This window comes from Hordeum vulgare, chromosome 7H (assembly GCF_904849725.1).
Source record: "Hordeum vulgare subsp. vulgare chromosome 7H, MorexV3_pseudomolecules_assembly, whole genome shotgun sequence".
NCBI lineage: Eukaryota > Viridiplantae > Streptophyta > Magnoliopsida > Poales > Poaceae > Hordeum > Hordeum vulgare.
Window position 1 is genome coordinate 22,647,168 of NC_058524.1, and position 72,089 is coordinate 22,719,256.

Consider the following 72,089-nt stretch of genomic DNA (forward strand, 5'->3'; position numbering starts at 1 on the left):
CAACTTTCTCGCACATGCTATGTGGGTGAAATGATGATACCATGTCAACTTGGAACCTTTTAAGAGTTCATTTCAAATGCTTTTCAATTTCATGGTCTTATAGCTCAAAATAATCAATAAATGCATGAAAAATAACAAATGAAGTCAGAAAGGGTTGTAAATAGATGATGTGGCTTTGAATGGTGCATTTTGAACACAGAAAAACTATGGAGTTCAAATAAGTTCAAAAAATGAAATCCCTTTGTAACAGACGAGTTTCCGTATGAAACCCTCGTACTTCGAAAGAGATTGTCCGTTTTGTACACGAAGTGTGCATCCAGTTTTTGCCGTAACCCTCGCAACTTTCTCGCACATGCTATGTGGGTGAAATGATGATACCATGCCAACTTGGAACCTTTGCAGAGTTCATTTCAAATGCTTTTCAATTTCATGGTGTTATAGCTCAAAATAATTAGTAAATGCATGAAAAATAACAAATGAAGTCAGAAAGGGTTGTAAATTGATGATGTGGCTTTGAATGGTGCATTTTGAACACAGAAAAACTATGGAGTTCAAATAAGTTCAAAAAAATGAAATCCCTTTGTAACAGACGAGTTTCCGTATGAAACCCTGATACTTCGAAAGAGATTGTCCGTTTTGTACACGAAGTGCATCCAGTTACAAGTGCTTTTCAATTTCATGGTGTTATAGCTCAAAATAATTAGTAAATGCATGAAAAATAACAAATGAAGTCAGAAAGGGTTGTAAATTGATGATGTGGCTTTGAATGGTGCATTTTGAACACAGAAAAACTATGGAGTTCAAATAAGTTCAAAAAATTGAAATCCCTTTGTAACAGACGAGTTTCCGTATGAAACCCTCATACTTCGGAATAGATTGTCCGTTTTGTACACGAAGTGCATCCAGTTTTTGCCGTAACCCTCTCAACTTTCTCGCACATGCTATGTGGGTGAAATGATGATACCATGCCAACTTGGAACCTTTGCAGAGTTCATTTCAAATGCTTTTCAATTTCATGGTGTTATAGCTCAAACTAATTAGTAAATGCGTGAAAAATAACAAATGAAGTCATAAAGGGTTGTAAATTGATGATGTGGCTTTGAATGGTGCATTTTGAACACAGAAAAACTATGGAGTTCAAATAAGTTCAAAAAAATGAAATCCCTTTGTAACAGACGAGTTTCCGTATGAAACCGTGATACTTCGAAAGAGATTGTCCGTTTTGTACACGAAGTTCATCCAGTTTTTGCCGTCAGCCTCTCAACTTTCTCGCACATGCTATGTGGGTGAAATGATGATACCATGTCAACTTGGAACCTTTTAAGAGTTCATTTCAAATGCTTTTCAATTTCATGGTCTTATAGCTCAAAATAATCAATAAATGCATGAAAAATAACAAATGAAGTCAGAAAGGGTTGTAAATAGATGATGTGGCTTTGAATGGTGCATTTTGAACACAGAAAAACTATGGAGTTCAAATAAGTTCAAAAAATGAAATCCCTTTGTAACAAACGAGTTTCGGTATGAAACCCTGATACTTCGAAAGAGATTGTCCGTTTTGTACACGAAGTGTGCATCCAGTTTTTGCCGTAACCCTCGCAACTTTCTCGCACATGCTATGTGGGTGAAATGATGATACCATGCCAACTTGGAACCTTTGCAGAGTTCATTTCAAATGCTTTTCAATTTCATGGTGTTATAGCTCAAAATAATTAGTAAATGCATGAAAAATAACAAATGAAGTCAGAAAGGGTTGTAAATTGATGATGTGGCTTTGAATGGTGCATTTTGAACACAGAGAAACTATGGAGTTCAAATAAGTTCAAAAAAATGAAATCCCTTTGTAACAGACGAGTTTCCGAATGAAACCGTGATACTTCGAAAGAGATTGTCCGTTTTGTACACGAAGTGCATCTAGTTTTGGCCGTAAGCCTCTCAACTTTCTCGCACATGCTATGTGGGTGAAATGACGATACCATGTCAACTTTGAACCTTTTCAGAGTTCATTTCAAATGCTTTTCAATTTCATGGTCTTATAGCTCAAAATAATCAGTAAATGCATGAAAAATAACAAATGAAGTCAGAAAGGGTTGTAAATTGATGATGTGGCTTTGAATGGTGCATTTTGAACACAGAAAAACTATGGAGTTCAAACAAGTTCAAAAAAAATGAAATCCCTTTGTAATAGACGAGTTTCCGTATGAAACCGTGATACTTCGAAAGAGATTGTCCGTTTTGTACACGAAGTGCATCCAGTTTTTGTCGTAACCCTCTCAACTTTCTCGCACATGCTATGTGGGTGAAATGATGATACCATGCCAACTTGGAACCTTTTCACAGTTCATTTCAAATGCTTTTCAATTTCATGGTCTTATAGCTCAAAATAATCAGTAAATGCACGAAAAATAACAAATAAAGTCAGAAAGGGTTGTAAATTGACGATGTGGCTTTGAATGGTGCATTTTGAACACAGAAAAACTATGGAGTTCAAATAAGTTCAAAAAATGAAATCCCTTTGTAATAGACGAGTTTCCGTATGAAACCTTGATACTTCGAAAGAGATTGTCCGTTTTGTACACGAAGTGCATCCAGTTTTCGCCGTCAACCTCTCAACTTTCTCGCACATGCTATGTGGGTGAAATGATGATACCATGTCAACTTGGAACCTTTTAAGAGTTCATTTCAAATGCTTTTCAATTTCATGGTCTTATAGCTCAAAATAATCAATAAATGCATGAAAAATAACAAATGAAGTCAGAAAGGGTTGTAAATAGATGATGTGGCTTTGAGTGGTGCATTTTGAACACAGAAAAACTATGGAGTTCAAATAAGTTCAAAAAATGAAATCCCTTTGTAACAGACGAGTTTCCGTATGAAACCCTCATACTTCGAAAGAGATTGTCCATTTTGTACACGAAGTGTGCATCCAGTTTTTGCCGTAACCCTCGCAACTTTCTCGCACATGCTATGTGGGTGAAATGATGATACCATGTCAACTTGGAACCTTTGCAGAGTTCATTTCAAATGCTTTTCAATTTCATGGTGTTATAGCTCAAAATAATTAGTAAATGCATGAAAAATAACAAATGAAGTCGGAAAGGGTTGTAAATTGATGATGTGGCTTTGAATGGTGCATTTTGAACACAGAGAAACTATGGAGTTCAAATAAGTTCAAAAAAATGAAATCCCTTTGGAACAGACGAGTTTCCGTATGAAACCCTGATACTTCGAAAGAGATTGTCCGTTTTGTACACGAAGTGCATCTAGTTTTGGCCGTAAGCCTCTCAACTTTCTCGCACATGCTATGTGGGTGAAATGATGATACCATGTCAACTTGGAACCTTTTCAGAGTTCATTCAAATGCTTTTCAATTTCATGGTCTTATAGCTCAAAATAATCAGTAAATGCATGAAAAATAACAAATGAAGTCAGAAAGGGTCGTAAATTGATGATGTGGCTTTGAATGGTGCATTTTGAACACAGAAAAACTATGGAGTTCAAACAAGTTCAAAAAAAATGAAATCCCTTTGTAACAAACTAGTTTCCGTATGAAACCGTGATACTTCGAAAGAGATTGTCCGTTTTGTACACGAAGTGCATCCAGTTTTTGCCGTAACCCTCTCAACTTTCTCGCACATGCTATGTGGGTGAAATGATGATACCATGCCAACTTGGAACCTTTTCACAGTTCATTTCAAATGCTTTTCAATTTCATGGTCTTATAGCTCAAAATAATCAGTAAATGCATGAAAAATAACAAATAAAGTCAGAAAGGGTTGTAAATTGACGATGTGGCTTTGAATGGTGCATTTTGAACACAGAAAATCTATGGAGTTCAAATAAGTTCAAAAAATGAAATCCCTTTGTAACAGACGAGTTTCCGTATGAAACCCTGATACTTCGAAAGAGATTGTCCGTTTTGTACACGAAGTGCATCCAGTTTTTGCCGTCAGCCTCTCAACTTTCTCGCACATGCTATGTGGGTGAAATGATGATACCATGTCAACTTGGAACCTTTTAAGAGTTCATTTCAAATGCTTTTCAATTTCATGGTCTTATAGCTCAAAATAATCAATAAATGCATGAAAAATAACAAATGAAGTCAGAAAGGGTTGTAAATAGATGATGTGGCTTTGAATGGTGCATTTTGAACACAGAAAAACTATGGAGTTCAAATAAGTTCAAAAAATGAAATCCCTTTGTAACAGACGAGTTTCCTTATGAAACCCTCGTACTTCGAAAGAGATTGTCCGTTTTGTACACGAAGTGTGCATCCAGTTTTTGCCGTAACCCTCGCAACTTTCTCGCACATGCTATGTGGGTGAAATGATGATACCATGCCAACTTGGAACCTTTGCAGAGTTCATTTCAAATGCTTTTCAATTTCATGGTGTTATAGCTCAAAATAATTAGTAAATGCATGAAAAATAACAAATGAAGTCAGAAAGGGTTGTAAATTGATGATGTGGCTTTGAATGGTGCATTTTGAACACAGAAAAACTATGGAGTTCAAATAAGTTCAAAAAAATGAAATCCCTTTGTAACAGACGAGTTTCCGTATGAAACCCTGATACTTCGAAAGAGATTGTCCGTTTTGTACACGAAGTGCATCCAGTTACAAATGCTTTTCAATTTCATGGTGTTATAGCTCAAAATAATTAGTAAATGCATGAAAAATAACAAATGAAGTCAGAAAGGGTTGTAAATTGATGATGTGGCTTTGAATGGTGCATTTTGAACACAGAAAAACTATGGAGTTCAAATAAGTTCAAAAAATTGAAATCCCTTTGTAACAGACGAGTTTCCGTATGAAACACTCATACTTCGGAATAGATTGTCCGTTTTGTACACGAAGTGCATCCAGTTTTTGCCGTAACCCTCTCAACTTTCTCGCACATGCTATGTGGGTGAAATGATGATACCATGCCAACTTGGAACCTTTGCAGAGTTCATTTCAAATGCTTTTCAATTTCATGGTGTTATAGCTCAAACTAATTAGTAAATGCATGAAAAATAACAAATGAAGTCATAAAGGGTTGTAAATTGATGATGTGGCTTTGAATGGTGCATTTTGAACACAGAAAAACTATGGAGTTCAAATAAGTTCAAAAAAATGAAATCCCTTTGTAACAGACGAGTTTCCGTATGAAACCCTGATACTTCGAAAGAGATTGTCCGTTTTGTACACGAAGTGCATCCAGTTTTTGCCGTCAGCCTCTCAACTTTCTCGCACATGCTATGTGGGTGAAATGATGATACCATGTCAACTTGGAACCTTTTAAGAGTTCATTTCAAATGCTTTTCAATTTCATGGTCTTATAGCTCAAAATAATCAATAAATGCATGAAAAATAACAAATGAAGTCAGAAAGGGTTGTAAATAGATGATGTGGCTTTGAATGGTGCATTTTGAACACAGAAAAACTATGGAGTTCAAATAAGTTCAAAAAATGAAATCCCTTTGTAACAAACGAGCTTCCGTATGAAACCCTCATACTTCGAAAGAGATTGTCCGTTTTGTACACGAAGTGTGCATCCAGTTTTTGCCGTAACCCTCGCAACTTTCTCGCACATGCTATGTGGGTGAAATGATGATACCATGCCAACTTGGACCTTTGCAGAGTTCATTTCAAATGCTTTTCAATTTCATGGTGTTATAGCTCAAAATAATTAGTAAATGCATGAAAAATAACAAATGAAGTCAGAAAGGGTTGTAAATTGATGATGTGGCTTTGAATGGTGCATTTTGAACACAGAAAAACTATGGAGTTCAAATAAGTTCAAAAAAATGAAATCCCTTTGTAACAGACGAGTTTCCGTATGAAACCCTGATACTTCGAAAGAGATTGTCCGTTTTGTACACGAAGTGCATCCAGTTACAAATGCTTTTCAATTTCATGGTGTTATAGCTCAAAATAATTAGTAAATGCATGAAAAATAACAAATGAAGTCAGAAAGGGTTGTAAATTGATGATGTGGCTTTGAATCGTGTATTTTGAACACAGAAAAACTATGGAGTTCAAATAAGTTCAAAAAATTGAAATCACTTTGTAACAGACGAGTTTCCGTATGAAACCCTCATACTTCGGAATAGATTGTCCGTTTTGTACACGAAGTGCATCCAGTTTTTGCCGTAACCCTCTCAACTTTCTCGCACATGCTATGTGGGTGAAATGATGATACCATGCCAACTTGGAACCTTTGCAGAGTTCATTTCAAATGCTTTTCAATTTCATGGTGTTATAGCTCAAACTAATTAGTAAATGCGTGAAAAATAACAAATGAAGTCATATAGGGTTGTAAATTTCTGATGTGGCTTTGAATGGTGCATTTTGAACACAGAAAAAATATGGAGTTCAAATAACTTCAAAAAAATGAAATCCCTTTGTAACAGACGACTTTCCGTATGAAACCATGATACTTCGAAAGAGATTGTCCATTTTGTACACGAAGTGCATCCATTTTTTGCCGTAACCCTCTCAACTTTCTCGCACATGCTATGTGGGTGAAATGATGATACCATGCCAACTTGGAACCTTTTCAGAGTTCATTTCAAATGGTTTTCAATTTCATGGTCTTATAGCTCAAAATAATCAGTAAATGCGTGAAAAATAACAAATGAAGTCAGAAAGGGTTGTAAATTGATAATGTGGCTTTGAATGGTGCATTTTGAAGTCAGCAAAACTATGGAGTTCAAATAAGTTCAAAAAAATGAAATCCCATGAAGTGCATCCAGTTTTTTTCGTAACCCTCTCAACTTTCTCGCACATGCTATGTGGGTGAAATGATGATACCATTCCAACTTGAAACCTTTTCAGAGTTCATTTCAAATGCTTTTCAATTTCATGGTCTTATAGCTCAAAATAATTAGTAAATGCATGAAAAATAACAAATGAAGTCAGAAAGGATTGTAAATGGATGATGTGGCCTTGAATTGTGCAGTTTGAACACAGAAAAACTATGGAGTTCCAATAAGTTCAAAAAAATGAAATCCCTTTGTAAGAGACGAGTTTCCGTATGAAACCGTCATACTTCGAAAGAGATTGTCCGTTTTGTACACGAAGTGCATCCAGTTTTTGCCGTAACCCTCTCAACTTTCCCGCACATGCTATGTGGGTGAAATGATGATACCATGCCAACTTGGAACCTTTTCAGAGTTCATATCAAATGTTTTTCAATTTCATGGTCTTATAGCTCAAAATAATCACTAAATGCATGAAAAATAACAAATAAAGGCAGAAAGGGTTGTAAATAGATGATGTGGCTTTGAATGGTGCATTTTGAACACAGAAAAACTATCGAGTTCAAATAAGTTCAAAAAAATGAAATCCCTTTGTAACACACGAGTTTCCGTATGAACCCGTGATACTTCGAAACAGATTGTCCGTTTTGTACACGAAGTGCATCCAGTTTTTGCCGTAAGCCTCTCAACTTTCTCGCACATGCTATGTGGGTGAAATGATGATACCATGTCAACTTGGAACCTTTTCAGAGTTCATTTCAAATGCTTTTCAATTTCATGGTCTTATAGCTCAAAATAATCAGTAAATGCATGAAAAATAACAAATGAAGTCAGAAAGGGTTGTAAATTGATGATATGGCTTTGAATGGTGCATTTTGAACACAGAAAAACTATGGAGTTCAAATAAGTTCAAAAAAATGAAATCCCTCTGTAACTGACGAGTTTCCGTATGAAACCCTCATACTTCGAAAGAGATTGTCCGTTTTGTACACGAAGTGTGCATCCAGTTTTTGCCGTAACCCTCGCAACTTTCTCGCACATGCTATGTGGGTGAAATGATAATACCATGCCAACTTGGAACCTTTGCAGAGTCCATTTCAAATGCTTTTCAATTTCATGGTCTTATAGCTCAAAATAATCAGTAAATGCATGAAAAATAACAAATAAAGTCAGAAAGGGTTGTAAATTGATGATGTGGCTTTGAATGGTGCATTTTGAACACAGAAAAACTATGGAGTTCAAATAAGTTCAAAAAAATGAAATCCCTTTGTAACAGACGAGTTTCCGTATGAAACTCTGATACTTCGAAAGAGATTAACCGTTTTGTACACGAAGTGCATCCAGTTTTTGCCGTAACCCTCTCAACTTTCTCGCACATGCTATGTGGGTGAAATGATGATACCATGCCAAGTTGGAACCTTTTCAGAGTTCATTTCAAATGGTTTTCAATTTCATGGTCTTATAGCTCAAAATAATCAGTAAATGCATGAAAAATAACAAATGAAGTCAGAAAGGGTTGTAAATTGATGATGTGGCTTTGAATGGTGCATTTTAAACTCAGAAAAACTATGGAGTTCAAATAAGTTCAAAAAAATGAAATCCCATGAAGTGCATCCAGTTTTTGCCGTAACCCTCTCAACTTTATCGCACATGCTATGTGGGTGAAATGATGATACCATTCCAACTTGGAACCTTTTCATAGTTCATTTCAAATGCTTTTCAATTACATGGTCTTATAGCTCAAAATAATTAGTAAATGCATGAAAAATAACAAATGAAGTCAGAAAGGGTTGTAAATGGATGATGTGGCTTTGAATGGTGCATTTTAAACACAGAAAAACTATGGAGTTCCAATAAGTTCAAAAAAATGAAATCCCTTTGTAACAGACGAGTTTCCGTATGAAACCATGATACTTCGAAAGAGATTGTCCATTTTGTACACGAAGTGCATCCAGTTTTTGCCGTAACCCTCTCAACTTTCTCGCACATGCTATGTGGGTGAAATGATGATACCATGCCAACTTGGAACCTTTTAAGAGTTCATTTCAAATGCTTTTCAATTTCATGGTCTTATAGCTCAAAATAATCAGTAAATGCATGAAAAATAAAAATGAAGTCAGAAAGGGTTGTAAATTGATGATGTGGCTTTGAATGGTGCATTTTGAACACAGAAAAACTATGGAGTTCAAATAAGTTCAAAAAATTGAAATCCCTTTGTAACAGACGAGTTTCCGTATGAAACCTTGATACTTCGAAAGAGATTGTCCGTTTTGTACACGAAGTGTGCATCCAGTTTTTGCCGTAGCCCTCTCAACTTTCTCACACATGCTATGTGGGTGAAATGATGATACCATGCCAACTTGGAACCTTTGCAGAGTTCATTTCAAATGCTTTTCAATTTCATGGTGTTATAGCTCAAAATAATTAGTAAATGCATGAAAAATAACAAATGAAGTCAGAAAGGGTTGTAAATTGATGATGTGGCTTTGAATGGTGCATTTTGAACACAGAAAAACTATGGAGTTCAAATAAGTTCAAAAAATTGAAATCCCTTTGTAACAGACGAGTTTCCGTATGAAACACTCATACTTCGGAATAGATTGTCCGTTTTGTACACGAAGTGCATCCAGTTTTTGCCGTAACCCTCTCAACTTTCTCGCACATGCTATGTGGGTGAAATGATGATACCATGCCAACTTGGAACCTTTGCAGAGTTCATTTCAAATGCTTTTCAATTTCATGGTGTTATAGCTCAAACTAATTAGTAAATGCATGAAAAATAACAAATGAAGTCATAAAGGGTTGTAAATTGATGATGTGGCTTTGAATGGTGCATTTTGAACACAGAAAAACTATGGAGTTCAAATAAGTTCAAAAAAATGAAATCCCTTTGTAACAGACGAGTTTCCGTATGAAACCCTGATACTTCGAAAGAGATTGTCCGTTTTGTACACGAAGTGCATCCAGTTTTTGCCGTCAGCCTGTCAACTTTCTCGCACATGCTATGTGGGTGAAATGATGATACCATGTCAACTTGGAACCTTTTAAGAGTTCATTTCAAATGCTTTTCAATTTCATGGTCTTATAGCTCAAAATAATCAATAAATGCATGAAAAATAACAAATGAAGTCAGAAAGGGTTGTAAATAGATGATGTGGCTTTGAATGGTGCATTTTGAACACAGAAAAACTATGGAGTTCAAATAAGTTCAAAAAATGAAATCCCTTTGTAACAAACGAGCTTCCGTATGAAACCCTCATACTTCGAAAGAGATTGTCCGTTTTGTACACGAAGTGTGCATCCAGTTTTTGCCGTAACCCTCGCAACTTTCTCGCACATGCTATGTGGGTGAAATGATGATACCATGCCAACTTGGACCTTTGCAGAGTTCATTTCAAATGCTTTTCAATTTCATGGTGTTATAGCTCAAAATAATTAGTAAATGCATGAAAAATAACAAATGAAGTCAGAAAGGGTTGTAAATTGATGATGTGGCTTTGAATGGTGCATTTTGAACACAGAAAAACTATGGAGTTCAAATAAGTTCAAAAAAATGAAATCCCTTTGTAACAGACGAGTTTCCGTATGAAACCCTGATACTTCGAAAGAGATTGTCCGTTTTGTACACGAAGTGCATCCAGTTACAAATGCTTTTCAATTTCATGGTGTTATAGCTCAAAATAATTAGTAAATGCATGAAAAATAACAAATGAAGTCAGAAAGGGTTGTAAATTGATGATGTGGCTTTGAATCGTGTATTTTGAACACAGAAAAACTATGGAGTTCAAATAAGTTCAAAAAATTGAAATCACTTTGTAACAGACGAGTTTCCGTATGAAACCCTCATACTTCGGAATAGATTGTCCGTTTTGTACACGAAGTGCATCCAGTTTTTGCCGTAACCCTCTCAACTTTCTCGCACATGCTATGTGGGTGAAATGATGATACCATGCCAACTTGGAACCTTTGCAGAGTTCATTTCAAATGCTTTTCAATTTCATGGTGTTATAGCTCAAACTAATTAGTAAATGCGTGAAAAATAACAAATGAAGTCATATAGGGTTGTAAATTTCTGATGTGGCTTTGAATGGTGCATTTTGAACACAGAAAAAATATGGAGTTCAAATAACTTCAAAAAAATGAAATCCCTTTGTAACAGACGACTTTCCGTATGAAACCATGATACTTCGAAAGAGATTGTCCATTTTGTACACGAAGTGCATCCATTTTTTGCCGTAACCCTCTCAACTTTCTCGCACATGCTATGTGGGTGAAATGATGATACCATGCCAACTTGGAACCTTTTCAGAGTTCATTTCAAATGGTTTTCAATTTCATGGTCTTATAGCTCAAAATAATCAGTAAATGCGTGAAAAATAACAAATGAAGTCAGAAAGGGTTGTAAATTGATAATGTGGCTTTGAATGGTGCATTTTGAAGTCAGCAAAACTATGGAGTTCAAATAAGTTCAAAAAAATGAAATCCCATGAAGTGCATCCAGTTTTTTTCGTAACCCTCTCAACTTTCTCGCACATGCTATGTGGGTGAAATGATGATACCATTCCAACTTGAAACCTTTTCAGAGTTCATTTCAAATGCTTTTCAATTTCATGGTCTTATAGCTCAAAATAATTAGTAAATGCATGAAAAATAACAAATGAAGTCAGAAAGGATTGTAAATGGATGATGTGGCCTTGAATTGTGCAGTTTGAACACAGAAAAACTATGGAGTTCCAATAAGTTCAAAAAAATGAAATCCCTTTGTAAGAGACGAGTTTCCGTATGAAACCGTCATACTTCGAAAGAGATTGTCCGTTTTGTACACGAAGTGCATCCAGTTTTTGCCGTAACCCTCTCAACTTTCCCGCACATGCTATGTGGGTGAAATGATGATACCATGCCAACTTGGAACCTTTTCAGAGTTCATATCAAATGTTTTTCAATTTCATGGTCTTATAGCTCAAAATAATCACTAAATGCATGAAAAATAACAAATAAAGGCAGAAAGGGTTGTAAATAGATGATGTGGCTTTGAATGGTGCATTTTGAACACAGAAAAACTATCGAGTTCAAATAAGTTCAAAAAAATGAAATCCCTTTGTAACACACGAGTTTCCGTATGAACCCGTGATACTTCGAAACAGATTGTCCGTTTTGTACACGAAGTGCATCCAGTTTTTGCCGTAAGCCTCTCAACTTTCTCGCACATGCTATGTGGGTGAAATGATGATACCATGTCAACTTGGAACCTTTTCAGAGTTCATTTCAAATGCTTTTCAATTTCATGGTCTTATAGCTCAAAATAATCAGTAAATGCATGAAAAATAACAAATGAAGTCAGAAAGGGTTGTAAATTGATGATATGGCTTTGAATGGTGCATTTTGAACACAGAAAAACTATGGAGTTCAAATAAGTTCAAAAAAATGAAATCCCTCTGTAACTGACGAGTTTCCGTATGAAACCCTCATACTTCGAAAGAGATTGTCCGTTTTGTACACGAAGTGTGCATCCAGTTTTTGCCGTAACCCTCGCAACTTTCTCGCACATGCTATGTGGGTGAAATGATAATACCATGCCAACTTGGAACCTTTGCAGAGTCCATTTCAAATGCTTTTCAATTTCATGGTCTTATAGCTCAAAATAATCAGTAAATGCATGAAAAATAACAAATAAAGTCAGAAAGGGTTGTAAATTGATGATGTGGCTTTGAATGGTGCATTTTGAACACAGAAAAACTATGGAGTTCAAATAAGTTCAAAAAAATGAAATCCCTTTGTAACAGACGAGTTTCCGTATGAAACTCTGATACTTCGAAAGAGATTAACCGTTTTGTACACGAAGTGCATCCAGTTTTTGCCGTAACCCTCTCAACTTTCTCGCACATGCTATGTGGGTGAAATGATGATACCATGCCAAGTTGGAACCTTTTCAGAGTTCATTTCAAATGGTTTTCAATTTCATGGTCTTATAGCTCAAAATAATCAGTAAATGCATGAAAAATAACAAATGAAGTCAGAAAGGGTTGTAAATTGATGATGTGGCTTTGAATGGTGCATTTTAAACTCAGAAAAACTATGGAGTTCAAATAAGTTCAAAAAAATGAAATCCCATGAAGTGCATCCAGTTTTTGCCGTAACCCTCTCAACTTTATCGCACATGCTATGTGGGTGAAATGATGATACCATTCCAACTTGGAACCTTTTCATAGTTCATTTCAAATGCTTTTCAATTACATGGTCTTATAGCTCAAAATAATTAGTAAATGCATGAAAAATAACAAATGAAGTCAGAAAGGGTTGTAAATGGATGATGTGGCTTTGAATGGTGCATTTTAAACACAGAAAAACTATGGAGTTCCAATAAGTTCAAAAAAATGAAATCCCTTTGTAACAGACGAGTTTCCGTATGAAACCATGATACTTCGAAAGAGATTGTCCATTTTGTACACGAAGTGCATCCAGTTTTTGCCGTAACCCTCTCAACTTTCTCGCACATGCTATGTGGGTGAAATGATGATACCATGCCAACTTGGAACCTTTTAAGAGTTCATTTCAAATGCTTTTCAATTTCATGGTCTTATAGCTCAAAATAATCAGTAAATGCATGAAAAATAAAAATGAAGTCAGAAAGGGTTGTAAATTGATGATGTGGCTTTGAATGGTGCATTTTGAACACAGAAAAACTATGGAGTTCAAATAAGTTCAAAAAATTGAAATCCCTTTGTAACAGACGAGTTTCCGTATGAAACCTTGATACTTCGAAAGAGATTGTCCGTTTTGTACACGAAGTGTGCATCCAGTTTTTGCCGTAGCCCTCTCAACTTTCTCACACATGCTATGTGGGTGAAATGATGATACCATGCCAACTTGGAACCTTTGCAGAGTTCATTTCAAATGCTTTTCAATTTCATGGTGTTATAGCTCAAAATAATTAGTAAATGCATGAAAAATAACAAATGAAGTCGGAAAGGGTTGTAAATTGATGATGTGGCTTTGAATGGTGCATTTTGAACACAGAAAAACTATGGAGTTCAAATAAGTTCAAAAAAATGAAATCCCTTTGTAACAAACGAGTTTCCGAATGAAACCCTGATACTTCGAAAGAGATTGTCCGTTTTGTACACGAAGTGCATCTAGTTTTGGCCGTAAGCCTCTCAACTTTCTCGCACATGCTATGTGGGTGAAATGACGATACCATGTCAACTTGGAACCTTTTCAGAGTTCATTTCAAATGCTTTTCAATTTCATGGTCTTATAGCTCAAAATAATCAGTAAATGCATGAAAAATAACAAATGAAGTCAGAAAGGGTTGTAAATTGATGATGTGGCTTTGAATGGTGCATTTTGAACACAGAAAAACTATGGAGTTCAAACAAGTTCAAAAAAAATGAAATCCCTTTGTAATAGACGAGTTTCCGTATGAAACCGTGATACTTCGAAAGAGATTGTCCGTTTTGTACACGAAGTGCATCCAGTTTTTGCCGTAACCCTCTCAACTTTCTCGCACATGCTATGTGGGTGAAATGATGATACCATGCCAACTTGGAACCTTTTCACAGTTCATTTCAAATGCTTTTCAATTTCATGGTCTTATAGCTCAAAATAATCAGTAAATGCATGAAAAATAACAAATAAAGTCAGAAAGGGTTGTAAATTGACGATGTGGCTTTGAATGGTGCATTTTGAACACAGAAAAACTATGGAGTTCAAATAAGTTCAAAAAATGAAATCCCTTTGTAACAGACGAGTTTCCGTATGAAACCCTGATACTTCGAAAGAGATTGTCCGTTTTGTACACGAAGTGCATCCAGTTTTTGCCGTCAACCTCTCAACTTTCTCGCACATGCTATGTGGGTGAAATGATGATACCATGTCAACTTGGAACCTTTTAAGAGTTCATTTCAAATGCTTTTCAATTTCATGGTCTTATAGCTCAAAATAATCAATAAATGCATGAAAAATAACAAATGAAGTCAGAAAGGGTTGTAAATAGATGATGTGGCTTTGAATGGTGCATTTTGAACACAGAAAAACTATGGAGTTCAAATAAGTTCAAAAAATGAAATCCCTTTGTAACAGACGAGTTTCCGTATGAAACCCTCATACTTCGAAAGAGATTGTCCATTTTGTACACGAAGTGTGCATCCAGTTTTTGCCGTAACCCTCGCAACTTTCTCGCACATGCTATGTGGGTGAAATGATGATACCATGCCAACTTGGAACCTTTGCAGAGTTCATTTCAAATGCTTTTCAATTTCATGGTGTTATAGCTCAAAATAATTAGTAAATGCATGAAAAATAACAAATGAAGTCGGAAAGGGTTGTAAATTGATGATGTGGCTTTGAATGGTGCATTTTTGAACACAGAGAAACTATGGAGTTCAAATAAGTTCAAAAAAATGAAATCCCTTTATAACAGACGAGTTTCCGTATGAAACCCTGATACTTCGAAAGAGATTGTCCGTTTTGTACACGAAGTGCATCTAGTTTTGGCCGTAAGCCTCTCAACTTTCTCGCACATGCTATGTGGGTGAAATGATGATACCATGTCAACTTGGAACCTTTTCAGAGTTCATTCAAATGCTTTTCAATTTCATGGTCTTATAGCTCAAAATAATCAGTAAATGCATGAAAAATAACAAATGAAGTCAGAAAGGGTTGTAAATTGATGATGTGGCTTTGAATGGTGCATTTTGAACACAGAAAAACTATGGAGTTCAAACAAGTTCAAAAAAAATGAAATCCCTTTGTAACAAACGAGTTTCCGTATGAAACCGTGATACTTCGAAAGAGATTGTCCGTTTTGTACACGAAGTGCATCCAGTTTTTGCCGTAACCCTCTCAACTTTCTCGCACATGCTATGTGGGTGAAATGATGATACCATGCCAACTTGGAACCTTTTCACAGTTCATTTCAAATGCTTTTCAATTTCATGGTCTTATAGCTCAAAATAATCAGTAAATGCATGAAAAATAACAAATAAAGTCAGAAAGGGTTGTAAATTGACGATGTGGCTTTGAATGGTGCATTTTGAACACAGAAAATCTATGGAGTTCAAATAAGTTCAAAAAATGAAATCCCTTTGTAACAGACGAGTTTCCGTATGAAACCCTGATACTTCGAAAGAGATTGTCCGTTTTGTACACGAAGTGCATCCAGTTTTTGCCGTCAGCCTCTCAACTTTCTCGCACATGCTGTGTGGGTGAAATGATGATACCATGTCAACTTGGAACCTTTTAAGAATTCATTTCAAATGCTTTTCAATTTCATGGTCTTATAGCTCAAAATAATCAATAAATGCATGAAAAATAACAAATGAAGTCAGAAAGGGTTGTAAATAGATGATGTGGCTTTGAATGGTGCATTTTGAACACAGAAAAACTATGGAGTTCAAATAAGTTCAAAAAATGAAATCCCTTTGTAACAGACGAGTTTCCGTATGAAACCCTCGTACTTCGAAAGAGATTGTCCGTTTTGTACACGAAGTGTGCATCCAGTTTTTGCCGTAACCCTCGCAACTTTCTCGCACATGCTATGTGGGTGAAATGATGATACCATGCCAACTTGTAACCTTTGCAGAGTTCATTTCAAATGCTTTTCAATTTCATGGTGTTATAGCTCAAAATAATTAGTAAATGCATGAAAAATAACAAATGAAGTCAGAAAGGGTTGTAAATTGATGATGTGGCTTTGAATGGTGCATTTTGAACACAGAAAAACTATGGAGTTCAAATAAGTTCAAAAAAATGAAATCCCTTTGTAACAGACGAGTTTCCGTATGAAACCCTGATACTTCGAAAGAGATTGTCCGTTTTGTACACGAAGTGCATCCAGTTACAAATGCTTTTCAATTTCATGGTGTTATAGCTCAAAATAATTAGTAAATGCATGAAAAATAACAAATGAAGTCAGAAAGGGTTGTCAATTGATGATGTGGCTTTGAATGGTGCATTTTGAACACAGAAAAACTATGGAGTTCAAATAAGTTCAAAAAATTGAAATCCCTTTGTAACAGACGAGTTTCCGTATGAAACCCTCATACTTCGGAATAGATTGTCCGTTTTGTACACGAAGTGCATCCAGTTTTTGTCGGAACCCTCTCAACTTTCTCGCACATGCTATGTGGGTGAAATGATGATACCATGCCAACTTGGAACCTTTGCAGAGTTCATTTCAAATGCTTTTCAATTTCATGGTGTTATAGCTCAAACTAATTAGTAAATGCATGAAAAATAACAAATGAAGTCATAAAGGGTTGTAAATTGATGATGTGGCTTTGAATGGTGCATTTTGAACACAGAAAAAATATGGAGTTCAAATAACTTCAAAAAAATGAAATCCCTTTGTAACAGACGACTTTCCGTATGAAACCATGATACTTCGAAAGAGATTGTCCGTTTTGTACACGAAGTGCATCCAGTTTTTGTCGTAACCCTCTCAACTTTCTCGCACATGCTATGTGGGTGAAATGATGATACCATGCCAACTTGGAACCTTTTGAGAGTTCATTTCAAATGGTTTTCAATTTCATGGTCTTATAGCTCAAAATAATCAGTAAATGCATGAAAAATAACAAATGAAGTCAGAAAGGGTTGTAAATTGATAATGTGGCTTTGAATGGTGCATTTTGAAGTCAGAAAAACTATGGAGTTCAAATAAGTTCAAAAAAATGAAATCCCATGAAGTGCATCCAGTTTTTGTCGTAACCCTCTCAACTTTCTCGCACATGCTATGTGGGTGAAATGATGATACCATTCCAACTTGGAACCTTTTCAGAGTTCATTTCAAATGCTTTTCAATTTCATGGTCTTATAGCTCAAAATAATTAGTAAATGCATGAAAAATAACAAATGAAGTCAGAAAGGGTTGTGAATGGATGATGTGGCTTTGAATTGTGCATTTTGAACAGAGAAAAACTATGGAGTTCCAATAGGTTCAAAAAAATGAAATCCCTTTGTAACAGACGAGTTTCCGTATGAAACCGTCATACTTCGAAAGAGATTGTCCGTTTTGTACACGAAGTGCATCCAGTTTTTGCCGTAACCCTCTCAACTTTCCCGCACATGCTATGTGGGTGAAATGATGATACCATGCCAACTTGGAACCTTTTCAGAGTTCATATCAAATGTTTTTCAATTTCATGGTCTTATAGCTCAAAATAATCACTAAATGCATGAAAAATAACAAATAAAGTCAGAAAGGGTTGTAAATTGATGATGTGGCTTTGAATGGTGCATTTTGAACACAGAAAAACTATGGAGTTCAAATAAGTTCAAAAAAATGAAATCCCTTTGTAACACACGAGTTTCCGTATGAACCCGTGATACTTCGAAACAGATTGTCCGTTTTGTACACGAAGTGCATCCAGTTTTTGCCGTAAGCCTCTCAACTTTCTCGCACATGCTATGTGGGTGAAATGATGATACCATGTCAACTTGGAACCTTTTCAGAGTTCATTTCAAATGCTTTTCAATTTCATGGTCTTATAGCTCAAAATAATAAGTAAATGCATGAAAAATAACAAATGAAGTCAGAAAGGGTTGTAAATTGATGATATGGCTTTGAATGGTGCATTTTGAACACAGAAAAACTATGGAGTTCAAATAAGTTCAAAAAAATGAAATCCCTTTGTAACTGACGAGTTTCCGTATGAAACCGTGATACTTCGATAAAGATTGTCCGTTTTGTACACGAAGTGCATCCAGTTTTTGCCGTAACCCTCTCAAATTTCTCGCACATGCTATGTGGGTGAAATGATGATACCATGCCAACTTCGAATCTTTTGACAGTTCATTTCAAATGCTTTTCAATTTCATGGTCTTATAACTAAAAATAATCAGTAAATGCATGAAAAATAACAAATAAAGTCAGAAAGGGTTGTAAATTGATGATGTGGCTTTGAATGGTGCATTTTGAACACAGAAAATCTATGGAGTTCAAATAAGTTCAAAAAAATGAAATCCCTTTGTAAGAGACGAGTTTCCGTATGAAACCGTGATACTTCGAAAGAGATTAACCGTTTTGTACACGAAGTGCATCCAGTTTTTGCCGTAACCCTCTCCACTTTCCCGCACATGCTAGGTGGGTGAAATGATGATACCATGCCAACTTGGAACCTTTTAAGAGTTCATTTCAAATGCTTTTCAATTTCATGGTCTTATAGCTCAAAATAATCAGTAAATACATGAAAAATAACAAATGAAGTCAGAAAGGGTTGTAAATTGATGATGTGGCTTTGAATGGTGCATTTTGAACACAGAAAAACTTTGGAGTTCAAATAAGTTCAAAAAAATGAAATCCCTTTATAACAGACGAGTTTCCGTATGAAACCCTCATACTTCGAAAGAGATTGTCCGTTTTGTACACGAAGTGTGTATCCAGTTTTTGCCATAACCCTCGCAACTTTCGCGCACATGCTATGTGGGTGAAATGATAATACCATGCCAACTTGGAACCTTTGAAGAGTCCATTTCAAATGCTTTTCAATTTCATGGTCTTATAGCTCAAAATAATTAGTAAATGCATGAAAAATAACAAATGAAGTCAGAAAGGGTTGTAAATTGATGATGTGGCTTTGAATGGTGCATTTTGAACACAGAAAAACTATGGAGTTCAAATAAGTTCAAAAAAATGAAATCCCTTTGTAACAGACGAGTTTCCGTATGAAACCGTGACACTTCGAAAGAGATTGTCCGTTTTGTACACGAAGTGCATCTAGTTTTTGCTGTAACCCTCTCAACTTTCTCGCACATGCTATGTGGGTCAAATGATGATACCATGCCAAGTTGGAACCTTTTCAGAGTTCATTTCAAATGGTTTTCAATTTCATGGTCTTATAGCTCAAAATAATCAGTAAATGCATGAAAAATAACAAATGAAGTCAGAAAGGGTTGTAAATTGATGATGTGGCTTTGAGTGGTGCATTTTGAACTCAGAAAAACTACGGAGTTCAAATAAGTTCAAAAAAATGAAATCCCATGAAGTGCATCCAGTTTTTGCCGTAACCCTCTCAACTTTCTCGCACATGCTATGTGGGTGAAATGATGATACCATTCCAACTTGGAACCTTTTCAGAGTTCATTTCAAATGCTTTTCAATTTCATGGTCTTATAGCTCAAAATAATTAGTAAATGCATGAAAAATAACAAATGAAGTCAGAAAGGGTTGTAAATGGATGATGTGGCTTTGAATGGTGCATTTTGAACACAGAAAAACTATGGAGTTCCAATAAGTTCAAAAAAATGAAAACCCTTTGTAACAGACGAGTTTACGTATGAAACCATGATACTTCGAAAAAGAGATTGTCCGTTTTGTACACGAAGTGCATCCAGTTTTTGCCGTAACCCTCTCAACTTTCTCGCACATGCTATGTGGGTGAAATGATGATACCATGCCAACTTGGAACCTTTTAAGAATTCATTTCAAATGCTTTTCAATTTCATGGTATTATAGCTCAAAATAATGAGTAAATGCATGATAAATAAAAATGAAGTCAGAAAGGGTTTTAAATTGATGATGTGGCTTTGGATGGTGCATTTTGAACACAAAAACTATGGAGTTCAAATAAAATCAAAAAAATGAAATCCCTTAGTAACAAACGAGTTTTCGTATGAAACCCTCATACTTCGAAAGAGATTGTCCGTTTTGTACACGAAGTGTGCATCCAGTTTTTGTCGTAACCCTTTCAACTTTCTCGCACATGCTATGTGGGTGAAATGATGATACCATGCCAACTTGGAACCTTTGCAGAGTTCATTTCAAATGCTTTTCAATTTCATGGTGTTATAGCTCAAAATAATTAGTAAATGCATGAAAAATAACAAATGAAGTCGGAAAGGCTTGTAAATTGATGATGTGGCTTTGAATGGTGCATTTTGAACACAGAAAAACTATGGAGTTCAAATAAGTTCAAAAAAATAAAATCCCTTTGTAACAGACGAGTTTCCGTATGAAACCCTGATACTTCGAAAGAGATTGTCCGTTTTGTACACGAAGTGCTTCCAGTTACAAATGCTTTTCAATTTCATGGTGTTATAGCTCAAAATAATTAGTAAATGCATGAAAAATAACAAATGAAGTCAGAAAGGGTTGTAAATTGATGATGTGGCTTTGAATGGTGCATTTTGAACACAGAAAAACTATGGATTTCAAATGCTTTTCAATTTCATGGTCTTATAGCTCAAAATAATTAGTAAATGCATGAAATATAACAAATGAAGTCAGAAAGGGTTGTAAATGGATGATGTGGCTTTGAATGGTGCATTTTGAACACAGAAAAACTATGGAGTTCCAATAAGTTCAAAAAAATGAAATCCATTCGTAACAGACGAGGTTCCATCTGAAACCCTCATACTTCGAAAGAGATTGTCCGTTTTGTACACAAAGTGCATCCAGTTTTTGCCGTAACCCTCTCAACTTTCTCGCACATGCTATGTGGGTGAAATGATGATACCATGCCAACTTGGAACCTTTTCAGAGTTCATTTCAAATGTTTTTCAATTTCATGGTCTTATAGCTCAAAATAATCAGTAAATGCATGAAAAATAACAAATAAAGTCAGAAAGGGTTGTAAATTGATGATGTGGCTTTGAATGGTGCATTTTGAACACAGAAAAACTATGGAGTTCAAATAAGTTCAAAAAAATGAAATCCCTTTGTAAGAGACGAGTTTCCGTATGAAACCCTGATACTTCGAAAGAGATTGTCCGTTTTGTACATGAAGTGCATCCAGTTTTTGCCGTAACCCTCTCAACTTTCTCGCACATGCTATGTGGGTGAAATGATGATACCATTCCAACTTCGAACCTTTTCAGAGTTTATTTCAAATGCTTTTCAATTTCATGGTCTTATAGCTTAAGATAATCAGTAAATGCATGAAAAATAACAAATGAAGTCAGAAACGGTTGTAAATTGATGATGTGGCTTTGAATGGTGCATTTTGAACACAGAAAAACTATGGAGTTCAAATAAGTTTTAAAAAATGAAATCCCTTTGTAACATACGAGTTTCCGTATGAAACCCTAATACTTTCAAAGAGATTGTACGTTTTGTACACAAACTTTAATAGCAAAAAGAATTATTGTAAAAGAAATTAAATAAGTAATTATAAAAAAAAAGAAAAAAAGAGGAAAAAATATTAAAAAGTGCCACCTAGAGGGCCACCACGGCGTGCATACGACTAGAAACCCATTACTAGGGCTAGGATGCATGCCCGCAGTAGCCCCAATAGGCCCACAAGCACAGAGAGTGAATTTAGGCCCGTAAGCCTGCAGTAGAGAGGAGCTCGAAGTGGTTGGTTCGGCGGGGCTTATAAACCACTCCGAGCCCCTCTCGGCTAGCGAGGTGGGACTAAACATAGCACCGCACCGCGCAAGGCCTTTGGTCTCGGTTGGTGGCACCAACCGGGACAAAAGGGAGGCATTGGTACCGTTTTGTGCCACCAACCGGTACCAATGCCTCTGCTTCCCGCCCTTTGGGTTGCTGAAAAGAGACCTTTGGTCCCGGTTTGTGCCACCAACCGGTACCAATGCCTCTGCTTCCCGCCCTTTGGGCTGCTGAAAAGAGACCTTTGGTCCCGGTTGGTGCCACCAACCGGGACTAAAGGTGGGGCTATATAAGCGTTAGTTTAGAAATTTTGATCACTCCCCCTCTCTCCATTCGATCCCGACGCCGCCAGGCTTCCCGTCTCGCCGTCGCCGTCGACGTCGTCGTCCCGCGCCGTCCCGCGCCGCCCTGACGCCGTCCCGCGCCGCCCCGCGCCGCACCTCGCCGTGGCCGTCGCCGTCCCCGATACCGTCGCCGTGAGCAAAGATTTTTTTTCAAAAATAAGGTCAACTCAGATATGTCCGGTGCTCTTTGTATGTTAACTCAGGTAGCAGATCAATCTTCAGAGTAGATGTAGGTCAACACAGGTTTACTTTATGGTCCGTGCATGGTATAGATTTAGGCTGCTCAATGTTTATGGTTGATATATTAAATAAATTGACTACAATTTGAGATTTAGTTTAAAATTTATGTTTCTTGCTAGATTATGTTTCTCTATTATTGTGTCTCAAGGTACTTCAATATTTATCCTGTAAAAAAATACTTAAATACTTTATTTATGGATATATTTTTTATTTTTTCGCAAACACTATTTTGATATAGCACGTTATTAGCGCGCTATAACTTGTGTAGCATTTGGAGAAGGGCCTCCCTATATTTTGTAGCACGCTATTTTTTCGCTGATATATATGCAAAGATCGACTATGTCAATTTTTTATGTTTTTTTTCTGTTCATAGAATTTTTATGAATTTTTTCTGTTGTAATTTTGTTCATAGAATTATAATGATTTTTTTGTTCATAGTATTTTATTTGTCAATTTATGTATATGTTCATATTGTGTATGTATAGAAAAATTGTGCATGATCAAAGTCATTTATGAATATGTTCATATTTAGAATAGAGGAAAAAGGAAAAAATAAGAAGAGAAAGTGTTTAATATAATTAGTTAGAAAAATAATAGAACTATAGTTAAACTAGTTTATTTTTAGTAAGTACTACTTTATTTTATTTATAGTAAGTGCTTCATATATAGTTGAACTAACTAGTTGATTTAATAAACTACTTTATTTTACTATATATATAGAAGTAGTTTGTTTTTAGTAAGTACTACTTTATTTATTTATAGTAAGTGCTTAGTAGTTGAACTAGTTGATTTAATTAATAAAACTACTTTATTTAACTATATATAGAAGTAGTTCCCGCATCGACGTCGACTTGTTGTTATATATAATCGTGACACACTTTATTTAACTATGTATGATGATGATTAATTAGTATGACTTGTTGTTATATATGATGATGCATGATGCGAACATGAAGAGTTATTATATATAGATGTTCAATTCTTTCGATATATATAGTGTGTCATGATTATATTGTTGTTTACACACATTTACCACATTAAAACAGGAAATGTCTGACGATGGATACTGGAAGTGTGAATATTGCGGCGACTCTCGGGGTATGTGCGACATGCCTCACCTGCGAGACGATAGGTTCTTCAGCATGAAGCTTGACGAGAACGGCGATATGTACCTCCCTTGCCATGCAAGAAGATATGTGTTGGAGAGGCTCGGTTTCGAAGACCACGAGAGAATTGAGACGAGGAGCGCTAAGTCGAGGACTATACATGATCACACATTTGTTATCCAAGTATTTAATTCAGTTTTTCAAACAGAATTTGGGTGCCCAAAGTGGGAAGATCTTTGCAAGGCATATGGATTTCAGAAGGGAATGGAAATCACCTTCGATCTTTGTCCTGAAGATAATATGCCAGACAACATCGACATTTGGGTGGTTGTCGATGATATGCTTTCTGTTTTACCTCCATGTGAGTTTCTCAACCATACTTGTCAAGTAATTTGCATTTATATTTATAAATAGTTGATGTAGTCAACCTGTTTTCCCCTCGCAATTTACATGTCATGTGGTGTTCATTGTCTATTAAAACTTTGGCCACACGTTGTAGGTTCCTAGTTATTGGGCCATAGTTATAATTATATCATTTTACATGTTGTACAAACAACAACAACAACCCAAATTATCCTTTGAATGATCGTAGCACATGTGGTCGTTTTGAATGGTTTATATAATGCCCACATCTTGTGGACAATTACAAAAATTTTAAGTATTTTTGAAACATTAAATTATTACAAATTTTGGGTGGTTGTCGATGATATGGTTCCTGTTTTACCTCCATGTGAAGTAATTTGCATTTATATTTAGAAATAGTTGGTGTTCATCTATATACTAAATTTGTTAAATTATAATTTGCAGCTTATTTCGTTGCTTCGACTGAATTACGAAAATTAATTGACACGTCACACTACACGTATGGATCACATCTAACTTGGGAGGAGAAGGACCATCTTCTCCACTTTCTTGTTGCTGGTGTTGTGGCTTCTAGGGATACCTTCCCGTATCATTTTGGAATTGGCCAAAATTATTCATTTTACATGCCACTAGTGCATAGGTTGAGTCCAAATGACATTCGCCGAAATGTCTTGGTAAGAGTTTCCTAATTAAGTACGCTCCACTATTGCAAAAATGGTGTTGATTACATTGCTAACTAGGTTATTATTATGTTCTTCAACAACAACTGCCACATGATGTAGTGCCTCCGTTAATGGACCCAGAAGGTCAAATGAGAATTAGAAGCCCGCTGAGGGCTGAGTTCTATGCTCCATACTTGATTAACTTCAAATCAAGATCAAAAAGACTCCAAATTGAAGCATGGAGAGAAATAAAGAAGGTTCGCAAGCCACAAGCTGGAGACCATTGGATTTCTGTGATTCATCATGGAGCCATAGGTGTTATTCTGTTTTATGACATTATATCTAAGAGCGAGGACTAGGTCTTATGAGAGACAAGTTATTCTAGTTTATATTATTACTTAACATGATCAATTAATTAGGATGCATGATGCATATGATGACTATATATATATTATGATGTTTCTCTGTTTTATTTTATGTGTATCATATGATAACTTGGTATATGATTAAGTTGATGATGAGTTGTTAGATGATCGATTAGAATACTATTGCCATTCGACGAAAATGATATGAAATGATATAGTGTAAAAAAGATGCATATATGTGCATGTAACTCGTGTCTACATTTTGTAATTATGTTCGACAAAGCACGACGGATGACCAAGCACAGAGATATATAAGAGAGGACACTTTTCTCTATTAGATAGCTAATAACAACCTAAATTAACCCCTAAACCAGCCCCTTTAAAAAAACCCAGCTCCAGCCAGGTGCTGATGCGTGGATGCCTTTTGGTCCCGGTTGGTGTCATCAACCGGGACTAAAGGCCCCCTTGCCTGGCCTGGCCGCAGCGGCTACGTGGAGGCCCACCTGTCCTGGTTCGTGTAAGAACCGGGACTAAAGGCAAAGGGCATTAGTAACGACCTTTTTGTCCCGGTTCCAAAACCGGGACAGAAGGCCCTTATGAACCGGGACAAAAGGCCCTTTTTCTACTAGTGTGTGTAGAAGAGGTGCGAGCTGGTAACCGTGGTGGCACCACTTTGACTGACTTAGGAAAAGCTAATCTGGTTAGAAAGTTCAATGAATGCTCCAGTAGAAATTATTCTTCCGACCAACTGAAAAATAGATGGGATATATGTAGAGCAAACTACACTGTGTGGAAGACATTGACTCAAAAAGCATCTAGCATTGGTAGAGATGAATATACAAAGACCATTGCAGCTTCGGATGAGTGGTGGGCATTGGAGATAAAGGTGTGTTGTCATGTTAGTTATTCAAATAATGTGTGATACTCTTGTTTCATTATTTAACCATGAGTTCTGGAATTTGATTGCAGGTAAATCCGGTGGCTGCCAAGTTCCGATATGCTCCACTACCTGAGGAGAAAAGAATGAGAGAGGTGTTTGATGCTTGTTGTGTCACAAATGAGCATGCTAGGGTGCCAATTCCCACATATCAGAGTGGTTCATCTTGCTTCAATGATTCACGTTGTGAAAGCCATGATGTCGAAGCTACACCTCGCCCAAAGCGTGCCAAGAGTGGGAAGAAGATGCCATGTTTTTATTCGCCAAGTCCTAGGATGAATGAGAAGTGGTCAAATGAAACTATTAAAACTGATGCACTTGTGCATATGGTTGACCTCTTTGGTGCAAGGGAAAAGAGAAAGGGAAACTCTAGAGAGGATAGAACAAGAAAGGAGATTGGAGACATGATGGACATGATGTTTGAGGATGGTGCTAAACCTGGGAGTGATGTGCATTTCTATGCTTCCATATTATGTTGGAAAAGAAATATCATGATATTTTCATAACCTTCAAGGACCACAAACCTAGTGCAAGGCTTCGATGGATAAAGAGGACATGGGAGCTCAACAAAAATAAGTAGAACCATTTGCTTATAATGTTGTGAACCTATATGTACCATTTTCTTTCAACTATTTGCTTCGAACCTGAAATGCGTTGAACCCCAACTATTTGCTTTTAACATATTGTTTGCTCTCATATTGTAACGTTCACTTGTCCAGAGCATAATTATTTGCTTTGAAATTATGTCGTACAATATTGAACTACCAGTCTTGTACCATAAGATTAGTCAATCTATTTGTACTCGAACTTTTCTTATAGCAAAGAAAACACAGAAACCTTCTTTATTGCAATATTTATCTAAGATATTCATAAATCATATTCATGCTCATATTTAATGATAAATTGTTCGAAACATCTAAGTGTTAGCAATCGAGCATTCAATTTTTGCTGAGGGGCGTTACAAACATTTCAGCATACAACTTGTCCCATAATCTCAGAAAAGAACTCAACGGCTGATTCTAATTGATTCTGGGGGAAGTTTTTCAAAAGCTGATTCTGAAGAATCAAAAGCTAAAAAGAACTGGGCCAAGATGAAGTGGCAGCCAACTTCAGATTTTTCTGGATTTTCTAGTCAAAACCGGGACACATCAGCCCGATGCCACTTCACATCTGTTTTTGGATTAAATATGTCCGGTTCTGGAACATGAGAGACGAAATGTAGACGAAAAAAGATAATGGACCAAATGTCTACTTTTTGTAAACTTGAGATAAAAACATACTTTTCTCAAAAAGAGAATGACACTACAACCTCTCCAACAAGTATCATAAAAAACTGAGTGTCAGAACTATTTCTCCAGACCATATAGGCCATAGCACTTATGCAGCGTCTAGGCAAGCAGAGAAACATAAATCCTAATAGATTCGGAATAATTTCCATCATAGTTCATCTTTGACAGTTAAACTACGAAGCTGTAAAGCTAGGGCGAAATCATAAAGACTATTGCCCTCCTTCCTCAAATTCAGCCTGAGCCATTTCCCATGACAAAAAGCCGAACAATTGCAAATCACAGCATCCTTCCTCATGAGGTTAAAGCTTTTAAAAATCAGAGAACACATTTCTTGCATCGAAAGGGGCGCACAATCCATAACTCTGACAATTTGTTGTTTTACTCATACTGCATTTTAGTTCATAATAGCACGGTTTACTTATGTATATTACTCTGTCAAGCATGCCCCGGGTATAACACCAAAACCAATCCATCAGAAAATGGAAAAACACGGTAAGGATGGAAATCTTACAGCTCAACACAAGGACAAAGGTAATTTCAAGAAATCTGTCAAGCTTGTGGGCGCGGGTGTAATAACCATCCTACCAGGAACTATCCTACTCCCAACTTTCCAAGCATCAGACCCGTACCATCTGGATTGTGTTATATGCAAATCAAACCCACACCTTATGTTGTATACAAGATTAAAAAAAAAATCATAACTTGAGAAACTCAAGATTTGGCATGATCACCTTAGTCATCGCTATAGGAGAAATTTGTGTAAAAAATAGATATGGGAAGAGAAATTCGTCTAAAAATGATGGGAGGAGAAAATTTAATAAACGCTAAGTACAAATGGGCAAGAGTTACCAACAAAACAACAAAACCAACAAAATCAATCATGTATCTTTAACATTCTGCCCATCTGGGCTAAATCTTCGCCTATGGTTTCTCTCATAACCTGCAGATACAAGACTTTGTATGGCATGTTTTATTCCTCTGAGTCACCAATTACTTCATATCACTCATAAAAACGGACTACTTCGTATCGTTTTCCTCGCCCAATTCCTTCACTATTTGCTGTGATTCACCTACCAGATCCTGCATCTGCGGTGCATTCGAGATGTCTGGATTGCGCTGAACAATAAGCGTGAGGCTGCGCAAGCATTTCAGGTAGTGCTGCCTGAGGGCTTTCGACACCACGTTTGTTGTTTGAGGCTGCAATAATTAGATATCGCGTCACAATGGTTGTCTAGTTCTTGTGGACTACAGATCCAACTGAACAGAAAGGCTGATGCTTCCTTGCGTGATTTTCGACAAATGTGGAAAGGGATGGAGAAGGATCTGGAACGTACCTCGTTGTAAAGTGAAATACACTTGCGCAGAGCTTGTTCAACATGTTGATAATCAAACTGAAATGAAGCAATCCAAGTCAGCAAAAATAAAACTGACAAAACTAAGTGATGCCATTGGTAAATTAAGCATGAATTAACACAATGCTTAGGGTTAATCAAGTACAGCAAAAAATAAAAACTGTATCCATGTCTATTTAACACAAATTAAAGCCTGGAATTTGTAATTTCCAACTATGAATCATATGTTTGCCATAATATACCATAGGAAAATAAACACCGAGACCACTGTAGTTAGTGGCTGAACTTCAAAGGGAAAATAGATCAATTGATAAGTCTCGGTACCATTTCCGTATTGAAACAAGCATCAGTGTTATATAGGACCTTTCCAAAATTATTTTTAAAATGGATGCACAATTTAGTATATCGGACACCTATGAGATGTTTATCTGGCCATATGAATAGCCGACATGTGTCTGATATGCGTACATCATCAATGTAGAAGTATCCATGCTTCATATGTTCCAGAGAAAGCCTTATAAAGGAGTACCAACTTCTTGAGCGGGCATTATTATATTACAGGCAAACAAATAAACGGTACAACATATAATTAGGTCATTGCCAAATGAATAAATGAAGTATTGGAAAAAATACCACTGGTGCCTGTATTCTCTTTTTTGCAGCTTCAAGAAGTCCAACAACTTCAAGTGCTTGCAACTACAATAACAAATTATTAATAACAAAACTGGGATTCATGCATATACCTAGTCAATAATAATAGTGTTAATAGACCAATTTCCAACGTTTCACAATCCAAGTTACAGCACTGCAACATCAGGTTACAAATGTTAGGAATAAGCAACTTGTATTCCCATGAGGCCATAGGCCAGTATATATACATGTACAGGTGGTGGACTATATGCAGGAAACCCCTTATATATTGGGATAAATACAAAAGGGTACATGACTTATAATATAACTCTAACACCCCCCCCCCCTCAAACTCATGGTGGATGAACAACACTGAGTTTGGAGAGATAAAACCATGTTGTGCTCTAGTCTGGGCCTTCGTCAGGAAATCCGTCAAATGCAACTCGGAAGGCACATACTGAAGAGCAATAACCTGATCCTGCACAGCAGCGCGCGCATAGAAAGCATCAACACCAATATGCTTGGTGAGCTCATGCTTCACAGGATCGCGCACAATGTAATAGCACCTGTACTGTCAGATAATAGCAGAGTCGGTGTAGTGACAGAAACACCAAAATCCTGAAGTAACCACCGTAACCAAGTCACCTCTGCCGTCAAAAGAGCCATTGCTCGCAACTCAGCCTCTGCACTTGAACAGGAAACTGCAATCTGTTTCTTCGTCTTCCAAGCAATGAGAGAACCACCAAGAAAAACACAGTAAGCAGAAAGTGAACGGCGATCGGAAGGATCACTAGCCCACGTAGCATCCGAATAGGCCTGAAGCTGTAAGGAACCGGAACGAGGAAAGAAGAGACGGTGAGAGATCGTGCCCCGAAGATATCGGAGAACACGAAGGAGATGACTATAGTGAACCGATGTGGGAGCAGAGACGAACTGACTTAGAATATGAACCGGTTAAGAGATATCCGGACGAGTGACAGCTAGATAAACAAGACTGCCAACAAGATGACGATAATGCGTCGGGTCAGGCAGGGGATCACCATCAGTAGCACAGAGGTGAACATTGAGCTCCATAGGAGTCTCAACAATGCGCTCATCAATAAGAGCAGCAGGAGCAAGAAGATCCTGGATATACTTTTCCTGGGATATAAAGAAGCCATCAGAGGTAGAAGAGACTTCAATCCCAAGAAAGTAGCGAAGAGGTCCAAGATCAGACATAAGGAACTGCTCAGTAAGACGGGCCTTAACAAAGGCAATATACTCGGGGTCATCCCCAGTGATGACCATGATCAACATAGAGTAGAAGAAGAGTCCGACCACGAGGAGAAAGGTGAATGAACAATGCTGGATCATGAACACTGGGTGAAAAACCAGCGGCAGTCACCATAAAGGCAAAACGCTCAAACCAGGCGCGGGGGGCTTGCTTCAGGCCATAGAGAGAGCGACGAAGACGACATACCATGCCATCAGGAACAGAATACCCAGGTGGTGGCTGCATGTACACCTCCTCACGCAGCTCACCATTAAGAAAAGCATTCTTAACATCAAGCTGAGAGATAGACCCGGCAAGAAGTGTACGAACAGTGGTCATATGAGCCACAAGAGCAAAAGTCTCGTCATAATCACGACCATGCTCCTGCTGAAAACCACGAGCCACAAGACGAGCTTTGTGACGCTCAAGAGAACCATCGGAGCGAATTTTAACTTTGTAGACCCACTTACAAGTGATGGGACGGACTCCGGAAGGAAGGGAAACAAGATCCCACGTACCAGTGCGTTCAAAAGCAGCAATCTCCTCTGCCATTGACAAACTGCCATTCTGGATGAACAACGGCCTGATGATAAGTAGTCGGCTCAAGAACAGCAGCACCAGCAGTGAAAAATCCAAAGCGATCAACAGGCGGACGAGGACGAGAACGCAAGACATAAGTAGGCTGAGACGAGGATGACTTCACATCCACAGAGGCATCCACAGAACGTGAACGACGAGTGTAACACTGAGGAAAAGATGGAACAATGGAAGGAGGAATCGCCAAGGTAGAATCGGGGAGTGGCGACGAAGAAGTCACCGGAGATGGAAGGAGGAATCGCCAAGGTAGAATCGGGAGATCGATCAAAAAGACGCTCAAAAGGAACACCACCCTGTAGAGCAGCGGAAGGCTGAAAATTGATGAGATAGGTGGAGGTGGAGACGGCCTCAGCCCAAAAATGAGGCGGGAGAGAGGCAGCAATCATCAATACACGAGCTGTCTCAAGAAGATGATGATGCTTGCGCTCAGCCACGCCATTCTGAGTGTGAGCACCAGGACAAGAGAATTGAGAGAGAGTCCCTTGCTCAGCAAGAACACCACGCAACATCTTAGAGATATACTCGCCAGCGGAGTCAACACGAAACACACGAATGGGAGAAGAGAACTGAGTATGAACCATGGCAGCAAAACGCTTATAAATGGACAAACACCTCACTACGAGAAGTCATGAAATAAAGCCATGTGTAACGAGAGAAGTCATCTATGAAAATAATATAGTATTTATGACCCCCTTTCGAAGCGAAGGCAGCCGGACTCCATACATCGGAATTAACTAAATCAAAAGGACGCTTAGACACTGACTCACTATGTGGATATGGTAACTGAATTTGCTTGCCAAGACGACAACCCTGACACTCTAAAGAGGCATCTCCTGAGACAGACCCCAGAAGACCTCGACGGACTAACGACGACAAACGAGAACCACACAGATGACCAAGTCGATGATGCCACTGCTGGAAGGAACCAGTAGCCGAGGCGACCAAAGCGGAAGAACTGGCGATAGAGTGGGCAGCGGAAGGAACATGAAGCCAGTCCAACTCCCAAAGACCCTCAGAATCACGGCGGCGGGGACCAGCCGCAACCAGAGTGTGCGTGCAACGGTCCTGGACAGAACAAGAGTCACGGTCAAGGATGACACGACAACCAGAATCAGCAAGTTGACCAACGGAAAACAGATTCATGGTAAGGCGAGGAAATGAGCAACATCAGGAACAGAATAAGGAGTGGTAAGATTGCCTCTACTAACGACAAAAAGGGGAATACCATCAGCGGTGAGGACATGAACAGGAGAATCAAGCGATCGAAGAGAGGACAGAGTGGAAGAATTAGAAGTCATATGAAAGGAAGCTCCAGAGTCCAAAACCCATGGGGATGTACCTGACTGTGTAGAAGGTGGTTGCTCAGTGCGGGAAGCCTCAGTCACAGAACCAGCAGAACCAGCAGTACCCGTCGAGGAAGAACCTGAAGCAGCGAGCAGACGCTTAAGTCTCAGAATATCCCGCTCAGTCAAAGCGATGGCTGAAGTTGTCGAAGTAGATGACGAAGTCGCTGTAGATGATGATCGCGCCTTGCGCAAGTGTTTCTTCTTCGTGTAGCAGTGGGACTCAATATGACCATCATTGTTCTAGTAGTCACAATGTGGACGGGGGCGACCTGAGCCTCCAGAAGGAGTGGGCAAGAGCGGCGGAGCACTCGAGCGAGAAGGGGTCGGTGCAGCAGGTGGCATAGAAAAAGTCCGAGCAGCGAGCACCGAGGGAACCTCCAGCAAACCAGCACCACGTAAGCGAGTCTCCTCTGCACGAATCTCAGAAAGCCCTCCATGAGAGAAATACGGCCACGAGCAAACAACTGAGCACGCCGGGGCTCAAACTCCTTACGGAGCCGAGACAGGAACTCGTAGACGCGATGAAACTCCAAGTCGGCCTGGACAGCCTGGCAACAGGGGCAAGTACGGCAACCAGCACTACGGAGAGAATCAAGCTGGCGCCAGATAGCAGAACTCTGTGCATAGAAGTCATCAACAGTAGTCACCCTGCTGAAGAGCATGCTCCTGACGGACCATAGAGAGGTATAAGGCATCACCAGAGGGCTCATAGCGCTGACGAAGGCGAGTCCACATCTCAAACACAGTAGGAAGGCCCAGAAACTCAGAGGCAAACTGAGGCAGAACGCTAGCAGTGAGAACAGCTGCAGCACGAGCATCATCATCAAGCCACTGGATGTAAGCAGACAGAGCACCATGATACATCTGAAGAGCCTCCTCATAAGCCAAAACCTTCTCATCATAAGCACGGATAGCGACCTCATCAGCAAGCTTAGCCGCATCCTTCGCGGTCTGAGGAGCATCCGCAGGAAGAGCCGGTGGGGTCGGCGGAGTGGGAGCCACAGGAGAAACCGGACGTGGCGGACAACAGACCTCGCCAGAGAGAACTCCCTAGAGACGAATGCCACGCATGTGAATGCGCATGAAGCCAGTGAACTCGGTGTAGTTAGTACCATTAAAGATCACCGAACAACGAGGGACAGCAACATAGCCAGATGCAGTAGACATTTTTTTAGGAGAGGAAATCAGTCAACGGGATCGGAAACCACGTCGACTGGGGTGGAACCGCGAGATCCGATCCAGGCGGTTGGTGGAACCTGCGAGAGCCGAGCGGGACGGCTGGTCCCGTGGTAGAGCGGCGCGGTTGGTGGAACCGCGAGATCCGAGCGGGACGGTAGGTCAGCACGGCACGATCAGCACGCCACGGCACGGCTCGATCTGGAGGCACGTCCCGTCTGGATCCCGACGCCACGGCACGGGACAGCAGGAGGAGGCGCTGGAACGGGCGATCCCGTCTACGGATGCGATCCCGTCTGCCGGAGGCGAGAAAAGAGCCGGCCCTTCTAGATCGAGCGGAGGCTGGGATCGATCCCGTCCTCGATCGTGGGAGAAACGACGAGGCAGGAGCTGGAACGGGATCTGGCGACGAGGAGGAGCGGATCAACAGCACGAGTTGCGGCGTGCAAAAGTTAACCTAGCTCTAATACCATGTTAGGAATAAGCAACTTGTATTCCCATGAGGCCATAGGCCAGTATATATACATGTACAGGTGGTGGACTAAATGCAGGAAACCCCTTATATATTGGAATAAATACAAAAGGGTACATGACTTATAATATAACTCTAACAACAAATAAATTCAAGGATGGTGGGAGATCATTCTTATGTAAACAATTTTGGTTACGATGCTTATGTTTGTGTTATCTCTTCGTGGAACATGGGATTGACATAACCTTCTTATCAAACAAAACCCCACAACAAAGGTAAAGGCAACCTGATGTTATATGGGAGCTTTATGTTATTGTAACTTTGATCAACTTGAAAATATAAAGCAACAACGGTTTAATTAGAATGCAATCATGTGAGTTACCGACATAATTGATTCTTAACTGATGGAAAGAAAAATAAATAAACACGAAAGAAGGTGAAAAAGTTGTATGACAATAGCAAGGGTTGAGCATCATGAACATATAGATAAATCCCTCCTTAAGGTGAGTAGGAAGTAGAAACATACAAGTACAGCTGTTGCCCCAATCTTCTCTCTCTCCATGGCAAATGTGCTATTCCGTTTTTTCCGATTCTCCCTTGAAGGATTCAATATTCCTTCCGTTATCCTACCATGATGAAATATTGAAGACTTCAGTAATATTCAAGCAATTCAGTGGGCTACATACCAGTATGCTAGGCAATAAATGTAATAAACATGTATGGTGGAACACCATAGAAGGGATAACTCAAGTATAGAATAGCAATGAAGGCAGGCTTCAGTCAAACAGACCTGTGAATTAGATACCACCATTTTTTTATTTGAAATTTTCAGTTGAAATTTCACCAATGAAACGGCTCAGCTAATCTTTATGGGTAACATAAAATATGACACCAGCAAGTTTAATGGTGAAACCATTCAAAGAGATTAATCCTCAAATTTGAGAAAATCCTTGAGATTTCACTACAGTAATCTATGACATATGAAAACAAAACCACCTTTTGACATGCTTCATGTGTTTATGGAGATAAAAACTCGGAACATACAAAAAAAATGGAGCTAAATGGCAATACCTTATTGAATCATTGACAAGTTGTTTTGCCTTGACAAGGTGAGGCAGAGACAGATCATTGTTTACCTTGATATCACTAGTAATTTTAAGCAAAGTTAGCCTTGCCAAGTGTACCAATAGACCTGCTACCTATAACAATGAGACCAGCATACAATAGGTAATCAACCACTGATAGAATGGGATTGTTAAAAAATTAAAAATATCTTTAGGTTTCAAAAGCCAGTTCAGATTGGCCCCAGCTATGTGGTGGGTATCAGGCTCCACAGTTATAGGCCAAGTGAGCCAGGCCATATGGGTCAATCCCATACATATATCAGACTTGACAACGAGATCTTAAGATGCATGCAACTTTAATAGTTTCCATGTAACAAAGCTTGTGATATATACTACCAAGTATATCCATTAAGATAACTGGTCACGGTGCTTTCATTTGCTAACACGATGACATTCTGTTATAATCTAGAATTGGCTCGAAAGCCAAATACAAAGCAATGGCAAACCTCAAAATGATCTTCAGAGAGAATCTTCCTTCTGATAGTGAGGCATCTAAACATCATAAACGATTGAAACCTGTAAGTAAGAAAACTTTAAAAATAGCCAAGGAGCTTAACGAACAACCTTTTTACCTTTCCAATAGTTCTTCTGATTCCGTCAAATTCCCTATGTTTTGAAGAGTAACACTTAAGGTTTCGGCTGCGGCTGTAGTATCCAATGAATTCCATCCCTACCAAACAGTTCCACCGATATATTTCAGTAGTTTACGTGTTATAGACTGATCGCTGATGTTTATGGCAATATGGTTTCATGCTCCACATTGGGCCACTTAATCACTTATACATGCAGATCGTACTGAGTACTGAGACAGTATTGCACATAACAACTTTGAGATGTTCGGATATACAAATGAAAGTAAAATAGTGTCCCCTCATTTTTTTGAATCCATGTCAACTTCGGTCAGTTTGGTATTTACTAAAACTAGACAGTATTTCAGTTTCATACTGTATTTACCGAACTAAAGTAACTGAATGCACAACCTATGATTAAGGCTCATATCAACTTCACATGACAGACCATTGAAGAAAGTATATGTTTAAAGCTATATAAGCATACCTTCGAAAGCTCCAGATTATGTAATATCTTCCTTTGCAAATTTTCAGCTTCAGCCAGTTGCTTTGACTTCACCAACTCCTAAACAAAGTATATTAAACAAGAGCAAAAAATGCGCTCAAGAATGAAGTAAAATCACAAACAAGAATCACAGATCAGAACTGGTCAGAGCATGCAATAAGAGAACTTAAGAAGAGTATGTACTCATTGCAGAGAACTTAAGAAGAGTGATCAACAAACAAATTTTTTTAAGTTTAGTGCATCAGTATCTCCATTTAGATAGAAGAAGTGCTTTCAGCAAGGCAGATTTAAATAAAAAAAAAGTACATCAGAGGCTGTTGTTTTTTATCGAATCCTGCAGAAATTAAGAATTAGGCATCTGAATACGAATTTACGTATCAATTAGGGACAGTTTAGGTGTCATCGAGAATTTCCACTCTCTGCCCCACCCCTAAAATGTTCTTCCAACTGATAGTACATAATCAAACTAAATATTTTACTAAAGGATCCTAAAACCTTGAGAGGAACCTCTAAATTGGCATCCTGAAAGGATCCCAGAACTAAAGGATCCAAGCTAACCCTCTCCCCCTCTCCCCAGGTGAAGATCAAGGTGTGCCTGAAAGTGTTGTTTTGCTCACCATCAAATATCGGTCACATTCTATTTATATTTTTAATACGCAACTTCTGGCAATCATGGCATGCGTTTGTGTTGTTTTCAGCTTCCTCCCCTGACGATGCTTTTGCCCTTGTTTGTTTTGTGTTCAGTTTCAAATCTGTCTGCTTGGGAGTGTAACTAACTCTGTTCCTGCCTTTTCAATACAACGGAACACAAAGCTTCTGCGTTTTCTCGAGTGAAAAGAAACACCAAAGAGCATGGCTATAGCATTTCTTTTATAAACATCAACATCGAAGAAACCCCTATGCGTTAGTGGTTTATTGAGAGCTATGACATATTTGATAAAGGTGCTTACCAAAGAGAGAAACTTCATTCTTTGTATGCACGCGGGTGATTCGCCGAGTCCAGCTTCCTAAGTTAGCCCTCGTTAAACCCTTCCATGCACAAAAAAGAGATTAAGATTTACCCCTAAATGATAAACATACCTCAAGTATCCTAATAGACTCTCGAATAAGAGCTTCTGCATCTTTTCCTTTTCCTTGTTGACTTAAAACCTATGAACAGGAAAATATATGCTTAGCCTTTTCTGGCCCAACAAAGTTAGAAAGCTTGAAAATTCCTTTCTGTGGTAAATAATTGCACACGGTTCCATATATAATATATTTAGGAGGAGACTAAAAATTAGGGAAATGCTCAAGAAAACACAGTTTAGAGTGAGCTCAAAAAGGGTATAGGCGCTTCACTAAGGGTGAAAGTGTGAGCCTTGAAGATAGAGCATTTAGGGCCAGTTCTTTTGGTAGCTTTTTTGGGCTTCTAGAATAAGCTGCCCCCTACCCAGCTTATTCTAGAAGCCGAACTAAAAATATTTTTCCAGAAGCCTAGTAATCAAGACTTAATTAGTAGGCTTTTAAAAGAATATATTTGATTGGGCTTCTAGAATAAGCTGGGTAGGGGGCAGCTTATTTCAGCTTATTCTAGAAGCTACGAAAAGAACTGGCCCTTAATATTTACTCAATGATATGTGGGGTCATTAGAATAAGGCACCCACATATCAGTAATATCGTCCAAACCACCCTCATCCATTTATTCACCCATCACTTGTGCCCTCGATCAATCAAACATAAGAAGGCTCACAAAAAAGGAAAAAAAATTAAAACTACGTGACTCTCTCGCACCGAAACTGTTGGGACTCTCGCCTAGCTGCCCCATCCGTCCATGAAAAAAAGAGGTTGGGCCGCATGTTTTGTTTCCTGTGAAATCGATGGCAATAGGGAAACTTTCATATGGTTACTGTTCATCTTTTCTCCATTCCAAACAGCAACTTGAGAAGAGTGTTTCCATAGGAATCAGTTCCTTAGGAGTTTTCTTTGAAGTTCACTGAAACAAAATGGGGCCTAATTAATATCCATGTAGTTGACATAGTTGCCGCTTCCAAAAAACAGTGTCACCATGTCAGATACGCTTGGTTATGTTTAGCTAGGTGAGTGTGTGTCATATCTGGCTAAGGGGCTAGGAAAGAAAATACAGTTTCGACCAAACAGTGTCGTAGCTTTGGAGTGTGGCCTGTGGGGCTCAGGAGCTAGTTTAGCTTAGGTGTATGCCCATTGTATCTGGTTTCCATTAATTAACTCAAATGAAATACAGAGCCCCTGCCCTTCCCGAAAGATGTCTCTGAAAAGAACAAGAGAATATAGAACACTAACTTATACAGTAACAGAGCAGTTGTACCTTGGCAAGAAGGTACATTGTATTTGCATAGTCTGGGTTACCAAGCCCCATAACACGTCCTTCTATCTACAAAAAAGTTCAAAATTATGAGCTAGAGCTACAAAACATAAATTACCTTACCGTGAAAATTTATCCAAATATATTATTTCTGAACAAAGGATAGCACATACAATTTCTACTCATCAGTAACTGGTAATCTGGTATATACCACTAACAAATATTTAATTATTCAAATAAAACAAATAAACCTAAAGTCAGCAGAATATTACACAAGAGGGGAAAAGACAATAAAGTAGCTCTTCTTGGATGGAACATTAACACCGTATTCACATGGAAGAATAGCTAAAGTTTGTATTCATACAAAAGACCAACTGATGCTTGGTCATACTGGCCTTCATAGGTAAACTGGAAGAGCTTTTCATGTACATGTCATTGATTTACATGCACATATTTTCTAGTGCTTTGCCGAGTGTGCCATGACCCAATGTCTGATATATTTCTCTCATGGTTTATCATTTTGTCTGCTTATGTGCCATGTACTCCCTCCGTCCTAAAATTCTTGTCTTAGATTTGTTTAGATATGAATGTATCTAGTCAACTTTTAGTATTTAGATACATCCATTTCTAGACAAAGCTAAGACAAGAATTTTAGGACGGAGAGAGTATCAAACAATAGACAGTGATGAAGTAGTGTACTGCCTTACCCAAATGTTGTAATATTAATTATCTTACTGGCATAGAGACACACAAGAGATTCAAATAACGAATGTGAAACATGCAAAGGAAAAGGAGGCTAGAGAATTAATGTTCAGTACCTTCAAAGCACGCTGCAAAAAAAAAACAGAAACAGAAAATAATATAAGAAGCAGGTTTAAACTGAAGAAAACATGCATCAAATAATACAAAATGATGGAATAAATGCATTAAAATTAAAATGGCTAAACATGCTTTCCGTTTCAAGATTGTGTTGTAATCCTTGAGTTTTAATATTGCACACGGTTAGAAGAAGCACAGCCTACCCCAACTTGTTTGGGACTAAAGGCTTTGTTGTTGTTGTTGTTGGTTAGAAGAAGCACAACTCAAATAAGTAGAGAATCTTAAATTAGTGAACTGTAACAGCAAGACAGAAAATGGGCACCATGTGCAACAGAAAAATGAGTATCCAGATGATAACTTTTGCAGTCTTGTGGATGCTATGTTTTTAAAAAAACTCTATGATTTATAACCCGATATGTTTCTTGGAGAAATCCTTTGATTCCTATCTGTAGACCGAGGAGCGGCGTACCGGCAATGTGTTCCTGTGTTGTGGCGGCACTCAGAGGCAGACAGCTTCGAGCCTCTCCTTGTCTAGGTCAGTGAGCCGCTTGATTGGTATGGGCCTGGGCCACATGGAAGCTGCATCCACTGGTTCTAGGTCTTTCAATCAAACAATCTGCAATTTGTTGCCCTGAACCACATGCTCTATCTTGATAATCCCAAAAACCCAGTTTTTCTTTGATAAAGAATCTGTCCATCTTCACATGTTTGGTTCTATCATGTTGTGTTAGACCTTTCAGCCTGAGCATTGATAGTTGTGGATGACACTAGGAGAGTTGGGACAATTTCCGTTGGTTTATTTCTCACACAATGCCATACCAACCTGAGGGGTTGGGGATACATATTTATAGGCTGCTAGCCAGCCAAGCATATGCTAAGATGCTAGTCTAAGATGCTATCCTAACTGACAGTCTTTGATGGTCAAGGATTCTATCCTAACAGCCACAAGGACCATGTGCTGCAGCCCCACAAAGGACTATGTGCTACAGCCCCACAAAGACCATAGTACATAGACTTATCCATCATTCTCCCCCTAAGTCTTGTACGTCGTCCTGTGGGAGAGTCGAATCATCCCAATCCTAGAGCAGAGTTCGAGGAACTTGATCCTCCCAAGAGGCTTGGTGAGCAGGTCTGCGAGCTGGTCCGTGGTGTTGATGTAGCTCGCCTCGATGCTCCCTTCTTCCAAACAGTTGCGGATGAAGTGATACCTCAGTCGGATGTGCTTGCTCCGTTCGTGGAAAACGGGGTTCTTTGCCAGGGTCAGGGCGGACTTGCTGTCCACCAGGAGCTGCACCATCCTGGTGTCTCGGACGAGGAGATCACCAAGCAGTCGAGCGAGCCAGAGCGCCTGAGTGCAGGCGGTGGAGGCCGCTATGTACTCGGCCTCATAGCTGGACAGGGCCACCACCTGCTGCTTGACCGATTGCCAGCTCACGAGACACTTGCCGAGGAAGAAGAGGATCCCGCTCGTGCTATTGCTGGTGTCGATGTCGCCGGCGTGGTCGCTGTACCCGACGAAGTGTGCCTCCCCGGGACACCTAGGGTGGAGGCCGTGGTTGAGTGTCCCTGCCATGTAGCGGACGATCCTCTTCACTGCCTGCTGGTGCTCCGACGTCGGTCGCTCCATGAACCGACTAACATAGCCCACGGAGAATGCCAAGTCCGGCCGTGTGTGGGCGAGGTAGCGAAGGCTCCCCACAAGGCATCGGTACTGCGTAGCGTCCACTTCCTCCGTCGTGCTGTCGCGGCTCAGTTTCAGCCTCTCCTCCATCGGAGTGAGAGCTGGGTGGCAGTCGGTGAGCCCAGCTAGCTCAACGATGCGCTTGGCGTAGGCGGACTGTCGAAGCACGATCCCGGAGTGATCTTGGTGCACCTCGATCCCTAGATAGAGGGAGAGGAGCCCCAAATCACTCATCTGGAAGGTAGCCTTCATGTCTTCCTTGAACGCCGCAACCTCTGCATCTTTGATGCCGGTGATCACCAAGTCGTCAACATAGACGCCCACCAGCAGGGCATTTCCTCCACTGCCCCGTCGGTAGACGGCCGCCTCATGCGGGCTTTGCTCGAAGCCCATCTTCTTTAGCGTGGAGTCCAGCTTGGCGTTCCACGCCCTAGGTGCCTGCCGTAGGCTGTAGAGAGCCTTACGCAGGCGGAGTACCTTGCCCTCCTGGCCGGGGATCGCGAATCCCGGTGGCTGATGCACATAGACTTCCTCCTTCAAGTCGCCGTTGAGGAATGCCGACTTGACATCCATGTGATGGACACGCCAGCCCTCCTGGGCAGCTAGCGCAAGGAGAAGTCGCACGGACTCCATCCGTGCCACGGGAGCGAAAGCGTCGTCGAAGTGACTCCTTCCTGCTGCAAGAAGCCTCGGGCCACCAAGCGAGCCTTGTGCTTGATGATGGCGCCGGCTCCATCCCTCTTCAGCTTGAACACCCACTTAAGGGTGATTGCGCGGTGACCACGAGGGAGGTCAGCGAGCTCCCAGGTGCGGTTCTGCTCGACCGCATCCATCTCCAACTGCATCGCGGCGCGCCATGCCGCGTCTCTCTCGGCCTCTGCAAAGGACCGAGGTTCGCCGTCCTCACACGCGAGTTGTAGTTGCGCCTCCAGGTCGCGTGACGCCAGTCCCGGCACCGGCTGGTCGCCGAGTAGATTATCCATCGTACGATACCGCAGCGGTTCGCCGCTATGATACGCGTCGATGCGCTCCTCGTCGTGAGTGAGCGGGGAAGCGAACTTCATCGGGTTGTGCTCTGCGTGAGCTGGTGCTGATGAAGACGAGCCCGGAGTGGTGACTGTCGGGGCTGGAGTATGCGGCGTCGCCGGTTGTGGTGCCGTCAGCGTAGCAGGCACCGGAGTCGATGTAGTTTTGGGGGCTGGGGTAGACGTGCTCGGCGAAGAGGAGCTGCTTGCTCCCCCAGCTTCCTTGAAGTGGACGTACTCGACAAAGAAGTCGTCATACGTCGGCGTCGAGCCGTCGTCCACCGCCTTGTCCCATTTCCACCCTCGCCCTTCGTTGAACACGACGTCTCGCGCCGTGCGCACACGCTGTGTCTCTGGGTCGAGGATGCGGTAGGCCTTTGAGCCCTCCGCATAGCCGATGAAGACTCCCGGAGTACTCCTGTCGTCGAGCTTGCCGATGTGGCCGAGCTCTTTGGCGAACGCAAGGCAGCCAAAGACCCACAAGTGGGAGACCGCCGGCTTCCGCCCATGCCAGGCCTCGTACGGTGTCCTGCCGTCGAGTGCCTTAGTAGGCGAGCGGTTCAGGATGTAGACGGCCGTTAGCACCGCCTCTCCCCAGAAAACAGTCGGCATCCCTCTCTGCTTGAGGAGAGCCCGAGCCATCCCCACAACCGTCTGGTTGCGCCGCTCGACGACGCCGTTTTGCTGCGGGTTGTACGGCGCGGAGTAGTGGCGCTGGATGCCCTCATCAGCGCAATACGACGCGAATTCAGCCGCCGTGAATTCGCCGCCGTTGTCAGTGCGCAACACGCGCAGTTTGCGGCCGCCCTCCGCTTCCACAGCAACCTGCGCGCGCCTGATGGCGTCCGCCGCCTCTCCCTTACTGCCGAGGACCATCACCCACATGTAGCGAGAGAGGTCGTCGACGAGCAGCAGGAAGTAGCGTTGACCTCCTGGTGTGGCTGGCGTCACCGGGCCGCACAGATCTCCGTGCACGAGCTCCAGCCTCTCCTTGGCCCGAAAACTCGCCTGCTGGGGAAAGGGGAGTCGTCTCTGCTTCGTCAGCACACAGATGTCGCAGAACTGCTCCACATGGTCGAGGCATGGCAGGCCTCGCACCATCTCCTTGGCACTTAGACGCTTCAGGGCCTCAAAATGAAGGTGCCCAAAGCGCTCATGCCATTGCCACGCCTCGTCGTCCCAGCGAGACAGACCGGTTGTGCCACCTGCACATCAAGGACGTAGAGTCGTTTTTCACCTCTGGGTACCTTGGCGAGAAGGCGACGCTGGCGATCCCAGATGCGTAGGACCCCATGCTCAATCAGCACGCGTGAGCCGTTCTCATCCCGCTGTCCCAAGCTGATGATGGAGTTCCTTAGCGCGGGGATGTAGTAGACACCGATGAGCAGCCGGTGCTCTCCCGTCTTGGTGGTGAAGATGACGGAGCCGACGCCCTTAATTTTCAGAGCTGAGGCATCCCCAAACTTGACAGAGCCTCGCGCGTCGGAGTCGAGCTCGGCAAAGAATTCCCTTCGACCGGTCATGTGGTGGGTGGCGCCGGTATCGAGGCACCACCCCGCAGTCTTGTCCTTCCCGGAGCCATCGCCGAGAAGAGCGTGTGCTTTTGGCTCGTCAAGGTGGAGGAGAGCTTTTGCGACTGGTGTCGCTGAAGGTAGCTCGATGCTTGCATGCGCCATGAACAGAGCCGTCTCCTCCTCCGCCTGTGCGACGTGAGCCTGGCCTTGTCGTGGTTGTCGACACTCATTGGCCCAATGGCCAAGCCGGCCACAGTTGTGGCAGCTGTTGTCCTCGGCTTGGGCTTGCCAGCGACGCCGTCCTTGGCGCCTCCGCGGGCGTCACCTTCGGCACGTCCTTGTGCCTTGCCGCCCCTTCGCGCCTTGCGCTGCTTGCCGCGCTTGCGGCCGCCCGTCGTGGAAGAAGGCTCCCCCTTCTTCTTGTCACCAAGGCTGGCATCCCACTGCTCCCGAGTTAGGAGCAGCTTCCCGCCGGTGGTGATGGGCCCCGAGGGAGGCTGTGGCTCGTCGGTGTCGACGACCTTGAGACGACCTAACGCCTCCTCGATCGTCATCGTGGAGAGGTCCAGCAAAGACTCGATCGAGCGAGCCATCTGCTTGTACTTCTCGGGAATGCACCGGAAAAGCTTCTCGACAGCTCTCTCCTCGGTGTAGGTGGCATCGCCGAACTTCACCATCTTCTGCAGCAGAGTGTTGAGACGGAGAGCAAAGTCATCAACGTCCTCACCTGGCTTGAAAGCCAGGCTCTCCCACTCCTTACGAAGTGCCTGCAGTGTGGACTTGCGAGCACGGTCGTTGCCGATGCGTGCCGCGGCAATGGCGTCCCAAGCCTCCTTGGCAGTCCGCTTGTTGGAAAGCGAGAACTGCATCTCGGGCGGGACTGCGGCGATGAGGGCGTCCAGCGCCCGTCGATCTTCTTGGTGGTCGACGTTGCTTTCCTGGACTGCCTCCCACAGCCGCCGCACCTGGAGCCTGATCTTCATGATCGCGGCCCACTCGACGTAGTTGGTTTTAGTGAGGGTAGGCCACCCAACACTGGGACCAACATCCCTGACCACAGTGCGGACCTCGTAGAGGCCGCGGTCCTGGTCGTTGCAGCCGCCGTCGTCGTGCGCACCTCCACCTGGAGCGCGGGCGTGCTCGGCTGCCCACTGCGCCGTCCGCTCTTGCGCCACTTTGGCGCGGTCTGCGTCGGCGCCGTCGTCCGCAGGTGCGGAGCCGTTGGAGCTGCCGGAGCCGACGCGGAGTGCCTTGGCATCCGCCGTAGCCTCACGTGCTGCCTCCGTTGCTGCTGCTGCTTCTACCTCCGCTCTGGCTGCTGCCAGCTCCGCTGCAGCCAGCCTCGACACCCTTGCTGCCGCAGCAGCTGCTGCTCCAGCTGCTCGCTCACGCTCCTCTGCCACGGCGCGCTCAGCCTCCTGTCGGCGCCGTATGCTCGAGGTAGCCGTGTGCTGAGAGCGACCTGCAGACATGGCTCGCTGCAGGGGGGTTGTTGCGTGAAGAGGAGGCTGTTGTTGACGAGCTGTTGCTCGACAGTCCGGAGGGAGGGAGGTAACTAGGGGCAGTCGGAGCAGCTGCTGCTACCGGCTTAGGCTGCTCAGCTCCCGGTGAGAGAGGTGAGCAGGAAATGCTCAGGGTACAAGATAACGAGGCTCTGATACCACTTGTTAGACCTTTCAGCCTGAGCATTGATAGTTGTGGATGACACTAGGAGAGTTGGGACAATTTTTGTTGGTTTATTTCTCACACAATGCCATACCAACCTGAGGGGTTGGGGATACATATTTATAGGCTGCTAGCCAGCCAAGCATATGCTAAGATGCTAGCCTAAGATGCGATCCTAACTGCCAGTCCTTGATGGTCAAGGATTCTATCCTAACAGCCACAAGGACCATGTGCTGCAGCCCCACAAAGGACTATGTGTTGCAGCCCCACAAAGACTATAGTACATAGACTTATTCATCATGTTGAACTTGTTAAGCTCCATGCAGCCAACGCAACCAAAAGAATGAATTGATGGAAAAGGCTAGGCAATCCACATACACACTTCAACACCCCCTCTCATGTGTGACGCAGGAAGACAACACATGGATAGACTCAGAGGTATGGCTCAAGAGGCCTATACATAGACAGAAAGGGGGGGACAACAATTTTTGGATAAACTGTGAACGCCAGGGCTTGAACTCAAGACCTTAGGTTCTAATACCATGTTAAACTTCATGAACTAGCCGACGCAACCAAAAATCCAAATTGATGGAAAGGGCTAGCCCATCCATATATGCACTTCAACAGAACTGGGTTGTTTGCTATATTAATTGCCGACTTGTTGTCACACCATACATTCTAATAGACTCCTTGTCTATAGCAACTCACTCAGTACCTGAGACATGTCTCTATATTCAGCCTCTGTTGTTGATTTGGAAACAACGGGTTGTTTCTTGCTTCTCCAAGACACTAGATTTCCTCCTACGAAAACACAATGGCCTGAAGTTGATCTCTTGTCATCAAGCAGCTAGCCCATTCAGCATCACAATAACCGTCTACAACAAGGTGTCCATGACTCTTGAACAACAACCCTTTCCTATGAGTACCTTTCAAGTATCTCAAGATTCTATGTACTCCCACAAGATGTTCACTTCTAGGTTCATGGATGTATCTGCTCACAACACTTACTACAAATGCAATGTATAGTCATGTACGACACAAGTACAACAAATCTTCCCATCAACCGCTGATATTTTTCTTTATCCACGAGATCACCAAATTGGGCGGTCACTTTATAGTTTTGATCAATTGGGGTAGAAGCAGGTCGACAGCCCAACATACCAACATCACAGAGAAGGTCCAAGGCATACTTTCTTTGAGAAAGAGCTATACTTTTTCCAGACATGGTCATTTGTATACCAAGGAAGTAATTGAGTCGACAAGATCTTTATCTTCAAAGGCCTTACTTAGACACTTCTTTAACCTTGCTATCTCTACGTCATCATCTCCGGTGATAATGATATCATCTACATAAACTATAGGAATGGTTATTTTCCATTTAGAGTGTCTATCAAACGATGTATGGTCGCCATTGCATTGTCCACACCCCATGTCACACACTGCCTGTCTATACTTGTGAAATCGAGCTCTTGGAGACTACTTCAGTCCATAAAGGGCTTTCTTGAGCTTACATGCCTTGTCGGTAATCTTAGAAGTCGAGAACCCATGTGGGATCTGCATGTAAGCCTCCTTCTGCAAGTCCCTATGCAAGAAAGCATTCTTTACATCAAGTTGATCACCCAAAAATTGGTGCACATGAGATCAGAATCCTCATAGCGTTCATCTTCACTACTGGAGCAAAGGTCTCGTCATAGTCAATGCAATGCGCCAACGATGGTAAATCGGTGGGCCAAACCAAAGAAAGATCGTCTCTTTAACGACATGGTCATGGGATACGATCCAACAAAAGAGATGTTGAAGAATATGCCCTACTCAAGGGGTCTAAGTACTTGTTCAAAACTAAATCATCCTAGAGCATGGGCACATAGGACAAGATGAATAGAAGGTTAAACAATAAAGAAATATTTCCTACCGGCAAGCACCCCACTAACTCACACGTCCTTCTGGCATCTCACTGCCACTGGGCCCGAGAAATAGCAGAAAGCAAAAGGTGTGAACCTTGTAATCTTTTCTATACAAAAAAAAACCTCTTCAAAGCTGAACATTGTGGGGTACTGTTGTCAGTTGAACATTTCCTAGTGTCTTCAGCGAATTTAAAGGTGATAAAAAGGCAACGCGGTATTCCAGCGGCCCGCCACGACGCTCACCCCATGGCAGAGAAACCCTTCACCAAGCAACGGAGCTCAGCATTTCCCCGATACCGATGCCTCCGATCTCCCCCATCGTTTCTGTTCCCAAGAAGCAGGCCATCGGACCGTGTATGAAGCCACGAGCACGGAAGGTCGGACCTCTATTTCTTCACCTTCCTTCCCTCCCAATTGGGCATACGACTCTCTTCATGGAGGTGTTTGGCAGCAAGGTCACCCCGTCCAAGCTCAGCAGCATCACACCCATCCTGCGTGTCACTGCCGAGATCGTGCCCGAGCGCCCCCAAGTCGCTTACCTCTGTGCTTGCATTTGTTTTCATGGGGAGGACATGCTCAAGGGCACGTTATTGCTACTGCTCGTGGGTATGTCGCTACTGCTCCTACAATGCAACAAGGATGTCATGCTCGATGGCGGATTTTTGGCACCCGTCAGCACAACAACGACCCACCACAAAACATGACCGTGGTTGATGGACCAACTCCGGTGACTCATAGTCCATGTTTACATGAGAAGCTCATCACTTATGTGACCAGGTGAACGCTAACTTAAGTTTACCTTGTAACCTTAATGACACAAGTATGCTTTCATCCCCATTGTCGTTTGTTTAACTTAGGTATATCACATGGAACAAATCCAACAACCTATGAGCTCTTGAAGCAACCGATTTGGAGAAAACAAGTTTCAAGTGAAGCTGATGCTGTCAGTTTTTACCTCTTATGTTTCGTTGTTCCACACCCTTTTGGAGAGACGGGGCCATAGGGGTACATCAAATTTACTTTCCAATGCAAAAGACCTCACATCATTTGGAGTTGTGAGTCAAAAGTTTTAGTCATTCTCGTGGAAGGTATCCAGGATGTCAAGGCTTCGCGAATTTCCGAGGAGCTCTCCAACAACTCCCAAAGTTGACTGCTTATTCCTCCAAGGAAGCCATGCAAAGCTGCTTACTTTTGAAACCCTTTCACGCCTAGCTAATGGGGATTGTCCCAGCTATAAAACCCCATCTCCTCCATCCCTTTGGGAACCTTTTGTCAAACTATTCAGCTACAAGCTTATGCAGCAAGACTGCTAGAGATCCGAGAGATACTTACTACCTTTGCTCTTGTGAGTTCATCCGGATTCGTGGGAAGGAGCCTCTAGTTCCCCCTAATTCATACTCTACAGTTCCGGCCGTTTTGTGCGGGTTATTCCCGGTTTGTGATCTGTGATTGTTGGGACAGCGGGTTGGAGTTCTTGTAGCTCCAGTCAGCCATCCCCAACGTACGGGTTGCATCCAACCTTGGCAGGTATGAAGCTAGTTATCCCGGCTCCTTGCAGCTAGTTATCCCTCCCGATTCGATCCTACGACGTGAAGATCGGACCACCCTCGAGCATGAACTCGTTCAGCGGGTTTGCACTTATCACCACCTCCATTGCTACTGCCAACACCTGCCTCCGCGTTGGGAGCATTCCAATCGATGAGTTCAACGTCCACGCTAGTATCAGGGAGTCAATAACACCCCACTTCTTTCATTCTGAACTTCCCTTGTTAGAAGGTTATTCAACCAACCCAAAACATATCCCATCAAATCCTTTTGTCTTCAAGATCAATAGGGCCCACCTCAACTAGCTTGTTGTTCCCACCATTCAACTTCAAGTCATTTGGCATGAGCTCAAGCTTAAGAACCCTATCTGCTTGGAACACTACAAATGCACCCACCTTCTGCACCATGTGTTGGAGATGACCCCTCGATAATTTTCGCGGTTAGGAGCTACGCTAGTTTCTCCACAATAGAGACCAGTTCAAACCCCATGACAACCTCGATCTCTTCTTCTCCTAGTTGTACCACCTCCAGTGTTGCCTCCTTCATCGGCAATCAGAAACCACATGACCACCAGGATCACTCACTTCAGCTACTCACTTTAGCTATGAGAACCTCTTCTACATGCGCCACCACCAAGCTTAGCCAGCAGTTCCAACAACAGCAACTCCAGCAGTGCCTCCTGCTCACAGCCCACAACCTATGTGTCGCCCAACCACCAGTCGATCCGCGCCATCCCATGACACGCCATCACACTGCCCTTTGCTGCAACCACGGCACAGCTCCAGACCACCATGCTGCAACCGCAAGAGGAAGAAAGATGAGCCCTGCCGATGACGCTGCCATCTCCAGGGCCCTGGCCTCTGATACCATGTAGACCGAAGAGAGGCATACCAGCGTTGTGGTCATGTGTTGTGGCAGCACTCAGAGGCAGACAACTTTGGGCCTCTCCTTGTCTAGGTCAACTAGCCACTAGACCGGCATGGGCCTGGGCCACATGGGCTAAAAGTGATGGGCCACAGATAACACTATTTTTGATTTTCCTGGCTATATAGAGATGTTGAAAAAATATACAAGTTCCAATGTGATGTTGCGCATTGTTTAGGTTTCCAAAGATTATTGACAAATGGCCATCATTGCTTCCTGCAAGATTAAAGAACTACTCCCTCCATCCCATATTAATTGATGCTCAAACGGATGTATCTAGCTGTAATTGACGCTCAAACGGATATATACATATTAAGGTAGCAATAGAAAACGTATATTCATTCCTTAGAATTATTGCCTAGATGACATTTTCAACTAAAAGCTTGTCAAACATTACAGGATAACACAACTAAAAAAACATAAGACCTTAATTCGAAAAGATTCATGAGATAACAACGGGTACCTCAAAACATGTTTGAGCTTGATCAAACCTGCGTTGAATATAATAGTGTTGCCCAAGATTATGGAAAGCAGCTCCAACCCTACAAGAGGCATGTAAAGTATCTTCATGCAATTCCAAAATTAAGGTAGTTCTCCAACATGGGGAATTTAGATGAAACACCGTACGCATTGACAAGTACAGTCCTTCCACTCACCAACAATGGTACACAATGAGCAGGCAGGAATGTGCAACACATACTAGAATGTCATGAACAGAAATATCTGTCACATTACTCTTATTCATCCCAAAACAGTAGTATTTTGCTCCTGACTAGAACTTTATTTTTAATCCTTTTACAAAATGAGTCGAATCAAAGTCACTGAACAATGATATAGAACACAATATAATCTAAAAATTAAAGTACCGTATATCATCAGGTCCAAATGATTGCTCCAAGATTTCAATCGCTTCCAGATATAACGGCTCAGCTTTCTCATGCTCTTTCCTTAGCCTATAAAACTCTGCCTGCAGAACTTAGGATATTAAATAGGGGAACAAAAAGGAAAGCTGCTTCATGCAAAAGTTGTATTAACTTTTAAGGTAGGTTTACGAAAGCCTACCAAAAAAGAGAAAAGAGAACATGGCCTGCCTGTTCAAATTTGTAGACAAAAACTATTTGAGTGCCAGTGTGTCAAATGCAACCCGGGGGTAATACAGTGGCATCTGGTACAAGAAAGAAACCAACAATTCCGGTCGTTTGAAGTTGTTTGGCTGAGAGAGCTTAGGCCCTGTTTGGAACCATAATAGATTATGATAATCTGGATTATGAACATAGATTATATAATCTGGTTTATAAAAATAATCCAGGTGGGCATGTTTGGAGGCCAGATTATATAAACTGTAAACTAGCTTTTAAATTGTACAATGACATGTTTGCCCTCTGTTTACAAGGAAAAATAGGAAAGTGGCGGTGGCACTCCGTAATTCTCTTGAAGTTTACGAGGGTAACACGTCATTTGTAATCCATAATCTCATTTTAGCTGGGGTAGAGCAGATTATGAGATTATAATAATCTGATCATCTAGTTTATAAAATCTACAATATAAACTGTCCTGTTTGGAAATACAATAGATTATAAAAACCAGATTATATAATCTGGGTGGTTCCAAACAGGGCCTTAGGCCCTCTTTGATTTGTAGGATTTTCAAAACACAGGAATAGGACAAATATAGGATTTGAGGGGCGTGTACACTTGAATCCTATAGGTACAACCTCTTTTTCCAATTCCTTTGTTTTTCCAGTGGCATCAAACACTCTATGCTAATCCTGTACAACCTCTTTTTCCAATTCCTTTGTTTTTCCAGTGGCATCAAACACTCTATGCTAATCCTATAGGATTCAAGTGTACACGCCCCTCAAATCCTATATTTTTCCTATTCATGCGTTTTGAAAATCCTACAAATTAAAGAGGGCCCAAACGTAGGAAAAAATCCTATGGATTCTGACCCTCCAAAAATCCTATGGAATTCCTTTGAATCAAAGGAGCCCTAAAAGGTTATGGGTTTAATGGAATCACATGCTAGCATGAAAGATTGGACTTCACATGCAGATTCATAAACGTATGGAATCTAAAATACAGTGCGCGGAATTTATTCCTAAATCCTGATACACCCAAGTATTTTAAATTCTAAAGCATAAAAACTAGCAAACAAAAGTTCTTTAGGTGACTTATTAGCCTATTTGATTCCATTGGTAGCCTTACGTTGTCAGTGCCCCACACGGTTTACATATTACAAAATAGACATAATTAGGCATATGATGGTATGGTATTAGATGCCGCTGAGTTTACCAGTTTAGTTCAATGTCTAACCTGTTCAAACTTTCCACATATTTATTGCTGAACTTGCAATAGGTTAGGGCGACAAAATCTGTGTGCACTTTAGCATCCCTAAGAGAGTCTGGCACACCTTTTGAGTCTATGGTTGTATAGCCCACTGTCAGAAAAGGAATCTAACCAAATATGTTAGTACTTACTATGAACAAAACGCATTCCTAACTTGGTTAAACTTTCCTAGGTTGAAGTAAAACAAAGTGTGGTAATGTTTGGCTATAAACCTTAACAGATCTTAAACCTCATAATCTAGCTTATGGACTTATATGGGTACTTTAGTTCCATACATTATAAAGGCAAATATAATGTCACTTCAATCTTGAGTTCATAGTCAACAGAACACATACCAAGTTGTTCAGAGCCGATGCAGAATGTGGATCTCTGAGTCCAAATCCTTCTTTAGCTTCTTGCAGGGCTGCCTTGAATAACTTCTCAGCTTCATCTAGTTTTCCCTAGAAAATTAATATAAAAGGATATAATAGACTAACAACAACTGTAATCTAACGGTCGAATGAAGAGCAGCAGTAACTAAAGAGACACGCCTCCTTTCCTCCTCTCATAAAGTCATACTCCAACCGACATTAAGATGTTAAAAACTTGTAATGCACAGGGTACATGGTCCAAACAGTCATACTTAATCGAAATGTTCTATAGTTGCATCATTTCGTAACTGAAGCAAGGTCTTCGAATATGTACTTATGATACGAGAAGTTGCTAAACCCAAGCTTTCAAGAAGGACAGACCTAGTGCATAGAAACTCCCACACAAGGTGGGGTCTTGGGAGGGATTATAGGAACCTAGTCTTACCCCTGCTACAGTGCAATGCAGAGAGGCTGGTTCGAACCCAGGACCTCTTGGCACAAGTGGGGAGTACTTCACCACTGCGCCAGGCCTGCCCTCTCCAAGCTTTCAAGAAATGCCAATAAAAAATATCATGGCAAATTACCACCCAGTTTCCGCATATCAACATGAAACAACACATAGTTTAATTAAAGGCTAAACCTTCCAAATCCACATGGTTTAATGAGGAAACTGAAGGGCTGACGCACATGGTAAGAGTTGCAGCAAGTAACCAAAAAGTGTGGACTGAACAGGTTATATGAAAATAAATGAGCATCAGGGAACTAAGCACTAGAGTTGTTCTTTCTAGGCTATGATGTATCAACAAATTGTGGTTGAATTTCGCATCACTTTCGGGAAACAAGAATAATAAAGAGAAATATGTTTCAACGGAGGAGGAAATTATAATGTAGTACTAAGATTTTTTCTCTCAGAAAAAGGATTAATGCCAAAAGGTGGTTCAGGTGAAGGTAATGATAGTGAGATACTTGCTTGCAGGAAATACTCTCGTGCTTTATCAGTGCACATTCTCCATTTGATCGTGTGTTCATTGGAGATCACCGAACCATCTTCAATACGACGTAGGCCAGTAACATTTACATCAGCTTCCCCACTTGTAACTGCTGGAGCGGTCGAATCATCCTGAGCCAATACAGAGTTGCTGCTCAGGCCAAGAACAACAGCTGTAACAAGACCGGAATTAGGATTGCCATGGTATCAAATATGGTATTTATTTCATTAAATCGTAACTGGAGGGGACCGCATATGCAGAGAGCGGACCTGCTTGCCCAATCAGTATAGCGGCGTATGTTGAGCCCTTACAACTGAAGTGACCATCACTGGAACCTGAGAGAGAAAATCGTTCATTTCACTCATTTTGTTAAAATGGCCATGATGGCAAACATGAGCAGTACCAGCCTTTAGTGCAATGTAGGAACAATACCCGCAGGGCAGAACCCAATTCAAATGGCTTAATCTACTCTTAGGCCGTCATGATCCTCGCCTATCTCTCAGGGCATCCGCCCAAAGAATCGAAGGCAGCAGCATCGCAATCTCACACTACATCCCCTCAGTAATGCTACCCGGAGCGACTCTACAGACCCGGCATGGGGATATTGTGAGGGGTGGAGAGAAGAGACACAGGTAAGTGCTCACCTGAGGTGGAGGCCGCGCCGGCGGCCGCGCGGGGCAAGCTGAAGCTCCTCGAAGGCGGCGCGGCGGCGAGACGACCTGCCGGGGCGAGGCGAGCGTTCTGCAGGAGCGAGAGCAGCCTCCGCCGCGAGTACATGCTGCGATATTTTGTCGCCCCTCTACCGGCGGCAGGGGCTGGCGGCGGCGACGGGGACTGGGACGGCGCTTGCTTTCTTCGTCGGCGGCAGCGGCAGGGAGGCGGCCAGCGCGACTCGAGAGAGGTGGGAGAGGGTTTGGTTGGGCCAGGGCCAGGCACCAGGCGGTCAGTTTTAATTCGGCCACGAGGCCGATGCAACTGGGGGCTCAATAATACCCAACAAACGGCCCAATAACCACCGTGAAGCAGTAAGACCCAATAGTAAGTGATGCAACTCAGGGTTCAATAATACCCAACAAACGGCTCAAAAAAAATACTGTCTCTGTTCCAAAATAAATGACGTAAATTTATTATTAAATTAGTACAAATTTTATATTAAAATAGTGATACTTATTTTTGACACGGAGGGAGTAGTAAGTAGGAGCCATTTGACCAGTTCAATCGACCCCGACCAAACCCTAGCCGCCTGAGAACCCCCGCATCACCTTCGATCTCCCTGTGCCGGGGATGCTTCAGGGAGGTGCGGGCGAGGCGTCGACGAGAAGCTTTCACTAGGGTAAAGGCAACTGAACTACTATTGGGGTTCCTTTAGTCCCATATATACTGCTCGACCACGATGGATTCGATTGCGTTAAAGAACGGGTCGTAGCAGGTTTGTCACCAAGTAGTAGTCGAAGGGGAGTAGAGTACTTAGTATAGCTTTTAGGATTAGGGGTGTATAGGGTCGCAAGAGCAATATCTTATTAGTACGAGAATAGCCTCTATTTTCGTGCTATCAATAGCAACAAGCTAGGCCATTTGTGCGCAAGCTCACTGCGGTTTGGTTGTTTTTTCGTTTTTCTTCTCTTTTTTGTTTCTTCATTGTTTGTTTTTCATTGTTATTCTTCGTTTTATTCTTGGTTTTTCTTTTTCTCTTTTTTTGTTTCTTGCTAGATTTTAAATGGTTTATTTGTTTCTGTTCTATGTTTCTTCATTTTTTTTTGTTTCTTTCTTAGTTTTCATCAATTTTATTTATTTTATTCAGTTTTGTTTAGTTTTCTCTTGTTTTTTCTTCATTTCCCTCATTGTGGGATTTCATGTGCTATCTATAGTAACATGTCAAACCGTTTTTGCTCACCTACAAGGGCATGCTTGTCGCTCGCTATGTTTTGCTCGATTTTTTCTCGTTTCTTTTTCTTCCTTTTTTTGTTTATTCACTGTTTTTTTTGCATCGCCATTGTTTTCTTCATTACATTATGGTTTTATACGTGGTATTTTCGCATTTTCCTTTGTTTTTTTGTTTCTTTATTCATTTTTTATGTTTTTATTTTCTATTATATGTTACTTTTTCTGTTTCTTTCTTAGTTTTAATCAATTCTCTTCGTTTTTCTTCAATTATGTTTATTTATTTTTTCGTTTCCTTATGGGCTTTCATTGTTTTCGTTGTGTTTTCTGTTCTCAAGGGTTTTTGTTCTTAATTAACATTTTACAAGATTAGCATTTTTTAATACATGGTTACCATTTATATACTTATTTTTTACATTTTCATATGCCTGATTAACATTTTTCAAATACAATATTAGCATTATTTCAATGCATAGTCCGCATTTTTTCAAAACACAGCTGACATTTTTCAAATGCTTCATAAACATTTTTAGAAATCAAGGTTAATTGTTTGTTGATACATGGTCAACATTTATTCAATGTACATTTAACATTTGTATATTTCTTGGTTTTTCTTTTTCAAATACAAGTTTAATATTTTTAATACAGTACAAAATTAACTTCTTGAAATACATGGTCAACATTTTTCTATATATATATGCTTGACTAAATATATTTTTAATAGATGGTCAACATTTTTTTCTATACACATTTTATATTTTTCAAATGAATGATTAACATTTTTACATGATAAACTTTTTTCATTCAGATTTTTGTTTTTCTCTGTATACTTTTTTTGGATCATGAGAAACGTTTTAGATATATGCATTTAACATTTTTAGATGCTTGGTTAATATATTTTTTCAAATGTTTTTATGTATATTTTTTTAATATATTTATTTTAAATGTTATGGAAATATAAAAAAAAAACATAGAAGAAAGACAAAATATGAAACAATAGAGCGTCAGAAAAAACCAAAGAAAAATGGAAGGTGCTTGTGTCGGGTCGAGGGCGGTCATGTCAGCCAATCCGATACGTGTGTGCGCTTGACACAATGGATAGTGCAGCTTTACTGATATGACCGTACATAAAAGATAGGGCCGCAACAAGAGATCAAATATCTCCATCACTGGTAGAAAACAGGCCTCTGGACAGGGACTGATACTATCATTAGTCCCGATTCATGAGGCTAGACTTTAGTCCAGTTTATGAGGAACCTCTAGTCCTGGTTGAACACCAAACGGGACTAAAGGGTGGTGGCATGCTGGTGGTAGGTTGGGGCCGTGTGAGCCCCTTTAGTCTCGGTTTGTAACAACAACCGGGACTAGAGATGGATCTCTAGTCCCGGTTTGTAGCACCAACCAGGACTAAATATATCCCTATATACAGATGTTTCTTCCGACCCGAGCTCATCCTCTGCATTCTCTGTTTTCTCTTCCCCTTCTCGAGCTCATCCCTCCATTTTTGTCAAAATTTGACAAGATTTGAGGCACCCATCTATTCAAGTATTCAAAAAGGTTAACAAATTTGTCCTTTCATCTCTCATTGCTAGATTAGTTGGTTCAATGCTCTATAAGTATAGTGATTTGTGGGTTCTAGCTTGGGAGTAACTATGTGGGAGTTTATTTGATTTATATGCAATCTGGGCTCAAATTAACTTCTTAGTTTGCATCTTTGTAAGTCTGGTTTACTTAGTGTATTCCCGTCCCCGTCCTAACCACCGTCGATCGCCCGCACCGTCTTGTCGTCGGCACCACCTTGATGATCCTCTTGTTCTTTTTATACAAGAAAAAACTTATTTGTATGATTTAGATAGTTTTCTTAGCTGTATGATTGTTTGTTATACATAGTGTCATGGTCTTGATATCAGTCCCCGTCGGCCCTCGTCCGGTTTATGATTCGGATGTGGTAATTCTCTTTTATAACTATTTGTTGCATTTCTCGTTTATGATAATTATGCCCATCAAGTTGACATAGATATTTTTATCTAGGAGGTATGTGAACTGGAAATTGTAACCGACCCTCTTGTCGAGAAGTTAAATTTAGTTGAAAAAGAAAACAAGTATTTGAAAGAAAAATTGAAAAGAATTGAAGAAGAGAAGATGAAATTGGAATTGTATGTCGCCGATGATCACAAGATCAAGATGGATGCAATGCGCTTGAAGATTAGAAAGATTAGAAAATATGTCATTAATAAATAGGCTTGATATCACTATGTTGTTGGATCAATTGTTACCTTAGTTGCGATCTTGATCTCATTTGTTGTTGCATTTAAATTTTTTAACTAGTTACTCTTGTATGTTGTTTTATGAAAATAAGTGTGTATGAACTTGTATTAATTTGGTATTTTCGGTCTTGTGTAATGAAGATGAACCGGCAATGGATGTACGATGACCGACGCTCTTCCAATTCATCGATGGCTTGCAGAGTCTGCGTGCAGCTGAGGCAAACCAGTGGGATGATTTTATGTGTTGTCCATGTGCTGTATGTAAGAATGATAAAACTTACTCTAAGTCAAGAGTCATTCGCGTCCACCTGTTTACGTCTGGTTTCATGTCCGGCTATAACTATTGGACCAAGCACACGGAAAGAGGGGTTCTAATGGAAGAGAATGAAGAAGAAGAGGGTGATGACGGCTGTCCTTTGTTCCCTAAACACGATGGTACTACAATAGGGGGAGAAGCTGAAGTAGAGGCACCAGATGAGCCCGCTGATGATCTTGGTCGGGGCATTGCTGATGCAAAGAGAAACTGCGCAAGTGAAAAGGAGAAGTTGAAGTTGCAGCGCATATTAGAGGATCACAAGAATTGTTGTAACCAAATTGCGAAGATGACAAGAAGAAGTTGGGTACCACACTGAAATTGCTGTAATGGAAGGCACGGAATTGTGTATCTGACAAGGGATTTGAAAAGTTGCTGAAAATGTTAAAGAAGATGCTTCCAAAGGACAACGAATTGCCCGACAGTACGTACGATGCAAAGAAGGCTATCTGCCCTCTAGGATTAGAGGTGTAGAAGGTACATGCATGCCCTAATGGATGCATCCTCTACCGCGGTGAGGAGCACGAGAATTTGAATGCATGCCCGGTATGCGGTGCGTTGTGCTATAAGATCGGCCGTGATGACCCTGGTGACGATGTTGAGGGCGAGGGCCCCAGGAAGATGATTCCTGCCAAGGTGATGTGGTATGCTCCTATAATACCACGCCTTAAACGTTTGTTCCAAAACAAAGAGCATGCCAAGTTGATGCGATGGCACAAAGACGAACCTAAGAAAGACGGGAAGTTGAGAGTACCCGTTGATGGGTCGTAGTGGAGGAAAATCGAGAGAGGGAGTGGCCGAACTTTGTAGGTGACACAAGGAACTGTTAGATTGGTTTAAGTGCAGATGACATTAATCCTTTTGGGGAGCAGAGTAGCAAACATAGCCTGACCCGTAACTCTATATATCTATAGCCTTTCTCCTTGGTTGTGCATAAAGTGGAAGTTCATTATGATGCCAGTGCTCATCCAAGGCCCCAAGAAACCCAACAACGACATTGATAAGTACCTAAGGCCATTAGTTGAAGAACTTTTACAGTTGTGGGATATCAAAGGTGTGCTTATGTGGGATGAGCACAAACAGCAGGAATATGACCTACGAGCGTTATTGTTTGTAACCATCAATTATCGGCATGCTCTTAGTAACCTTTCAGGACAGACAAACAAGGGATACCACACATGCACGCACTATTTGGATGATACCGAAAATATATATTTGGATAAATGTAAGAAGAATGTGTACCTAGGACATCGTCGATTTCTTCCGATCAAGCATCTCTTAAGAAAAGAAGGCAGTCATTTCAAAGGTGAGGCAGATCACCGAAAGAAGTCTGACCACCGTACTGGTCATCATATACTTCATATGGTCAAGGATTTAAAAGTAATTTTTGGAAAGGGTCCTGGCGGACAATGTGTTCTGAATGACGCTGACGGACACACACCCATGTGGAAAAAGAAATCTATATTTTGGGACCTACCTTATTGGAAAGCCCTACCGTGCTAGGCCAGAAGGAAGCATCTCCAAGGGCCATGAAACAGAGGAGGTCATTGAGTTTTGTGTTGACTTTATTTCTGATCTTAAACCAATTGGTGTTCCTGAATCGCGGAATGCGAGCGGACTGAATGGAAAAGGCACGCTAGGAAAGGATTCAGTAATATGTAGGGACGGGCATTCTTGGGCGCAAGCACACTATACAGTTCTATAAATTTCCACCTTGGTGGCTCCGTATATCGAGGAACACATGGATATTGTACGCTCCAAGAACGCAGAGCAGTCTAAGCCCTGGATCAAACGTACACACATGGCGTCATTCGGCGGTTGGTTGCAAACACGTTTCATGCACGACGACGAAGTTGGAGATGACCTGTACTTGATGGCCAAGTCACCATCTTCGACTATATTGACTTTCAAAGGGTACGAGATAAATGGGAATACATTTTACACGATCGCCCAAGATAAAAAGAGCACCAACCAAACCAGTGAGTTTCAACAGGGGACGCCGGCTTGGTGGCCTCGCTCAGGGAGGCGACGCGCGGGGGGGGGGGGGGGGACGAGAAAGGAGGGAGAGGGTGAAATGTCGCAAACTTCATTGTTACATAACCCCTTTCTACTTGTCAGTGGACACGATGCAAAGGAGCGACAAAGGTACAAAAGACAAGTATTGCTCTCTCCCATGTTCTCAGCCGACCAGGAGGCGGAGGACATTATTTTTTGAAACAAGGCAAAAGATTTGCCATTTCATTGTTTAAGAAGGAAGGTTTTAGACATAAGCCATGAAGTGGCGAATAAAAGGACTACTCTCATGGCATTACAACACCCAGATGTTTTGCTCCAGCTAAAGCCCAAAGAGACGCCTCCTGTTTGATTTTGTTGATGATGACTGTGAAAGGACCGCCAAGTTACGGAAGACTCTAGCATTGCGATCGGACCAAACCTCCCAATAGATGAGCATCGTGAGGGAGGCAAGCGCCTTTGGGGACCCGAGACAAATTTGCAGGTTATCATTCCACCATTCTCCGACCGAGGTTCGCGTCACCCAAGTAGATGTGTTGATGTGGTGCATGCCAAGCCACGGAAGGATGTCATTCCAAATGCGCATGGTGTAGCGGCACTGAAAGAGAAAATGAGCAGCGGTTTCCTGGGCTTGCTTGGAGAGAGGGCAGAGACTACAATTGGGCCAACCACGACGGCACAACCGGTCCGAAGTACACATCCTATTTTGGATAACAACCAAGCAAAGAACTTGGACCTAGGGGAGCCCACGCCGTCCAAACTGAATGTACGAGGTCCGAGTTGGTGAGGCCTTCGAACTGAGCCTTGTAGGTCGATGATGCAGAGTATACCGCATCCTTGGTGAACTTCCAGATAATCGAGTCTTCTACATATTCCTGAAGGGCCACCGATATAAGCTTGTCCCAAAGGTTTGCGAACTGTTGGATGTGTGGAGGGGAGAGGCCATTGGTGATGTCAATGTTTGATATCCAATGGTTGTTTTTCATAGCTTGTTGCACCAAGCAGTTCTTCTTGTGAGAGATATCCAATAGATTAGGAGCGATGTCAGATGACGCGGTCCCTGCATCCATGAGGAATTCCAGAATCTCGCCATCTTTCCCTTCCCCACAGTGACTGTAGTGGCGGCCGCAAAAAAGTGACGGTCGCCTTCCGTGCATGGCACTCCCATGCCAATCCACGACTTGCTTTTATCCTTCCACGTAACAATAACGATCAGGGTCTCACGGCCTTAGCAAATTTATTAAGATTAAGTATCCCAAGCCACCCTTGATCTTTGGTCTGTAAACGAGTTCCGAGTTAACTTTGCATTTCCGTCCGGAGACATTGTCAGTGCCCACCCAAAGATATGCCCAACGGGTGCAATTAATTTTCTGAAGGACCTCCAGGGGGATGTACGGAGAAGTGATATGATAAATTGCGATGGCCGTGAGAAAAGCCTTGACAAGAACCATTCGTCCTACAACGACCACATGTCTTCCTTGCCAAGGTGGGGGTTTGCCCGCGACTTTATCTTCAAGGTGCTGGAAATGGATTCTCTTTAGACGCTTGACCGAGAGAGGGAGGCCGAGATAACGCATCGAAAACGAGGAATGAACCACTCGAAACGCGTGCAGAACATTGTCTAGATTGATCCCATCACAATGAATAGGAGCAACAAGGCTTTTGGCACAGTTGGTGACGAGACCGATCACTTCTCCAAATGAAGCAAGAGTGGTAGCCAAAAATTGCACATCCTTCTTAATTGGCTTGACAAAGATGACGACATCATCTTCATAAAGCGAAGCTTGAACAGTTGGAGTTCTACCACACAAAGGAGGGCGGTGTCCTTGGGCAGTGGCCTTGCATAGGATATGATGGAGCGGATCTATGGCGAGGACGAATAGCAGGGGGGATAGCAACCCCCCTAGCAAAGGCCACATACATGCTTTAGTGGGTCTCCCAACACCCCATTTATCAACACTCTCGAGGTGGCGGTGGATAGCAGGGTCGAAACCCAATCCCTGAATCTGACCGGGAAGCAAAGGTGTTTGAGAAGATCCATGAGGAAGTCCCGGCGCATAGAGTCAAATGCCTTTTTGATATCTAGCTTGAATAACAATGTCGAGTTGTGCCTGCGATGCAACTTGCGTGCCAAATTTCGGACATACATGAAGTTGTCGTAGATGCTTCTCTTTTTTATGAAGGCACTTTGGGCATTTAAGACAAGGTCATGCGTGTGGGGAGCCATCCAAGTGGACATCATCTTAGCAATGATCTTCGCAATGTCATGAATGAGGCTAATGGGACAAAAGCCAAGATACATTCCGCCCCCTCTTTCTTTGGGATGAGAGCAATGTTCACCGAGTTGAGCCAGTACACATTCTGAGAGTGCAAATTGGATAAGTGATTGACCGCGAGCATAATGTCACCTTTTATGATTTGTCAACATTCCTTGAAGAAGGCCCCCAAGAAGCCATTGGGGCCCAGGTGCTTTGTCACTAGGAAGATCAAAAATCACCTTTTTCACCTCTTTCTCCGTGAAGGAAGCTCTAAGCTCTGTGAGATCACATTCAGGCACCCGAATGTTGTCCCAGTTGAAATCGGTGTGGCATGGCAGACCGCGTTTGATGAGCATCGCGAAGTGATCTTGGATGATGGATTCTTATGATCATGAGGAGTAACCCATCCATTGTTGTCCTTGAGGCGGTGGATGAAGTTCTTCCTACGTCTATGGTTGAACCAGAGGTGGAAAAAGCGGGTGTTGGCATCTCTGTCTTTTAAGTTGGTAATTCTCGAGCTTTGTCTTTTCCGAGCACGCTCCAAGACGGCCAAGGTAACCACCTTTCATTTGAGACATTTCAGTAGATCACGCTCAATAGAACAGTGGGTCCGGAGTTCTTGGGCCACATCCAGTCAGAGGATAACTTCGAGAGCCATGTGGATTTGCACTTTTGACTGCACGAAGATTGTCTTGCTCCATCTCCTTAATTTTTGGATCTCCTTTAACTTGTGAAAGATGATATGGTATGGTTCATGGAGGTTAACAACCTTGCTCCAGGCTTCCTGAACAACCTCTTTGAAGCCAGGCATTTTGATCCAAAAAAATCAAAATGGAAGGACTTTGATCTCTTTAGGCCATTGTCATTTGCGAGAAGGAGGGGACAGTGACCAGACAGGGAAGACGAGAGCGCGTGAAGGAGGTGTGTGCCTAAGTTGAGGTCCCAATCTTCATTACAAAATAAAGAGTCAAGCTTGCTTAAAGTTGGATTGCTCCAAGTGAATTTTATATTTTGCACATGGATCTCTTTGAGCTGGCGGGTATTCAGAGCATTACGGAATCGTACAATGCGACTGCGATCGACGTTTCCTCTGGGTTTTTTTTCTAGCACCGTATATTTGGTTAAAATCTCCGATGACCAGCCACTTTGAGCAATGAGGGGGCTTCTCATTTACCTGCTCCTGGAAGAAAACGTCCTTAAGGTTACTTTTCGTCGGTTCATATACAGTTGTTAGCTTAAATGTTGTGTTCGATGCAGTGATCATGACGTTGCATGAGAGAAAAAAGGTGCCAATGCAAACATCCTTCACTCCCACAACATTGTCATCCCAGACATGGCCGTGAAGGTCAGCACCCGACTGGTCAGAGTGGCTGTCGTCAGGTCTGAGTCACACATTCCTGATAGAATATGCATGGAAGCAATTTATGTGGCTAGGGGAGAGGCAACAAGGTGCTTACAAGTGAGCAAAAACGCACACCATCTTTACTCAATCACTCATGCTCTCTACAGAACAAAGGCGCAAAAGCCTGACCTTCGGTTAGCATAGAAAAAATCAGCGCCGAGACAAAGCTAACACTAGTATTAATACATGCATACATGTCTGCAACGTCGTTGCCCGCTTATGTAGGACCTTCAGTTTCAGATGGCAGTAGAACTATGTTCTGGCCGCGTGGATGTTCAACAGGCTGTTCTGGTCACGCATGTTGGAGAAGTGTGTTTTGCTCGTGGGGATGGGAAAGAGGTTGTTGTGGTCGAGATTGTTGTAGAACTTCGTCTTCCCCAAGAGAATAGCCATCAACGATATGGTCACGTCCGCCTGCGCTCCTAAGTAGTTGTGCATTATCTTCACTTGAAAGTCATCACTCTATTCCCGATGTCTCATATACTCAAGCAACCGTCCAATTTTCCTTGAAATGAATTGGCTAATGGCTGATTTATTAGAGATAGTTGTCGACACTCCATTTTTTGTTTCCTACTCCCTCTGTAAACTAATATAAGAGCGTTTAGATTACTAAAATAGTGTTCTAAATGCTTTTATATTAGTTCACGGAGAGAGTAGTTATGAATCATAGAGATAACACAACTCCATTTGTTGTTTCCTAGTTATGAGTCATAGAGATAACACAATCCATTAGAGGTCATATTTATAGAGATAATTTTTCCATACATGATTCAGGTTGCTCGAAACATTTATATCAGCTAAATTATCTCAATAAATTTGAACACAGAAGCTCTTCATAAAAAATGGAAGTCCCCAATGATGTAGAACATGGGCATGTGCCATCATTGTTTTTGAACTTGGTTGATACGTATCCTTTCGAACTAATTGCCTTTTCCCGTATGTTGTAGGAAAGCTCAGATGTAGCACGTATTCGCGTTGATAAGACTATGTTCATTGCGTATTTTAATAAAAATGTTTGATGTGCATGTAACAAAATGCTTAACATGTGTAGCATGCATTCATAAAAATGCTTAACATGTATCTCAAAAATGTGCAATTCATATATAAAGAGTGCTCAATGTGCAATTGACATTTTTTCAACATGTATTCACATAAAATTTTCAACATGTGTTCAAGAATGTCTACCTTGTATTTAAAGACGTTCAATATTCAGCGTGTATAAGAAAAATGTTCAATATCTATTAAAAAAAGTTGACATGTATTTGAAAAAGCGAAGAGAAGAAAAAGGAAAAACAAGTAGAGAAATAAAAAAACAATGAAATCTGATATAGAAAACACGCCAAAGGGAAAATAAAACTATGGCGAGGAAGATAAACTAGTCTGAATCTACACATCGCAATTTTCAAAATTGCCCAAGGAAGAATGCACTTTATTTGGCAGGCCCGCTAGCTGAATCGCCGGGTGTCAGGTCTCGCAATGAGAGAGTTATAGGGAGTTTCCTATATGACGCTTACCGTGAAAAAATATCGATGAGACGCACATGCAAGAGGTGCGAGCGAATGACATGGGCGGACCCATTTTTAGCAGCATTAGCTTGCTGCAGAATCCCAGTTTTGGGAAACCTCTAAAAGTTTCCTGAACCGGTCATTTACTAGATTTTCTCTTCGGTTTTGCTAAAACATATCTAGATGTGCAATAAGTATTGCACATCTAAGTCCTATATCATTGATCTTACTGTTGGAAATATGCCCTAGAGGCAATGATAAATAGTTATTATTATATTTCTTGTTTAAAGATATCGTTTATTATCCATGCTATAATTGTATTGAATGAAAACATAGATGCATGTGTGGATACATAGACAAAACAATGTCCCTAGCAAGCCTCTAGTTGGCTAGCCAGTTGATCAATGATAGTCAAGGTTTTCTGGCTATATGCAAGTGTTGTCATTTGACAACTGGATCACATCATTAGTAGAATCATGTGATGTACTAGACCCAAACTAAGAACGTAGCATATTGATCGTGTCATTTTATTGCTATTGTTTTCTGCGTGTCAAGTATTTATTCCTATGACCATGGGATCATATAACTCACTGGCACCGGAGGAATACCTTGCGTGCATCAAACGTCATAACGTAATTGGGTGACTATAAAGGTGTTCTACAGGTATCTTCGAAGGTGTCCGTTGAGTTAGTATGGATCAAGACTGGGATTTGTCACTCCGTGTGACGAAAAGGTATCTCGGGGCCCACTCGGTAATACAACATCACACACAAGCCTTGCAAGCAATGTGACTAAGTGTAAGTCACGTGATCTTGTATTATGGAACGAGTAAAGAGACTTGCCGGTAACGAGATTGAAATAGGTATGTGGATACCGACGATCGAATCTCGGGCAAGTAACATACCGAAGGATAAAGGGAATGACATATGGGATTATATGAATCCTTGACACTGAGGTTCAACCGATAAGATCTTCGGAGAATATGTAGGATCCAATATGGGCATCCATGTCCCGCTATTGGATATTGACCGAGGAGTGCCTCGGGTCATGTCTACATAGTTCTGAACCCGCAGGGTCTGCACACTTAAGGTTCGATGATGTTTTAGTATAGTTGAGTTATATGTGTGGTTACCAAATGTTGTTCGAAGTCCCGGATGAGATCACGGACATCACGAGGGTTTCCGGAATGGTCTGGAAACGAAGATTGATATATAGGATGGTTTCATTTGGTCACCGAAAGTTTTGGACAATTCTGGTAGTGTACCGGGACTGACGAATGGGTTTGAGGAGTTCACCGGGAGGGGCCCACCCACCCGGGAGTGAGCCCAAGGCCCTAGGGTGGCGACACAAGTCCTTAGTGGGCTGGTGGAGTCAGCCCAAGGAGCCCATGGTGCCACATAAAGAAAATACCAAAAGAAAAGGAAAAGAAAAAGGAAAGAGGGAGGTGGGAAGGAAGAGGAGGACTCCTCCTTCCCAAACCGAATTGGAGGAGGAGTCCTCCTCCTCCCTGGCGGCCGGTGCACCCTTGAGGCCTTGTGCCTCAAGGCTAGCCCCTCCCCCTCCCTCCTATATATAGTGGTGGTTTAGGGCTTCCTGAGACACAACTTTGCCACGTGCAATTCTAGCCTAAACCACACAGTTACACCTCTAGATCGGATTTCAGCGGAGCTGCTACCTCTTGGGCTTGCGTTGGTTTTTCCCTTGAAGAGGAAAGGGTGATGCAGCATAGTAGCAGTAAGTATTTCCCTCAGTTTGAGAACCAAGGTATCAATCCAGTAGGAGTATCAAGGCAAGTCTCCAAAGTACCTACGCAAAAACAAACAAACTTGCACCCAACGCTATAAAAGGGTTGTCAATCCCTTCACGATTGATTACAAGGTGATATCTAAAGGCGGAAAGTGCAACAAAGTGAAAGTGTAGAGCTGAAAATATGATGTGAAGTAGACCCGAGGGGCATAGTGTTCATTAGAGGCTTCTCTCATGATAGCAAGTATTATGGTGGGTGAACGAATTACTGTCGAGCAATTGATAGAACCGCGCAAAGTCATGATGATATCTAAGGCAATGATCATACATATAGGCATCACGTACGAGACAAGTAGACCGACACTGTCTGCATCTACTACTATTACTCCACACATCGACCGCTATCCAGCATGCATCTAGTGTATTCAGTTCATAACAAATAGAGTAACACCTTAAGCAAGATCACATGATGTAGAGGGATAAATTCATGCAATAGATATAAACCCCATATTTTTACCCTTGATGGCAACAACACGATGCGTGCCTTGCTACCCCTTCTGTCACTCGGTGAGGACACCGCACGGTATGAACCAAAAACCAAGCACTTCGCCCATTGCAAGAATTGTAGATCAAGTTGGCCAAACGAAACCCACAACTCGAAGAGAATTACAAGCATACGAAATCATGCATATAAGAGATCAGAGGAAACTCAAATAATAATCATAGATAGTCTGATCATAAATCCACAATTCATCGGATCTCGACAAACACACCGCAAAATAAGATTACATCGGATTGATCTCCATGAAGATCACGGAGAACTTTGTATTGAAGATCCAAGAAAGAGAGGAAGCCATCTAGCTACTAGCTATGGACCCGAAGGTCTGTGGTGAACTACTCACGCATCATCGGAGAGGCAATGGTGTTGATGAGGAAGCCCTCCGTGTCTGAATCCCCCTCCGGCAGGGCACCAGAACGTGCCCCAGATGGGATCTTGCAGAGACAGAAGCTTGCGGCGGCGGAAAAGTATTTTCGTGGCTCTCTCTCTCGTGGTTTCAGTTTTTAGGGAATTTATAGGCGAAAGAAGTAGGTCAAAGGAGCCATAGGGGGGCCCACAAGCCTGCTAGGCGCGCCCCCCGGGCCGCCCCTAGGGGGCTTGTGGCCTCCCCCGGAGTCCTTTGCCTTGGTTCTCAAGTTCCCTGCGTATCTTCTGTTATGGAAAAAATCATTCCGAAGATTTTATTCCGTTTGGACTCCATTTAATATTCTCCTGTGAAAAGGGTCAAAAACACGGAAAAAACAGGAACTGTCACTTGGCATTGAGTTAATAGGTTAGTCCAAAAAAAGATATAAAATGCATACAAAACATCCAAAGTTGACAAGATAATAGCATGGAACCATAAAAAATTATAGATACGTTGGAGACGTATCAAGCATCCCCAAGCTTAACTCCTGCTCGTCCTCGAGTAGGGAAGTGATAAAGACTGAATTTTTGATGTGGAATGCTACCTAACATATTTGTCCTTTGCAACTTCTTTCATGTGACATGAATGTTCAGATCCGTAAGATTCAAAACAATAGTTAGCTATTGACATGAAAACAATAATACTTCAAGCAAACTAGCAAGGTAATCATGAACTTTCGAAATAACAAGGCCAAAGAGAGTTATCCCTACAAAATCATATAGTCTGGCTATGCTCCATCATCCCCACACAACGAATTTAAATCATCCACAACCCCGGTATTGGCCAAGTAATTGTTTTTGCACTCTTACTTTCTCAAACCTTTTTCAACTCTCATGCAATATATGAGTGTGAGCCATGGATATAACACTATGGTGGAATAGAGTGTGGTGGAGGTTGTGAGGCAAAAAGGAGGAGATGGTCACATTGAATTGGCGTATTAATGGGCTATGGAGATGCCCATCAATAGATATCAATGTGAATGAGTAGGGATTTCCAGTGCCTCATCGAGGATTGTTCTAGCCACCTCCACAGGGGTCCGTCCGGTTCTTCCTCAAATGGGTTGCCTGACTTGGCGTATTAATGGGCTATGGAGATGCCCATCAATAGATATCAATGTGAATGAGTAGGGATTTCCATGCAACGGATGCACTTAGAGCTATAAGTGTGTGAAAGCTCAAAAGGAGAACTAGTGGGTGTGCACCCAACTTGCTTGCTCACGAAGACCTAGGGCAATTTTGAGGAAGCCCATCATTGGAATATACAAGCCAAGTTATATAATGAAAATTCCCACTAGTATATGGAAGTGTCAAAACGAGGGACTCTCTATCATGAAGAACATGGTGCTATTATGAAGCACAAGTGTGGAAAAAGATAGTAGCATTGTCCCTTCTCTCTTTTTATCTCATTTTTTCTCCCTTTTTTGGCTCTTTGGCCTCTTTTCATTTTTTTGTGTGGGCAACTTTGGCCTCTTTTCATTTTTCCTCACATGGGACAATGCTCTAATAATGATGATCATCACACTTTTATTTACTCACAACTCAAGGCTTATAACAATGATGACTCTATAGGAAATGCCTTCGGTAGTGTACCGAGCTGTGCAACGTTCTAGATTAGTGTATGACGTTGAAACATCTCGCTAGCTATCTTACGATCATGCAATGGCAATATGAAAGTGACGGCACAAGTCATGAGACGGAAAGGTGGGAGTTGCATGGCAATATATCTCGGAATGGCTATGAAAATGCCATAATAGGTAGGTATGGTGACTGTTTTGAGGAAGGTATATGGTGGGTTTGTGCATCGGCGAAAGTTGCGCGGCACTAGAGCGGCTAGCAATGGTGGAAGGTGAAGGTGCATATATACCATGGACTCACATTAGTCATGAAGAACTCATATACTTATTGCGAAAGTTTTATTAGTAATCAAAACAAAGTGCTAAACGCATAATCCTAGGGGAAGGGTTGGTAGGTGTTAACCATCGCGCGATCCCGACCGCCACACAAAGGATGACAATCAATAAATCAATTATGCTCCGACTTCCTAACATAGCGGTTCACCATACGTGCATGCTACGGGAATCACTAACTTCAACACAAGTATTTCTAGATTCACGACACCCTACTAACATAACTCCAATATTACCAAATCCATGTCTCAAAACTAATTGAGAGGAATCAAACTTCTCTTTATAATCAATGCACATGAATATGGAAGTTTTTATTATATCCTCTTTGGATGCCTATCATCTTTAGGACTACTTTCATAGCACAAGCCAATTATCAAGTTCTCAGAGAGAGCACTCTCAAAAAGATATAAGTGAAGATCGAGAGTTCTTATTTCTCCAAAATATGACACCGCCGTGCTCTAAAAAGATCTAAGTGAAGCACTAGAGCAAAGTTATCTAGCTCAAAAGATATAAGTGAAGCACATGCGAGCTAAATTGCCTAACTCAAAAGATATAAGTGAAGCTCAATGAGTATTCTAGCAAAATCACGATGAGTGCGTGTCTGTCTCAAAAAGGTGTGCAACAAGGATGATTGTGACACAAAAAAAAGAAAAGACTCCTATAATACACGACGCTCCAAGCAAAACACATATCATGTGGTGAATAAAAATATAGCTCCAAGTAAGGTTACTCATGGATTGAAGACGAAGAGGGGATGCCTTCCCAGGGCATCCCCAAGCTTAGGCTTTTTGGTGTCCTTGAATTTGGCTTGGGATGCCTTGGGCATCCCCAAGCTTGAGATCTTTCCACTCTTTATCCCATTGTCCATGAGAACATCACCCAAAACTTGAGAACTTCACAGCACAAAACTTAAACAGAAACTCGTGATATCATTAGCATAAGAAAACAAACCACCACCTCTTTAGGTACTGTAGCAAACTTGATTTCTATTTATATTGGTGTTATATTACTGTATTCTCACTTTTCCATGGATAGTACCCCCCGATACTATCCATAGTTTCATCAAAATAAGCAATCAACACAACAAAAAACAGAATTTGTCAAAAATAGACCAGTCTGTAGCAATCTGTATACTTCTGGTATCTCAAAAATTCTGAAACATTATGACAATTAGGGAAATTGGCATATCAACCAGCAGCAAAAAGAATCAACTCAAAAGCTCTTTCTCGATAGGAATTAAAAAGAATTTCGTGAGCGCAAAGTTTCTGTCTTTTTCAGCAAGATCAAACAACCATCACCAAAACTAGTCATAAAGGTTTTACTTGGCACAAACACAAAGTGAAACACAAAAAAACACAATCATAACAGAATTATGATTGTGTGGACACAACAAAACAGAAAGCAAAATGCAAAGATAAATTCATTGGGTTGCCTCCCAACAAGCGCTATTGTTTAACGCCCTTAGCTAGGCATAAGGCCATAGAATCAAGTATCGTCATCTTTGGTGCTCAAACCATAAGTAGACCTCATAATGGATTCATAAGGCAATCTTATTTTATTTGTAGGAAAATGTTCCATGCCCTTCTTTAATGGAAATTGAAATATAATATTCCTTTCCTTCATATCGATGACGGCACCGATAGTCCTTAGGAAAGGTCTACCAAGAATGATAGGACATGTCGGATTGCAATCAATATCAAGCACAATGAAATCCACGGGTACATAGTTCCTATTTGCAATAATAAGAACATCGTTGATCCTTCCCATAGGTTTCTTAACAGTAGAATCCGCAAGATGCAAATTAAGAGAGCACTCATCAATCTCATTGAAGCCTAGAACATCACATAAAGACTTTGGAATAGCGGAAACACTAGCACCCAAATCACACAAAGCATTGCATTCATAGTTTTTGATCTTGATTTTTAATAGTAGGTTCCCCCTCATCATGAAGTTTTCTAGGAATAGAAACTTCCAACTCAAGTTTCTCTTCAAGAGATTTCATCATAGCATCAACGATATGATCGGTAAAGGCCTTGTTTTGGCTATAAGCGTGTGGAGAGTTTAGCATGGATTGCATCAAGGAAATACATTCAATCAAAGAGCAAGTATCATAATTGAATTCCTTGAAATCCAAAGTAGTAATTTCATTACTACTCAAAGTTTTGATATTGTCACAGCCCTGGAATAATTGCTTGTGATTAGCTGCATCATCATCATCAATCATGTTAAACCCAAATGTTGTCAATTTTGGACTAGCAAAACCCTAGCAACTCATTATCAAAACAAATTTAAATAGTAGTGTTTTCCAAAGAACCAAAATGACTTTCAAAAATGTTCATATTCTTCTATAAATGGTT

General features: G+C 41.3%; 2 protein-coding genes across 2 annotated transcripts; one reads left to right on the top strand and one right to left on the bottom strand.

The window, feature by feature from the left end:
• The first annotated feature begins 25,863 nt into the window (after window positions 1–25,863).
• On the top strand, window positions 25,864–26,589 carry LOC123408072. Its single transcript, XM_045101274.1, has 3 exons — window positions 25,864–25,871; window positions 25,921–26,032; window positions 26,116–26,589. Exons 1-3 carry the CDS (start codon window positions 25,864–25,866, stop codon window positions 26,587–26,589), a joined length of 594 nt encoding a protein of 197 aa, XP_044957209.1.
• A 1,628-nt stretch (window positions 26,590–28,217) lies between these two features.
• LOC123408992 (kinesin light chain 3-like) lies at window positions 28,218–54,385 on the bottom strand. Its single transcript, XM_045102002.1, has 18 exons — window positions 54,121–54,385; window positions 53,746–53,811; window positions 53,458–53,648; window positions 52,473–52,577; window positions 50,659–50,759; window positions 50,256–50,334; window positions 39,534–39,545; window positions 38,719–38,784; window positions 37,476–37,544; window positions 37,346–37,402; window positions 36,378–36,455; window positions 35,894–35,991; window positions 35,768–35,813; window positions 35,269–35,396; window positions 34,724–34,823; window positions 29,358–29,420; window positions 28,707–28,763; window positions 28,218–28,569 (listed from the first exon to the last, which is right to left on the bottom strand). The coding sequence occupies exons 1-18, from the start codon at window positions 54,251–54,253 to the stop codon at window positions 28,390–28,392; spliced, it is 1,629 nt and encodes a 542-aa protein (XP_044957937.1). The 5' UTR covers window positions 54,254–54,385; the 3' UTR covers window positions 28,218–28,389.
• Between the last annotated feature and the right edge of the window lie 17,704 nt (window positions 54,386–72,089).

What these genes read in the sequence shown, in the direction of transcription:
- LOC123408992 (XM_045102002.1), bottom strand. Translation starts at nt 54,253, where the DNA reads ATGTACTCGCGGCGGAGGCTGCTCTCGCTCCTGCAGAACGCTCGCCTC. An exon ending in AGTCTATTAGGATACTTGAG is followed by an intron (nt 37,403 to 37,475) that starts GTATGTTTATCA and finishes GGGCTAACTTAG; the next exon opens with GAAGCTGGACTCGGCGAATC. An exon ending in ATAATCTGGAGCTTTCGAAG is followed by an intron (nt 35,992 to 36,377) that starts GTATGCTTATAT and finishes ACTGTTTGGTAG; the next exon opens with GGATGGAATTCATTGGATAC.
- LOC123408072 (XM_045101274.1), top strand. An exon ending in GGTGGGCATTGGAGATAAAG is followed by an intron (nt 26,033 to 26,115) that starts GTGTGTTGTCAT and finishes ATTTGATTGCAG; the next exon opens with GTAAATCCGGTGGCTGCCAA.